Source organism: Elaeis guineensis, chromosome 8, assembly GCF_000442705.2.
Source record: "Elaeis guineensis isolate ETL-2024a chromosome 8, EG11, whole genome shotgun sequence".
In the NCBI taxonomy this organism is placed as follows: domain Eukaryota; kingdom Viridiplantae; phylum Streptophyta; class Magnoliopsida; order Arecales; family Arecaceae; genus Elaeis; species Elaeis guineensis.
The window spans coordinates 129,119,893-129,191,981 of NC_026000.2; the positions used below are offsets into that span (position 1 = coordinate 129,119,893).

At 35.3% G+C, this 72,089-nt stretch overlaps 4 protein-coding genes across 5 annotated transcripts; 3 read left to right on the forward strand and 1 right to left on the reverse strand.

Moving 5' to 3' along the window:
- Positions 1-8,657: 8,657 nt before the first annotated feature.
- LOC105032397 (chloroplast envelope quinone oxidoreductase homolog) lies at positions 8,658-18,846 on the forward strand. Its single transcript, XM_010906841.3, has 4 exons — positions 8,658-8,836; positions 14,985-15,126; positions 17,042-17,133; positions 17,969-18,846. The coding sequence occupies exons 1-4, from the start codon at positions 8,771-8,773 to the stop codon at positions 18,653-18,655; spliced, it is 987 nt and encodes a 328-aa protein (XP_010905143.1). The 5' UTR covers positions 8,658-8,770; the 3' UTR covers positions 18,656-18,846.
- Positions 18,847-21,852: 3,006 nt separating this feature from the next.
- On the forward strand, positions 21,853-25,574 carry LOC105032398 (cyclin-dependent kinase F-3-like). 2 transcript variants are annotated; one of them, XM_029261013.2, is made up of 9 exons: positions 21,853-22,017; positions 22,100-22,165; positions 22,282-22,350; positions 22,428-22,488; positions 22,577-22,681; positions 23,126-23,157; positions 23,311-23,356; positions 24,840-24,924; positions 25,031-25,572. In XM_029261013.2, exons 1-9 carry the CDS (start codon positions 21,967-21,969, stop codon positions 25,173-25,175), a joined length of 660 nt encoding a protein of 219 aa, XP_029116846.2. In that variant the 5' UTR covers positions 21,853-21,966; the 3' UTR covers positions 25,176-25,572. The 2 variants fall into 2 exon arrangements, with proteins under 2 accessions (XP_029116846.2, XP_029116847.2); XM_029261014.2 differs by lacking the exon at positions 22,577-22,681 and having other exon boundaries at positions 25,031-25,574.
- A 2,129-nt stretch (positions 25,575-27,703) lies between these two features.
- Positions 27,704-39,768, reverse strand: LOC105032399 (uncharacterized). The gene is given in 5 exon segments (XM_010906843.3): positions 27,704-28,272; positions 28,275-28,631; positions 28,634-28,678; positions 28,803-30,072; positions 38,551-39,768. Coding segments are annotated over 5 exon segments (1,827 nt in total). The 5' UTR covers positions 38,629-39,768; the 3' UTR covers positions 27,704-28,195.
- A 15,327-nt stretch (positions 39,769-55,095) lies between these two features.
- On the forward strand, positions 55,096-59,732 carry LOC105032400 (glycine-rich RNA-binding protein 4, mitochondrial). The gene is made up of 5 exons (XM_010906844.4): positions 55,096-55,254; positions 58,304-58,461; positions 58,574-58,642; positions 59,159-59,265; positions 59,366-59,732. Exons 2-5 carry the CDS (start codon positions 58,326-58,328, stop codon positions 59,543-59,545), a joined length of 492 nt encoding a protein of 163 aa, XP_010905146.1. The 5' UTR covers positions 55,096-55,254; positions 58,304-58,325; the 3' UTR covers positions 59,546-59,732.
- Positions 59,733-72,089: the final 12,357 nt, after the last annotated feature.

Here is a 72,089-nt window from a genome sequence, read left to right on the forward strand (position 1 = left end):
GGAGCAGCGTCCGTCGTCAGGAGAATCGCATGGTATCCGTCGCAGGAGGTGGAGCAGGTTCGTGGCCGTTACTGTGGCCTGCCAGGGGGATAATGGAGCTGTGCGGAGTCCGCCACAGGAAGTGGAGTAGGGCGGCTATGGCTGCTGCGGCTTGTCAGGGAATGATGATACTGCGTGGAGTCCGCCACTGGAGGTGGAGCAGGGTCGCGGCCGTTTTGAGGGCCTGTCAGGGGGCGTGGATCTGTCGATTGAAGCTCGACAATGGTCGGAGCCGTCGTGAGCGGAGCTCGGCTCTTGTAGGAGTCCGGGCGGAGCTGTTCTGATGTCGGCGGTGGAGTCCGGCTCCCGTAGGAGTCCGGACGGAGCTGCGCTGATGTCGTCGGTGGAGCCCGGCTCCCGTAGAAGTCCGGGCGGAGCTGCGCTGCAAACAAAGTCAAGGGTGAAGTCCGGCTCTGATAGGAGTCCGGATTGAGCTTACCAGCGATTGATATTGAGAGCGGAGCCCGGCTCCCGTAGGAGTCCGGGCGGAGCTGTTTTGATGTTGGCGGTGAAGTCCGGCTCCCGTAGGAGTCCGGGCGGAGCTGCACTTACTGATGTCGGTGGAGCCCGACTCCCGTAGGAGTCCGGGCGGAGCTGTGCTGATGTCGTCGGTGGAGCCCGGCTCCCGTAGGAGTCCGGGCGGAGCTGTGCTGATGTCGTCGGTGGAGCCCGGCTCCCGTAGGAGTCCGGGCGGAGCTGCGCTGCAAACAAAGTCAAGGGTGAAGTCCGGCTCTGATAGGAGTCCGGATTGAGCTTACCAGCGATTGATATTGAGAGCGGAGCCCGGCTCCCGTAGGAGTCCGGGCGGAGCAGCGCTTGCTGATGGCGGTGGAGCCCGGCTCCCGTAGGAGTCCGGGCGGAGCTGCGTTTGCTGATGGTGGTTCCGCCGTGGGTTCCGGCTGTGGGTATTTTATACCCAACAGCTTCTATCCAAAAAATAGCATAAGATGATGACAAACTTTCCAGTAAAAAAAAAGATTTTCCTCTATATTGCGAACAAAGAAGTCTGTGCTAAAATCTTTTTGCACTCTAACTCCTTTACTCCTTGGTTCAAATAATTTATTTATTTTTGTAAAGATGGTGTAGAAGAGCTAGATACAGATAAAATATTTTGTATAACTACTTACCCCCATTATTTTTAGATTTACAAGAAGATTTTTCTTCATAAAAATAACATCACCCAATTCAATTATCATATTATTTCTAAATTTTCAAAAATCTATTGGTTGTACTAATTACTATATAATCAAAAAAAATATAAGTGATAATTCTTATACTTACCTTAGATATTTTAGAGTTTGCTAGTCTTATATAAGCTAAATAGCCCCCAAATTTTGAGTATCCAAAATTTGGCTTATACTCCTTCTATAATTCAAATGGTGCAATTTTAGTCATTTTATGTGATACCCTATTCAAAACATAACAAGCAGTAAAATCGCCTCATTAAGAATGGTATTTGTCAACTTTTAATCAAGGTTCTATTTTTTCTCTCTCATTGGAGGCAGAAAAATAAGGTGGAGTAGTTTCATAAATTATTCCCAACAATTGAACAAATGAGTTGAATCAAAAAGATCCACACTCACGGCCTCTATCACTTCTATAATTTTTAATCTTTCTACCAAATTGATTTTCTACCTTCTAGAGAAATTTTTGAATTTTCAAGTGCATCACTTTTATTTTTAAGCAAATATATATGTGTGTATTTAGAAAAATCATTAATGAAAGTGATAAAATATCTATTTCCTCCTCAAATTAAAATATCTTCAAATCAATGTGAATCAATTCTAACAATTCAGTATTTCTTTTAATACTTTTATGAGTCTATTTTATATTTTTTCACAAACGAGCATGCCAAAAATTAATAGAAGAGAGCATATAAACAAAACTAGCATGTGATTTATTATTCTCAATATCCAATTTGAACATTCCATTATAAGCATAACCTTTGCCATAGAAATATCCTTTTTTTGCAATAACATAATATTGATCAAACTCCATAGTTTACTTGAAGCCAGCCTTGTTGAGAAAAAAACTTGATATTAAATTCTTCCTTATTGATAGAGTGCACAACATGTCTTTCAAAATTTAACGCTCTTTCAAAAGTGAACTTCAACTCGATCTCTCCACTTTTAAGTACTTCGGTGGTATATGCGTCACCCTGTATGATAGTTTTACACTCTTTAAAATGAATATAAAGTTTGAACCAACCCTTATCATAACAAATATGTCAGTTAGCATCAGAATCTGCCCACCACCCATCAATATATTGCACCATGTTTATATTTGTAATCATCGCTACAAGTGGCTTCCCAATTACATTGGCCTGGGGTATAGGTCCATATTTCTAAAATTTGTAAATTGAGCAATATGGCTAGTCTTGCCATGGACAAAACATACATTAAAGTTTTGCTTATTTTTTGCTTGGTTTGGCCCTTATTATACTTGGGAGGAATACCATAATTTTTCATACTTTTCTTCCTAGACTTCAGTTGGGCATTTCTAAGTAAGTTTTCATTGAACAATTTTTTATTTGCAGAAACTAAATTTACCTTAGTTGTGATGAATTGTTTGTTACTCTCTTGTGTCATAAGTACATCCTATCCTCTTGCCTCTTCTTCTATGTGGATGTAATCTATTAGTGTTTGAAGGGATGTCTCCTTTTATTTGTAGTGCATGATTTTTTGAGATTCTCTCCATAAAGGTGGTAACTTATCGATGATGCCATAGACAATGATATTATCTCCAATTTTGATATCCTCAGATTGAAGATCTCCAATTATCATCACAAAGTCTTGAGCTTGGTCCATTATGGATTTGGCGTCCACCATTTGGATTGCAAAATATTTCTTTGCACTAACCTCTTTAGTATCATACTTGCTCTGCAATGCTTTCTAGATTTTTTTTGTAGAAGCATATATATTATCATAAAATCATAAAAATGAACTGCAAAGCAATTCAAGAGATAATACGATAATTATATTTGTTATTTTCATATTTTTCAACTTTTGCTTGATGTGCAATGAGTTCTTCATCGATCACATTGGTGGTATCAACACTCTTTATATTCTTTTCGATGAAGACACAGGCAACTTTGCGAAGATTGAGATAAAATAGTACATTTTTTTCTATCTTTTAAAGTGGGCTCCCTTGAAGCGAAAGGACTTGTTGAGATCTCCAACATTACCTTTGATAGATTTTTCGGCTATACACTCCATATTGAATCTCCTTAAAATTATTTGTATAAAATGCAATAATTAGAGAAAATAAATTAAAAAATTTCCTTCATGCATGATGATATTAATTAGGCTGAGGTTCAGAAATCTCACTTTCTTCAGAAAATTTAAACCCTTGCAGTTAGTAACACCCACAAAATGATGTAGCAGATCTCTTTACTTATCTCGTTTAGGATACAATAGTCCAACCTAATCGTCGTATGGCTTAAGACCAACTTTATATAAGAGATTGAGCCCAAAACTCTATCAAATAAACACCTTTCTTTAGCTAGAGAACTCTCAATTCTTGTTTGTGAAGTGGAATAAAGATGACTTGTATGACGTATCATGTGTGATATATGTGTTGAAATCTAATGGTGAAAGAGTCTTTTTATAGGCTCATAGAGCCTTCCTTAGTTAATATGGTCTATTATTAGCCAAAGTAATGGGCCAGAGAGAGTGTATGATAAATTTTTATATTATAAAAAATAATAATAACTAGGCCTTTAACATGTGAGAAGAGAATAATAAGAGAGTTAATATTCTGTTACAAAAGATAATAGAAATAATGACCTCATTAGCACATGAATCATGGAGTTAAAAAATTATTTTTATTTTAATAATACAATGCACCAACAGGAACCAATTTAGAAGCAAAGCCTACTATAATTGTCATAAATCTGGTATGTTTGGGGTTTAACATTTGAACAACACAACCTATGCTACTTGTAGGATTGCTTCTGGCTACTTATAATTGTAGGATTGTTTCAATGGTCCTTATGAGGGAGGACATGAAAACAAAAGTTAGCAATCAGGTTGATTCGGACGGGATACTAGTCAAGTTGAATATATGATAGATTGAAAAATTATCCTTCTGAATCTAATCTATGTATTAAATGGGACAAAAATCCAACCTACAATAGGCTAAAGCAAGTTAAATGGGTTAAATGGTTAAGCATTACTATATTAGGGATTGTAATGGGTTAGATATGGGTCGAGTCGGCTAATATTTATTTTTGCCATGTAATTGGAAACTTCATGCCCATGTCTATCCTGTACCCACCTCAAATTAGATCGGATTGGATCAAGTAGAGGTACGGGTCAAGTCGGAGTTACGAATCAAGTCGGATCAAATAGATAAGAGGGGCTGAGTTGGATAGGGTTGGATAAAAAACTCATTTTGAAAGAATAATTTAGATTAAGGTTATATCATATCAGATTCGGGGTGGGGCATATATTATTACTCATATCTGACCTGAACCTATTTTGGATATTTTTTCTAAAATCCATATCTGTCCTGGATTCTAATCGGATCAAATAAAATCTGCTCCATTCGGATCAAGTCGTGTTGTGTACCCGGTGGGTAGGCTAAAATTGCCATCCCTATTAAGCATTGCCAATATTTTATAATAACCAACAAGAAACTTTGATGAATTGGGCCCCAAATGAGTTTCCAAACTTGTAAGTTGCGATGACCTAGCATCATTATTTGTTTCTTTGGTAGGAGTCCTCACCTTGCATCATTCTTGGACGATAATATTATCCCCAATCTTGATATCCTCAGATTGAAGATCTCTCATCATCATCATAAAGTCTTAAGCTTGGTCCACTATAGATTTGGCATCTACCATTTGGATTGCAACATATTTCTTTGCACTAGCCTCTTTGATATCATATTTGTTCTGCAACACTTTCTAGATTTTTTTTTAGAAGAATATATATTATCATAAAATCATAAAAATGATCTGCAAAGCAATTCAAAAGATAATGCAACAATTGTATTTGTCATTTTCATATTTTTGAACTCTTGCTTGATGTGCAATGAGTTCTTCATCGGTCATGTTGGTTGTATCAACACTCTTTGTATTCTTTTTGATGAAGACATAGGCAACTTTATGAAGATTGAGATAGAATAGCATATTTTCCTTCCATCTTTTAAAGTAGGCTCCTTTGAATCGAAAGGACTTTGTTGAGATCTCCAACATTATCTTTGATGGATTTTTTAGCTATATGCTCTATATTGAATCTCCTTAAAATTGTTTGTATAAAGTATAATAATTAAAGAAAAAATAAAATAGAAACTTAAGAAATTTTCTTCATGGATAATGATATTAATCAAGCCGAGACTCGAAAATCTCACTCTCTTAAGAAAATTTTAGCCCTCTATAATTAGCAGAGCCCAGAAAATGATGTAACATATCTTTTTACTTATCCTCTTTAGGATACAACAGTCCCACTAAATCGCCATATGGCTTAAGACCAACTTTATATAAAAGATTGAGCCCAAAGCTCCACCAAATGAATATCTTTCTTTAGCTAGAAAACTCTCAATTCTTATTTATGAAGTGGAATAAGGATGACTTGCATGATGTTTTATGTGTTGTGATATATAAGTTGAAAGCCATTTGTGAGGAAGTCTTTTTATAGGCTCATGGAGTCTTAAGTTAATATGGTCTACTATTAGCCAAAATAATAAACTAGAGAGAGAATGTGATACCTTTTTATATTACAAAAAATAATAATAATTAGGCCTTTAACATGTGGGAAGAGAATAATAAAAGAGTTAAAATTCGTTACAAAAAATAATAGAAATAATAACCTCGTTAGCACATGAATCATGGAGTAAAAACATGAAACTCCCATGTATATGAGTAATTGTGTCCAAAGAAAAACTGCCAACCATTCATATTTCCCACTATCTCAAAATTTATTAAGAATTTATTTTTATTTTAATAATACAATGCACCAACAGGAATCAATTTAGAAGCAAAGCCTATTATAATTGTCATAAATCGGGTTTGTTTGGGGTTTGACATCTGAACAACACGACCAACGCCAATTGTAGGATTGCTTCTACCTGCTTATAATTATAGGATTGTTTCAATGGTCCTTACGAGGGAGGACATGAAAACAAAAGTTGGCCAGCTGGTCAATTCAGCCTAGAAACAAGTTCGGTTGGATATAGGATGATTGGAAAACTATCATTCTAAATCCAATCTATATATTAAATAGTCAAAAATCTAGATTTAATCTTGGTCATTTATTACATAGATAATTTATCTGATCTACAATAGGTTGGAGCAAGTTAAATGAGTTAAATAGTTAAGCATTACTATATTAGAAATTACAATGGATCAAATATAGGTCGGATCGGTCAATATCCATTTCTATCCTATAATTAGAAAAGTCATACCCATGTCTATCTTGTATCCGTCTCGAATTGGATCGGATCAAGTAGAGATATGGATCAATCGGATCGGATAGATAAGTGAGATCGAGTGGAAAAGAGTTAGGTAAAAAACTCATCATGAAAATATTATAACATAATTATAATTTTAAAAGAGGGATTTAGATTAAAATTATATTTGATCGAATTCAGGATGGGGCATGTATCATTATCAATATCTGATACAAATCTGTTTTGGATATTTTTTTTTAAAATCCATATCTAACTTGGATTCTAATGGGATCGAATAAAATCTGCTCCATTTACATCAAGTCGGATTGTATATCCAGTGGATAGGCTAAAATTATCATCTCTGTTAAGCATTATCAATATTTTATAATAACCAGCAAGAAACTTTTATGAATCGACCCAGTGAGTTTCCAAACTTGTATGACCTTGCATTATTTGTTTCTTTGGTAGGAACCCGCACCTTGCGTCATTCTTTGGTGGTCCACGCGAGGACAGGGAATGTTTTATGATAAACAGCAACAAAGCCATCTGGATTGGGCCCCATTAACCTTCCAAACTTGCAAGCGGTGAAACCCTACCATTTTCTAGGAAATCATGAATTTGATCCAGAGCATCCTATTCAGGTTTTCTAGGAAATCAAATTGGAAACTAGTGTGTCTCTTTTGGAAACTCTCTGGAAAATTATAATTTGCAAACAAAGGCTGTGAATGAGCTATGAAGAGAAAGGTAGGGCAAGGAGTGGGAAATTTTAAACCAAATATTCTTTTTGATGATCTTGAGAACATTGTTGTAATAAATCATTGATTTTATTTATTTTATTTTTTTATAGAAGAGTAAATACTTGTGAAACAAGAGCCTTTATCAATATTTGTGGACTAATTCATAGCTACTTAGCAAGGGTTTCTATATGTTTTTTATGTATTTTTAAATATATTTTTGTATAATATTTTGTCTTCCTTTATAATCATGTTTCCCACTTCGAGTTGGGATATTTCTTAACCATCGTTTCCCGTTTCTCTTATTTTTATTGTTTTCCACATTGGGTTCCCCTAATAACAATTATGGTTTATTTTGGTTTGGAAAATTTGGAAAGTTTTGAAATTTGATAAATTTGGGTTCCTGACGCTGATTCCCTTCCTTCTTGAATTCCATTCCATTCCTTATCTTATTTAATTTCTGCCTAATTCTATTCCAACATACCAAACGTGGCCTCATATGATACATTGACATCTCACCTAATATAGTAAATCATGAATTAGCAATGATTCTAAAACATTAATTCTTAAAATTTATCTATTTAAGAAATAAAAAAGAATTTAAAATTATTAGCTGATATTGATAACTTAGCAAGAGATATCTTCAAATATGCTCCTAAATTTATGAATTTATATGAACACCCTTGCAAAATTATTATTTACATGTAATATTTCTTTTTATAGATTTATCCATAAAAAATATTTCTCCTTTTAATTTTAAACCATTAATTTCTTAACAGTGTTAAATGATTTAGATATATATGTAAAAAAAAATGAAAAAAAAGGGACATACATGTAAAATAAGTATTTTATGATGATATAAATATAAATATCAATTTCTAAAGTATATTCATATAAATTTCAATATTTAAAAAGATATATATGCAAAAAAAAATCTAGAAAAAGAGGGATTTGATTCTAGCTCATCCATACGATACCAAAAACTTTACCAATTTGGTAAGCAACAATTCATCCTATTTGAGAAAAGAAAAAAATGGATAATTATGTGTGTGTATGTATGCATGATAGGAATTGGTGTCGAGAGGTTGGAGAGATGGATGAGAGACTTAGTTTTATAGGAGGAAATCGGACAATCAAGAAATCGAAACTCCAACCTTTACATTCTATTTGTGTTATTGGATAGAAACGCGAAAGAAGATGAGACCAAACTGAATTATACTTAGTGTTTAAGTTTTAAGTAACTCGACGATGCAATCCAACCAATGCTAATTCAAAATTTGAGTCTTATATTGGGTCAGCTCAAAACTTACCAAATCAGGTTGGCTTGGCCAACTTTGAAGCCCACGGCACGGCCAAATTGTGACCATAAAAGGTAGCTGGTAAACTGACCAAAATACCCACCATCTTTGTCGTACGGTTAGGGGCGTTTTCGTAAATCCACTCCCACAGGCGTTACCGGCGCGAGAGGCACGGGTGGCGTGGATTGCTGCCATGCCAGTACAAAACTTCCTTCCAATACCTCCCAGATCGAACCCCTCCTCTGTGCCCTCTCACTCTCACCCACCCTCGCTTTCTCAGACCAACCAAACTCTTCTCTCTCATCTTCCATGGCTGAGAGAGTCATGCAGGCGGTCCAGTACACCGGTTACGGTGGGGGAGCTGCCGGCTTGAAGGTATACCGAGTTCTCCTCTGTTCTTCTACTTCTGTTCTTTGTTTGGTTTCATTCCTTCGAGTTCTTGATTCCAGAAATAAGAATTTATGTTTCTTTCGATGATAAAATTCAGTTTGGGAGGTTTTGTTTGTTCTATTTCTTTTATTTTGTGTTGCCTGAAATTTTGTTATGGAGTGGATTCTTTTTCATCTTAGTCTTAATGCGGTACCCGAAACTTAAAACGAAGTAGACATCATGTCATGGATGACTTTTTAGTAATCCTATCGGATATAAAATTGTTATGATGGAGTAGTTGGTTGACTGGTTGTCTGATGAATAGAAATCTGAATATAAGGACTTGATACATGCCTGAAACTAAAATTTAACAAGCCGCCGCGCCGTTGTTTATGAGACTGTTCTTTAAAAGTGAGGTTTTTATTTGTTGAAAAATAAAGGACAAACGACCATCAAGTCATCTCTTAACATGCTCAATTTGATGTTTGCATGGTATCAAGTTAGACAGCATGTTGTGCTGGTATCAAAATAGACATGCAAGACCATTGTATGGAAATGGATTTAACTTGAATAATCATATATATAGTCTTAAAATAAAGTGTTGAGGTAACTGCAAAGGATCCATATAAAATATGAGGGCTTATTTGGAAAAATAAAGTAGACTCGAGACCTATCCAATACACTCCTAGAAATAGAAACGTCCTTTTGAATCCATGTTTCCAGGCATACCTATTGTTACCCGGTATTTTTCAAGTGTGATTAAGTGGCAAAACATGTGATGGATGCAAAGTGGTATCGACAACCTAGAATGGAAGATAATGATGTTTTTGATAATAAAACAAGACATTTGGGTTTGTAGTGGTAATTTTGTTTGATAGCTTTCCAGTACTTTGACTTCATTTTTTTGCTTTACAAGACAATTGTAATAGCATTCTGATTGTCTCATTATTTTTATTCACTTTCTGTGAGATTTTGTACTCTTCGTTACTTATAGCTTTGTGAATCATCTTTTCAATCATTAAAAGAAATTACAATTTAAACATAATATTTTCTTCCCAAGTGTTGCCAAGAAAGATATAATAAAGGAAGAATCAGACTTTGAAGTTCTTTGCATGATAACTCATGTTTAAAGCAGCCCTTATGCCATTGAATTGCAATTCTAAGTCCATCTTTTTGGATAAGAATTCTAAAACAAAAGGTTTAATTTATTGTAGCATACATTTATTGTGGAACACCTTCCACCGTCTAGAAATGCAATGAAATTCTGCATTGTGCAGACTAACATGCTCAAGCTGGAAACCAAACAAAATTGATTATACCTTGGTTATAAAAGCAGCTCCAAACAGATGAAATAAGGCTTTTGATTAATGTTAGTTTATAAGGATGATGTCAAGATCATTTGGATGATCCTATTAAGGTACCAATTTTGACAGAATAATGACAGTAGAAGTGTCCATGAAAGCACCGTACTGGCCTACATATACCCAAGGCCAATTTTCTGCCCTCAACCCAAAACAGAGGCTGATTTCCATAGAACTCTTTTCAGCTAACTTGAAAAGTTCCATGTACTTGCATTGACTTTCTCTATATGGTAGATGCAGTGATTTCTCATGATTGGTAGTTGAGATCAGTTCTTGGGAAAAAGTCTGGTTCAAATTTTATCTGACAGCCTTGTTAGACTTCTGAACCTCATTTGTTCATCAATATCTGCTTGCATAGAGTTCCACACCTTTGCCTATTTATACTCTAGTCATGTAATAGATGAGTCAAAGTTTTGTTTTCATAGTGAAAATTTCTGGATCTTTTCTTCTAAAGCTCGTCTGGCTATTCTTTTCCGTACCTCTTCTTAGCAAATCCCTTAAGAGTAAGAAGCTTATCCTAGTGCGTGACTGGTGCTACCTCCTTTCTCTCCAACAACCGCTGATTTTAAGCTTAGTGTCACAACCTAGGTTGAAATGGCTCATTGACATCTTCAAGAGTCAAGCGAAAAAAGCACTTTAGTGTGTTAATGAGAATCCTGTAACATCAAATTGGAATAGATGAGGAGACAAGTGCAGCATCTCTAATGGCATGTCATAAAGCCTCAATTCATGATGATACTTGTCAAAAAGCTTTGGGTTGAATTGTGGGATGAGATGAAAAAAAATTAGAGTTTTTAGCCACCAAAAAAAAAATGAGGTTCTTCACAACTTTCCACAGGAAACTCAGTCCTTGGAGTACGGTGTTGGAATTCAATCATCACATTATGTGCTGCTGGTATTTCTGTGGTGGATCTCGACTATGGATTCATGATGTTGTCCAATCTCATCCTTATTGCACATATCTTGATGTCTTCAGTCTCATGATCAAAGTGGAGAAGCAATTTGACAATTAGGAAAGGCAGATGCAGAGCCTCACCTACTTTTATTAGGGTGAAGACTGAAGACGATACTCGAACCTAGGCTTCGACAACCTGTAGTGACATTACCAATTCCACCATTGGCGACTTCAGTGCGGAAACATCTTAAGGCAATGGAAGTGAGTTTTGTTTATTGCCAAGCCATATGAACACTTGCAACAACTAGAGTAGTGCTTATCTCAACCCCTAAAAGTTCATCTTTGAAGCATGGAGTATCCGTTTTTATCTCTTTGACTGCCTTGTATGATAGAAAACATATCCCATTCAAGCTCCAAGGCTTTGGATACATCACTTCTGGATTCCTGACAACAATATAATCATCCTTGCAAAGGTAATCAGTTTAGAAGACATAGCTGGTGTCTTTCCAATCTGTTGTGCAGAACAAGAGGAAAATAAGGAAGGATCCAATGCCAATTATAATTGAGAATCTTTGTCATCCATGATATCTTAAATTTATCTATTCTCTAAGAGGATGATTGGTTTGCAGCAACATCTCCTAAAAGATGTGGCATGTTCATCTTCTGGTTAAGCAATATCATCTTGACAAAATTTGGTATATGTCACACTTGCTATGATAGAAGAGGTTTTCATGATGGATTCAAATGCACATTCACCTTGTTGTAAAATGAATTTAAGGTTTTTTTGTCCTTTCCAAATTGAAAAGTGCTCCTAAGCCCTCCATAAGGAAGGACTGTAAAATGGAGAGATTTACTGAGTCTTATATTGTAATTTATATAGAGAAAATATTGAGTTGAAAAACGTCGTTCCACTAATTACAGAAATTCTTCTTATTGATGGGAGAGGTTCCACTTGGCTGTCATGCCTAATGCTACTCTTCCAAAAACTCACTTCTTGAAACAAGCCATAAGAAAACGAGGATACATAGAAACAAAAAAAAAAAAATCCTCAAGGAATAGCATGGCTAGTTGTGTTATTTGAGGCATCATATACCCTTTTTTATAGCAAAGAAGGATGGACATGGCAAATTTCATGGATAAATGACCTGTGAAAAGGATCATAATAAGGTATCTTTTTCCTTATTCTAGACCTCCTAAAAGTTGATCATGACAGTGGCTACCACAAAATTAGAGTGAGACACTGAAATGAATGAGGGTGCTAAAGCAGGGGATGATCTTATGAATGCATAGTTATACCCTTAGAGCTATACTGTATGCTGTAACATGGGATGCCTTATTGGTTCAGTAACTGTTTGTACCAACTGTACCATGCTATTTCAATTCCAACATGGTATGTGGTATAGGGGGCATATTGATATTGGTACACTGAATTAACTCCTGTATCAGACGTACTAATACTATAATATGATGGTATCAGTATGGAGTCCGATACTACAATAGCGAACCTCATGCCATAGGCATCCTTGTAAAAATCAAAAATAAGTTTTTATGCCTTGTACAGATTGATCTATTGCAAGATCTTAAAAAGGCATGTGGACAATCCAGCCAAATCTTAAATAGCAAATGCTTTATGCAAATCTAAATGTGACTCTAGAAAAGCAGCCTTGTCCTATTTTGTCCATCATGGAAAAAGAAGGCTATCACATTTAAACATTGTAATTTCCTCCATGGTATTTAAAACTTCCATAGCCCACCCACGCTCCACCTATTGTTCATAAAATATTTAGTTTAATGATTGTTCTCATCTCCAAATGCCGAACTAGCTTAGCAATTGGCAATGCCATACTGATAAAAGTTACTCCAGTTTTTTTCTTTCTTGGATTTGGGGAGGTCCTTTAATATCCTTGACTGCTTTAAGTTGTGTTGGATCCCCCCCCACAAAAAAAAATAAAAAAAAGGAAAGATGTTAGTTATGTTGGAAACTTTAACTCTTTGTATAAGTTTGTACAGTTTCAAAATTTTCAGTATACTGTTGGCATACCACCATCTTTTAGAAGAAGTATTCCAGTTAACATTGTACTCTCATTTGTTTAAAACTCTTTAAAAACGTTGAGTGCTGGAATTCCATGGAGTAGTCTCTATTGCAACTCAAGCACTGTAAATTTAAAAAAAAAAAAAAAAGAAGAAAAACCATTTTGTATACTGTAGCTTGCTTGTTTTCTTTTATCAAGTTTTAAGGTTGGCTTTCACATTTACAAAAGATGTTTCCAACAAATGGATGGATACTATTGGGAATCCAATGGACTCTATAATTCATTGGACACATCTGTTGGTTTCTATATATTGGTTTTCTTTCTCTATATCATCGGAAAGAACCCTTTCTCTCTCTCTCTCTCTCTAAAATGTGGCTTTCTCTAAGGGACTCTACAACAAATTTATTTGCTCATTGTTTTTTTTCCCATTTTCTAAAAGTTGTTCTGGCTTTCTGGGTGTCAAGAGACTGCTGGTTCAAAATTCTACCACTCTTTGTTAGTGCACACAAGATCCTACATGTGGCTGATATTGTTAAACTTTGGAACTACAGGAGTGACATTAACCCTATTCACCTAGTAAGGCTCAGTCTTCTCCATGATAGTCATCATAGATGGGCGTCCACCAGCCCAACCACATGGAGACTCATCATTTGGTTATTTGTTTTTATGTTGCCGATTTAAGTAATAAATAATAGATCCTACATGACCCCAAATTTGATTTACTTCCAAAAAGGTTCAAGTCATTAAAGAGTTTTTGGGGGGTTAGTTTGTCTCTTAGCATAATTGCATTTGTGCAAATAAAGTTATCGGCTTGATCAAAATAATAGGGACTTACATTCATATTGATTTTTTGTTGTGATATGGCAAAGTTCCGAAACTAAAATAAACATTATGAAGAGAACAAATTGGAGTCATTGCCAGTAGATTCAAAGAACTAGAGACCTCCTACAAAATCAGTTTATAGGAGATTTTTTGTAAATTTTTGCTGCTTAAATAATTCCTAAGTTGGTTGGTGCCTTACTCCTAAAGGCTTGCCTTTGGGAGGTTCAAGGTCCAAATCCCCAATATTTCTCAATATGTGTATGTGTGTGTGTGTGTGTGTGTGTGGAGGCAGACTTAGGTAAGGTCGATTGAATTTGGGCTCAGATTCGGTCAAGTCAAAATTAGACAATGGGGATCCTACATCGACAATCCAAGCCGTTGGATGAGATCTACTACCTCAAAACGGTTTGAACACCAAAAATCATATGATTTGAAGACTCTTAGCCTATGCATTAAGTGATCAAAAAATACATCTTATTCAATTTTATTTAGGTTGTCCAATTTTTGACTGTTTGATGCATTGGCTAGGGGGTCTCTAAATCATATGATTTTTTATGTGCAAGCAGTTTTGAAATAGTAGATCATATTCAACGGCTTAGATCATTGATATAGGATCCTATTGTAGAGTTTTGACCTGACCGGATCTGAGTCTAAATCCGATCGACCTGATTGTAACCTGACTCTATATATATATATATATATATATATATATATATATATATATATATAACTGATCTTGCTTAAATATTAGATCATAGTCTTATTGTTTAAATGCATATGATGGCGGAAATCTTTGCCTTGGCATTTAAATGCTTTTTGGAATAGTTATCTAATTGTTTGTAATTGGCTATGTTGTACCATAAAGGTCGTTGTATTATCTTGCTGTTATGCTTGATGTAACTAATGTTCAAAACAACTTTTATGCTTTATAACTGTTAGTTTTGAAAGACTTCATGGTATCTATGCTTTATACTTGTAGAAGAATGCTCTATTCTTAATTAAAGTACTTTTACATGTCTTTGTTGGAATTTATGCTATTGCAGCATGTCAAAGTTCCAATTCCTTCACCAAAGAAAGATGAGATTTTGTTAAAGCTGGAAGCAACAAGTATAAATCCAGTTGATTGGAAAATTCAGAAAGGCATGCTTCGACCATTTTTGCCATCCAAATTTCCCTTCATACCATGTAAGCTTCCACTCTTACCAAATGAATGGGATAGTTGTTCTTTTATGCACTTGTGGTAATAGTTCTTCACTTCTTCCTTTGGAGTGCTCATGGAATGCAGATGACAAGTTTAGCTTGCCTATATTTTGCTCAAGGACTTCTTGGTGATATGATCAAAATAATGAATTTCTGTGCAGATATATTCTGTTATGCACCTCCTATTGCTGAGTCACTCTTAAAATTTTCAGTATTTTGTCATGGAATTTTCTTATAGGCTGTTTTTTCCCTTGCTAAAATATTTACTAGTTTGATATTGTTAAATCTGGATGTTAGAGACTACCTTTTAAACTTAAATAAATTGTTTGGTCATCTTGTCTTCTATGAATGCCTTCAGTTTGAATTTAGAAATCAGGCTTAGGATTGCCTTTTACAATACTAATTCATTTGTTTTTGATTTCTACTATCTATACTTAACAAGAGGTAGTTTAGCTGTCAGGAGACTAAATGGTTAGAGCACATGGTGTATTGAAAAAGGAAAGAGTTTTCTCCTGTTTAACAAGAAGTGGTAATTGGTCTTTATTGAGGCAAGCAAGGAAGGTTCTCAGAAAACTGTAGCATAGTATCTGTAAGTTTGTAAATGCACTTGTCTGCTGATTTAATCTTTGTTTAATGTGCTAATTATGGTCTAGGTAGTAAATGGTTTAGGCTATAGAAGACGTAGTATGTTCCTACAAGGAGAAGCTAAACATTAAGGCGGACAAAAGTGTGAGCCTCAAAATTTCAATTCAAATTGTTTAAGTATGCCAAAATTATATGTGAATTTAGAGTACATAACACAAGAAATTAGACATTTAGTTCTTTGAACAGAAATTCTGTCTCCAACTAGCATATGTCTCATGCCACTAGTGAATGATAAAGTAATTGTTCATGAGTTGTTAGTAAGGGTGTAAGGAAAAGGTTCTCCAAGGATATGGAAGGAGGAAACTTAAGAGGAAAAGTAGAGTGAGAAAAATGGGATTCAAGGTAAACATTAAAGGAGCTTTCAAGAAAAGAAATGGATGGGAAGCTTTGGGAAAAGGTGTTATAGTTATAAGGAAGCTGAAACAAGCCTGATTTAATTCTAGTGTTTTGAGAAATTTGAAAGACAAGATTAAGGAGGAAGAGATATCAGGAGAAATTTGAAGAAAGAAAAATGCTGGCCACTTTCTGCGCATCAGTACCTAAAGTTGGTCAACTTCTGGTTAATGGAGAGTGGGGGCATAAATGGGGGCATAAAACATCAGCCTTGGAGGGCAGTGGGATGGAAGACAACCAAACAGAGAGGTATTATGATGTGTCATACTCCTTTTTAGTAAGGAATTGGAATCAAAAAACATGAAAGTAACATGGGTTGACCCAGGAGGAAGTACATTATTAGCCATACACAACTATGCCGATCTTTAGTCTTAAGGTACCCTCAGGCCTTATAACTCAAGACCAATTTATTAGATACCCTCAAGCTTACAACTAAGGGGCTAAGCCTTATGTCTAAAAATGAAATTTTCATATCAAAAATTCTATAAATATGTACTCCATGGAAGACAAACTTTGAGATGATATTTGACATGTTGTTAGTCCTTATTCATATAATTTATCCTTATATCTTTATTTTAGGATCTGGAAATTAAAATTTACCGTACTCTTTTTTCCTCTCTTTTCTAATACATGAATCGCAAGTAGCAACAGGCCTGATAGCATTAAATGACTTTTTCAATGCATAGAACCAGTGCCTATGGTAACTAAGAGTATGTTTTATGGAGTACTATTTTTTCAATTGTTTTTTCTTGTTAAAATTTTGGTTGATATTCTTCCTGGAGCCCTTCTTTCTAATATTGCATTCTTTACTTAATGGAGTATTGCAGAATAGATTTCATAGTGCATTGCTCTGGTGAAACAGGTGCTGATGTAGCAGGAGAAGTTATTGAGGTAGGTCCTGCAGTGAGCTCCTTTAAAGCAGGTGACAAAGTTGTTGCCATGCTTAACTTTCTGGTAAGCGATGGACTTCTTAAATGTTTCTTCCCACTTGCTTTAAGGGATAGTAAGGAAATAAATGAAAAGAAACCACATAAACAGTACAAATTTAGCTTCAGTTGTAGTTTAGGCTGCCTGAACCGGATAAAAATTTAGTGCCATGAAGGAGTAAGCCAGAGCAAAACAGATTATAGTTCTTTTCGTTTCCAGAGGGAACATTGATTTCTTATTTTTCCATCACTTATATATCAAGATTCTCATACTTTCTCCCCTTTTCAGACAAATTGTCCATGCTTCACATGAGCTTCTTTTGACATTATAATTTTGAACTCTCCTTGGTTTTGTCACAAATCTGCCTGAACATCATTCTTTTATTCGTTGATCCACAGAACTTTGAAGCCTCGCTCTTGTTATGTTATTGTTAACTTGTGATTTTTTGAATGGAGAACTAGTTTTCCAGAATTCATTGTTACTGAAACAAATAAGAAAGTAGTAAGAGATTTTGTTGGACCCATGCATGAATCCATTTTGGTTGATCAAAGCAAACTGTTTGCATTCTTGTGCCAATAAGTGATCGTACTTGTGCTTTCAGTTGTCATTGTTGTGGCTGCTATCATGGCAATGCTGTACAATGATCTGTTAGGTTGATGATGGTAGATAGATAGTACCTATTGATCATGAAGTCATCACACTAGAAGGTGAGTGCCGCACATCTTATCTATCAACGAGGACCTGACACATCATCAAAAGAATATTGAATGCTGTTTGAAACCAGACAGCTGAATATCTACTTGGTGCCCAATTTCTTGTGCTTGTTTCGCATTCTTCTAAATCAGGACTCACTTATTGACAGAATGGTGGCGGGCTTGCTGAGTTTGCTGTGGCACCGGTGGCCCTTACAGTCAGTAGGCCTTCTGAAGTATCTGCAACTGAAGGTGCCAGCCTGCCTACAGCAGCTGCTACTGCCCTCCAGGCACTGAAGGCTGGTGGGACCAAGTTCGATGGCAGCAACAAGCCATCAAATGTCCTGATCACTGCTGCCTCTGGTGGTGTGGGACATTATGCTGTCCAGCTTGCCAAGCTTGCAAACCTCCATGTGACGGCTACCTGTGGTGCCCGAAACATAGAGCTTGTGAAGAGTCTGGGTGCAGATGAGGTGTTGGACTACAAGACTCCAGATGGCACAAGCTTGAAGAGCCCATCAGGCAGGAAATATGATTCAGTGATCCACTGCACTACCGGCATTGGCTGGTCCACCTTTGAGCCTAATTTGACTACTAATGGAAAGGTCATTGACATAACTCCATCCTTCAAGAGTATAGTTACTACTGTCTTAAAAAAGGTGACCTTCTCCAAGAAGCAGCTGGTGCCCTTGCTATTAGTACCAAAGGGGGAGGACTTGAAGTTTCTGGTAAATTTGGCAAAGGAAGGTAAGCTCAAGACTCTGGTGGATTCAAGGTATCCTTTGACCAAAGCAGAGGAGGCTTGGACTAAGAGCATAGATGGTCATGCTACGGGGAAAATCATTGTGGAAATGTGAAGGATCTTTAAGCATTGGTGCCTCCAGACGTTTATAGGAAAATATGATGACCATGAAGTTGCTGTTGGCAGGAGGTTCTCATTTGAATCTGTTGTTCTATTGTCTGGTGCAGGATTAGTCTAGAGAGACTTGGTTCTTGCATGTATCAGTAATTGCACACTATTTCTGAGTAATGCTCATTACTTGCTTTATTTGTTTCTCTCAAAAAAACTTGCTAATCTGGGGCTCTCTAAAGGCAATACTCATATTGGTTGTTCATGGTTGCTAGCTCTTATTACTTGAGATCTATGTACTTTCTGATCACTTGGTTGAGCTAATTTGAGCAGGTTGGTTGAATCTAGTCTAGTTGCACCACTTGGGTGCTGGACTTCGTTGAGTCAATATTCATTGTGGTTTGCTTGCCTGTTTTGCTGTAATAACATAACCATGCGAATTAATTTTTCTCCAACAACCCCAAAAGTATGAAGCCATGCCATGCCCATAGTATCTGGTTTACTATGAACGCCATATGTGCACATAATCCTATGATAACGTGATGTAAGTTGTGGGCTGCATCATAGTGTTTGCCAAAAGAAGAAAAGAAAGAAAGATAGAAAGCAAGTTTTATCATGATCCTATGTGCAAAATCCTCTCTGAATTTGTTTCGCAGTAAAATCAACATAAATTGTTATTATAATCTAGTTATTTAGAAACTTTTCCTCCTGAGCACATGAGCTGGTCTCTTAGTAGTTGACGTTCTAATTCTCACTGTTAGAAGAAACAAGATATAAATTAATCTACTTGCTTTATGTAGGTTACTTGGCCCATGAGCCATTTCTAGCTAATTAGAATAGGTTTTATATCATTTTTGTGTATTTTTAAATATGTTTTGTGTAATATTTTTGCATTTTTTTTATAATCATGTTTCGTTTCTCATGGTCTTATTTTTTCCATCATTTCTCATTTCTCATATTTATGTTGCTTCCCACGGGGTTTCTTCTAATGAAAATTATATTTTATTTTGGATATATAAAAAATTAGAAAATTTTGGATTTTTTTTTTGGCGAGCGGGGGTGTACTGAATCTTAATCATGTATAAGCTGTGAGATGTCATTAATCATATATAAGGTGTGAGATACTGACATCTCGCCCAATATAGTAAACCATGAATTAGCAATGATTACAAAACTTTAATTCTTAAATTTATCAATTAGGACATCTATTTTAGAAAGCAAAAAAGATAATTTAAAAATACTGGCTAATATATTGATATTATAACAAAAGATATCTTTGAATTTGTTGCTGCTAGAATCGATCGAGGTCGGAAGACGGACGTCTAATTCTTGTGCAGAGATACTGGCGCTAGAGTAACTTACAAGACAAGTCCCAAATCGGAGGTTGTGACTCCGGTGAGAACCCTCCGATGCTCAAGTCAAAAAAGCAAAGAACAAAAAAGCAGCAACAGGTTCTCTGATAGGGATTTGATTGGACTTACCTAGGTCTTTGGGGCTCCGATTGTTTATATAAAAGGATGTTGGACAACTGGGTTATTAGCTGTGAGATCACACGATCCCGAGATTGTCGGGCCATTGGACATATCAAACTGGGCAAGATAATTTAACCTTTAATTGCTCCCGTGAGATTAGGGGAGACGGTTATGCCAGATCCTATCTATTCGGGATGGACAGCTGTCGTGCACGTTGAAGAGATAAGTCAGCTGAGGTGACGAGGACAGCTCATATACAGGTTAAACCTCGCGGATGCCTCAGCCCAGCATGGAGATGGACTCAGCTCATACGGCGGTCAACGGTCCGTTGATGATCCGAGAAGTTGAAATGTCTTATGATGTAGTGCTGATCCAAGGTGCTCGTGGTAACCACCGTAACACTATCTCCCTACTCTTGAGTCTGAGAATCAGACGAAATGAGTACTTCAAAAGTACTTCGGATCCAATGCCACGCGCTTCCGCCTTCACGCCTGCCTTCTGCATTTAAAGCGCATGACGTCAGCCTAATGCGACTGACGCAGACGAGCATAACTGATGAGACCACTCAGATGACAGTCCCTTTGAGCTTTTTAATTACTTTGCAGCATCTTTTCATTTTCTTCCTCCTTTAAATTTGCGCTTTGAAGGCACAGGTAGCCATAGATTTTTTTTTTGTGCGGATTATTCATCACCATTCCTTGGAGTAAGATAGATTCACAATGCGTGAAGAGACGAGCAAGCTCGTAAGAGGCAAGTTGTGGTTCCGATTGCTGAAACGAAATCCATGGTTGGGGAAGAAGAACATGCCGCTCCTACTGTTGAGCCCACGACCCTACCATTGAAAGCCGTGATGCAGGATTCTCTAATAGAAGTTTCGATCGATGGGGCATCGATAGAGACAACACCGAATATGAGCGTCGAGGAATGCTCCGAAAAAGATCCGACTGAGGTAGTGCGGATGGAGAAGGTGGTCGACAACCTGAAGAAGGATCTAGCAACGACAATGGAGACTGAGGGATCTCTGGAGATGGCGACTCCTACTGGATGCTTTCTTGCATTCACTTCTCATGCGGGATCCTCAGATTCGACCCCTCGTACTCCATCCATAGGAGAGAGCCTCCAATCCTAAAAACTTTTAAGCTTTGACAACCCATGATCCTTAGCTCACAATAACCATTTTCCCCAAAAATTAATAGGTAATCAATTCATAATATTTTTAAAATTTATAAATTAGTTAAATTGCTCTATATCCAAAATCTTTAGTAGCCATGATGTGCATTCTAACTAGTTATCCATGATATTTTCCTCCTGATCTTCTATCTAAAATTAAGATCCCCTCTCCGTCAAGGCCATCTGTTCCAAAAACATATCAAGTTGTTCGTTCTTTGCATCAACCTCTATTGATTATATTTCTAGGCTTCCTCTAATACACTCATTTATGCTCTTTTCTTAGTTCTAAAATGCACCAGCTTCTACATTTTTTCATGTTAGCTTGTCTCATAATATGTTCATGTGTGCTCTTCACATTTTAACTATGTAAAGCTTGTCCTGCAACATATTATTAGATGTTCTATGATGTTTTAGCTGTACATGTTGATAGTATAACAAGCAAAGGTGCATTTTTAGTTCATTGTTGTTTATAGAATATAAGATTTCTTATACATGCAAATATGCAATTAACTTCATCTAACCTCAGCTGGAATGTATATATCTTTCTGTAACACTTGCAAGATTTCATGTTTAGGACCTTATCTTCATTCTTCCGAGTAGTTTCCATATTTTGCTACAGTGAGACAGATCAGATATACAAAATATGCAATGTTCTTGGCACCCCAGATAGCACTATATGGCCAGAATGGATGGACCTTTCTCATCAATCAATTTTAATTTCTTTCAGGTGGAATGATACTTTGGTTGCATTGCTGTTAGTTCTCGATCATGTTCCATTATCTTAACTCTCTTTTTTACCTTATCATAAGATTCTGCCAGCCAATCTCTCAGAAATCATTCCTAATGCCAGCTTGGAAGCAATTGATTTGATCCTGGTATGATTGTGAATATACCTTTTTTTCACATTTTGATTGCCCTATTTTTAAGCTCAATTAATTTTCTGCTGATTATGAGCTTTTGTGCTTTACTTGGTAATGATGATTACGAATAGCAACTTTGCTCTTGGGATCCACAAAAGAGGCCAACCGCGGAGCAATCACTACAACATCCATTTTTCCATGTAAAAATAAAACGAACTTTGTCTGTCTTTGGTTTCTTTAGTGAAAATAGCCTTTCTGACTTGTACACTTGATTCAGGTGGGAACATGGGTTCCAGGTCCTCTCCAGGATCCCTTTTATCCAAAGATAAATGAAACTGGTGAGCATGCTAATCAGCAGTGGTCTTCGAGGAATGTTCGTTAAGCTGATGGTTTCAGCATTTTTATAAAATAGTTGGATCCTTGCAGGACCAAATCCAAATCTTGAATTGAATCTATGGGATTTTGGCACCAAATCGGATGATTGCTTTCTTGGTCTGACACTGGCTGTCAAGCCTAGTGTTTCTAATATAGGTAATATACAGCATCTCTGGATTTTCTTCTTAAGGAAACGGAGTGCTTCTGATAGCTTTGTGTGTACACAAAGTTGATGGATGATTCTGTAAAGTTTCATTATCAGATACAGAATAGGGGGTACGCTTATTATCACATCATTTCAATACACAAGTTAGATTCTACTAATAGAGATAGATCCAGACAATCCTCATTGTTTGGATGATAGTCAGCTTTGATTCTTTGCCATTAGTCCTCAAGGAAACCATGCTCTGGCTGAGATATTGTCTTATAAGTCTAGATTGTTAGAATGGATATGGAGGTTATAAACATTTCATGTATGTCTTCCTCGGCACAGGACAGGTCCCTGGTTAATTGCAAGTTCATTGGTGTTTGGTTTTGATTGATGCAGATGCAAGCTTGCCAACTGATTTTTTGTTTTGTTTGTTTCATTTCAATCCACAGATGTTAACCATGTCTCACAACATCATAGAGAGGTAAGTTGTGGCTAGCAACCGAGTGTATATAAGTGCATGGATACAGAAAACACATGAAACTTTGTGCATCCTTGCACATGCACAGTTGCACCAGAAATGTTTATATGCTATTCTCGGATGGAATCCTGAAAGCAGCAATTTTTTGATATGCAGGAATTCCTAGTTTACTCTGGGTATCAGGAAAATCCTAGGCATTCAGGTTACTTCATTGTTTCGCCCAGTATTTACTTCCATTGCTAATAATGATTAATAGTTACATTTGAAAACTGTGGTTTAAGCATCTGTGGCTTGTGCTTTGTGACATATTCAGTACTTAAGTGCCTTAATTTATTTGTGCTATATTCTTTTCCCCAAAATGTATGAGATGAGGTTAGCATCAGATACTGCCATTTCAGCCACAGCCATGAAAGTTCTTGCAAAAGGCCATGATGCACGGCATTTTGCCACTTGCATTTTGGATGATGTATAGGGCCATGTACAATGTTTTTTGTGGCTCCTGAATATGCTAATCTGAAATGCATCAGTTGCCTTATGTCATGCATGTCCTTGTTGTGCACTCTCTCTTTTTCCCCAATAAATATGATGGAGATGCTACCACCAGGATTTGAGCCCTAGACCTTCCTCAAGTCGAGAAGGATGCTGATCAACTGAGCTATGGCTGGTGCTTGTGCAACCTTTCACTGATTTAGTAAACTTAATTTTCCTTTATCTAGTTGCAAAGTCCTGTTGCATGTATTTGCATAATGTCCTTGAGCCATTGCTCACAAACTTACCCATGTGTTTGTTGCATTGAATTCTTTCATCACTTGGTTCAATACAAGTACCTCACCATCATCCCACCTGAATCCCTCTATTATCAACATCATGTTCATTTGAAAAATGTCCATGTGATTTTGTGAAAAATAAAGAGAAGAATATTCTGTGTTGGTTACACTTTGAACTGCTTGTTTCACACTAATTACACATGAGGAAGATATGTTCTAATCTCCCCTTTTTCTCATACATGTAGTTGTATTATTAATTCCAGACTAATGAAATTGCAGTTCTAGGGCCCATTAACAGCAGTAATTTAAGTGCTTCCAAGACTACTACGATATTTTATGAAAAAGGTATTTTGCATGTTATAGTGCTTGCATTATATTCATGATACTGATTTGCTGTGTAACTGCAGACACACACACACACACACACACACACACACACACACATATATATACATATATATATACATGTATATATACATATATATGTATGTATATATATATATGTATATGTATGTATGTGTATATATATATATATATATATATATATATATATATATATATATATATATATATATATATATATATATATATATATATATGTATGTATGTATGTATGTATGTATGTATGTATGTATATGTATATGTATGTATGTATGTATGTATATATATAAATAACAATGCTGACTTGTTTTCAGACTTTCAAATGCTATGTTAAAGAGGTTGTGACAGAATAAAAGGGTTTTTCCCCTTTTTCTAATTTTTAAGTAATAATTTGGATAAATTTCATAGTCCAAATACTGTTGATTTTTATAGAGCCCTTTACGGTTACAGCCTTACTGAGAGATTCTTTTAGCTGTGCATGTAAAATTTAGTCATAAGACAATTCTTTTCTAAAAGTCTCTTTCCTTTTTATTGCAGAATTTTGGCCTCTGACATCTTCAAACGGAACCATGAATGATGTATCAACCATGCCTTCCTTGTCATCATCATACTTGGTAAACAGGTAGCATATTTTGTACCCATTGATCTCAATCATCCTTATGTTATACTTTATTTTATTGGTCCTGGTTCCAGTTAAATCAGTGCATGATTTTCTTCTCTCTTTGTAGCCAACCCTCCCTGCAAACTGTTGGGGTTCCAGAATCCTCTGCATTTTCCTTTGCTTCACAGCAGCCAAATTTATTAGACAGATGTTCATTTGGACCAATGATGACTATTTCTTCATCCATTCAGCAGGGTCATTTCTTTGAGTAAATACATTTATAAAGCATTAGCCTTCGCTTGACCTGCAGGCTTTTGGGTTCCAGAATCCTTTGCATTCGCCTTCGCTTCACTGCAGCCAAAATTATTAGACAGATGTTCGTTTGGAGTAATGATGACTTTTTCTTCATCCATTCAGCAGTGTCATTTCTTTGTGTAAATACATTTTTTAATCATTAGCTCATTTTTTCATCTTTTCCTCTTTGTATTTATAAATGCATGCATGATTATTATTTGACATGGTCAAATAAGCAGCTAATTTATTGTGGAAAATTGTAAATTATGGCTTTGATCTCTGTATAGAACCCTGATAGATGATCAAATGAGAGACTGTACATATTATGTGAATCAACATTTTCAAACTGTGAAACACGATTTGATCAATGATTAACAAAATTCATCTTTAATTCCATTTGTATCCTTTTCATCAAATGGGAGTCATTTAGTTCAGTTTCTTTCATGCAAGCTGACAATTACTAAATTTGTTTCTTGAGGGCTTATTTTACATTCTGAATGAGGGAAGATGTTACCTAATTATTGATGATTAAAGAGACTGGTTCAGGTTTGAATTACAGTTGATGAAATGTTTGATGCTTATCTTGCCACTTGCAATAAGGCATGACGCACATAGTGAATGGAGATAATCTACATTTTGAGAACTTAGCTCGGTGCAGTCTTAGTAGTTACTAGTTGCTAAGACTGGGAGTTTGTGATTAGAATAGGCAAAGAAAATAAAAATGCAAGGAACCAACGCAAGCGGGTTTTCTGCTACTTCGAAAGATGGAAAAAAATCCTGCGACGGTGCCACTTCCGTCCTCAAAAACTGAGTGCATCATGTTGTGACACTAATTTAAAGCTAACTGCCTATTTATCTATGAGGGTAAGGTTGGTTAGGATATGTTAGATTACCGACAATTCCTAAAAATCATTTAACTAGAAAAATGATCGCCGAAGAAAATAAATTGTACCATATTTGATTGGTGGAAAGATTACTTTGGAAAATGGCATCGGAAAGAAATTAGTATATTTAGTTGAATGAAGTCTTATATTGCAATATCATCAAATTTTTAATAATATTTTTGAATAAATAATTTGACTGATGATTTTTTCTGCTCAGTCCAATTGCTAGCCATTTATGTCCTACTCATATAAAGGCTATCAATATGAACCATTACAATTATTAAAAGATATTTACATAAATTAATAAATATTTTTTAATTAATTATATATATATATATATTTATATTTATAGAGAGAGATCCAGGTTAGAATTAGGTCGACTGGATTTGCACTCAGATCCTATCAGATTAAAACTTTATAATAGAAATCCTACATCAATGATCCAAGCCATTGAATATAATCTACTACTTAAAAACTGCTTGCACACAAAAATTATATGATTTGGAGACTTCTAGCCTATACATCAAGTAGCCAAAAACTAGATAGCCTAAATAAAATTGAATTAGATATATTTTTTAATTACTTCATGCATAGACTAAAAGTTTTTTAATTATATGATTTTTAGTGTACAAGCAGTTTTAAGATAGTAAATCATATCCAACAGCTTAGATTATCGATGTAGGACCCCGTTGTCCAATTTGATCTAAACGGATCTAAACCTAAATTCGATCGACCTTATCCAAACCTGCCCTTTTATATATATATTCCTTATTATGAAAATAAATTTTACCATATTTTTTGTATATTAATGGATAAATTAATTATAATTATTATAAATATATTAATATACTAATTATATTATTATATATAAGTAATACTATTTATATATTAAGCGTATTAATTATAGTAAATAATATTTATAATTAATATATTTATTAACGCATTACAACTTATATATTTATTATAAAATAAATAACTAATATGAATATATAATTATGTTACATAAATATATATTATAAATATCCATTGCATTAATATGAATAAAACATAGAAAATTTAATTATATATATATATATGATAAATATTGGCATAATATATTAATATAATATAACTAGGAGTATTTTCCTTAAAAAATTGATAATTTCAAATTATCTCCATTTGATAATCTAATATAAAAAAAAAAAAAAAAAAATACCATCTTCTTAATGATATTGATTTTATCTTCTCTCTCTTGATACATGTATAACCTATCATTTATTTTACAATCTATCTTATCCTTTTTTTTTTTCGCACCAAATATGATAATCTGGCATAAAATTTATTTTTTCATACCATCCTCAACCAAAATCTAAAAAACTATCACAGTGCAACTCCCCAATTGGCATCCACGTAACACTCAAATAGGACTATGGCATGATGATAAGATGATGTGCTTACCCATCTTTATCAGATGTCTTTTGGGTCTCTGCATATGGCACCTTAGAGAACATAAATTCATAAATGATCAACTGCACTGCTGAATGAATGCTTCAGCTAACACAAGGAAATGCCTCCCCTAAGCTATTAAATAACCACCCCTTCCGGAAAGGCAAATAAAGTCAGCAGACAACCAAATGACAGAATGAAGGAATGACAATAGCCTCTTTCATTTACTTCTTTCTTTTTCGCCCCTCTATTTTACATTTCTAATTATGAAGAGATTTACATGATACAAATCAAAATTGTGTGGTCCAACAACAAGCCCGCTCCCTGCTTCCCCCTACTTCTCCCAATACGAACTCAGATTCTTGAGAAAAATGAAAACTAGCAAGGCCTATCAACATCTCAGTTCACTGATATGGATTTCGGATATTGCATTACATGAAGTTTCTATCTGAAAGGACTCCTGTAATTGGTATGGACAACGAGATGTTGATATATCCAAGCCCATTTGATGGGAGCATGCAATGAGTGGTGACAGTTTCACCTGAAGGCAAGAAGTCCATGATGATGCCTGGTAAAACAGGATTAGTGTAAAAAGGCAGCAAGAAAAACAGGCATCTACACTGCCATGCTGCCATACCTTCAATGAGATTTCAGGGATCAGCATTCAAGTATAAATAGAAAATCTAGTATCAGAAAGGAATGACATATGGCAAAGCAATAACATCCGCTGGCTCGATCCGTAATGCCTGGGCCCACACCTGGGGTGTTCATGAGCCTCAAACTTCATTTTAGGATTTGGCCGGCCGTGATCACTGCTGAAAAGCCACTCTTGATCATCAGAATCAGGCCATTCTTCCATTTTGGGAAGAGAATATATCTGGCTAAGATACTTAGAATCAGGGTGAGCAGGTTTCAAGGGAGCTTTGGCCTTCTTGCTAGTTCCTGTAGGAACTAGGCTCAAGCCAGCCGAAGGTGTCTTTGCTTCTGTAATGCCATTTATCTTCTGATCCTTAATTTCTAGGACTCTTTCCGCCATGGTATTATTTTTGACTCCAGGCTTAATGGAAGAACAAGGTGCAGCAACAGGAGATAACCCCAGTGTTCTGCCATTCTCCACAGGGAGGTGGAAGAAGGTGCTGCTCTTGAAACCTTGTTAGGCCGCACATCATTCTCTGTGGGCACATGGCAAATGCAGAGATGTAAAACTGAACAAAAACAATGGAATTTTATAACACCGCAAAATTCCAAATGGTGTCCTACGGGAAAATTATAAGAGGAACAGTAAAATAAACGCACCAGGCAAAAAACCATTCATCTCAAAGTCTTTCCTCTTCTTGGTATTATCATCAGTACCTGATCTCTTCTCATTGTCTTTTTGAGGGGCTAAGGGCTTTATATTTAAACTATCTATCTGATCCTTTTTTCCACTGTCTCTTCGTTTATGTTGTTCTTTATGCTTGTGCTCACCTTTCTCTCTTATCTTTTCCTTCTCCTTTTCCTTCTCATGGTGTCGGTCTTGATCCTTTCCTTTGTTCTTCTCATCCTGGTTTTGGTCCTCGTGTTTTTCTTTCTTTTCATCATACACTCCCCTCTCTTTGGTCTTCTCCTTCCCTTCAATCTTTTTATCTGCATTCTTTGCCACCGGTTTTCCAATCCCATCACTTCTTCCTTGCTCTGCAATAATGTGGTTAGGAATGATTTCATTACCTTTTCCTCCTTCCTCGTCCATTGCAGTTGCAAGGCCCATGCCATTAATTTTTCTTTGAACAGAACCGGATAAACCAGAAAGACTATCTGCTGGTCGGCCCATCCCATCATGTGCCCTTTGCACTGTAACACTGGATTTTGAGAAGATTTTGTTACTCGTGCCTCTTTCCTTCTCTGATGCAGTCGCAATGTATGGACCCTCATATCTTCTTTGACTAGAATTTGGGGAATTTTCTGCTGGTCGGACCATTCCATTGTTTCCTCTTTGCCCTGAACTAATGCTGTTTGGAACCACTTCATTATTTGTACATCTTTCCTTCTGCATTGCAGTTCCAGAGCCAATACCCTCAATTCTTCTCTGAAGTTGACTGGCAAAGTTATTCTGTGGATGTCCCATCCCATCATTTCTCCTTTGCATTGTAACAATGGAATTTGAAACCATTTCATTACCTGTAACTCTTTTCTTCTCCACCACAGTGGCAGCATTCGATTTTTCATTGGTTCTTTGTATTGAACTGGTGAAGTCTTCAACCCTACTATTTGCAGCTCCCTTTTCCTCATCCTTGATCCTCCTGGCCAACTCCTCTGTAAATTTATAATTTTCAAGTTCCCCAGCCTTCTGGCTGCATTCCCCAAATATGTCTTCATGGTGACCCTCGAACTGTTCTTCAGTTCCTCGATTCTCTGATTGCCTGCTTTTGTCCTTATCTTTGTCCTTTTTCTTATCTTTGTGCTTTTCTTTTCGATCTTTCTTCTCTCTGTGTTTATCTTTACTTCTGTCTTTGTCCTTTTTCTCTTTACCTTCTCTATTTTCTTTGTCCCTCTTCTCCTTTTTATGCTTCTTCTCTTTGTGCTTCTCCTGAAAATTGTTTTTCAGTCTCAGTTAGCTACAAACCACAGCCAGAAGTAAATCATCTCTCAAAAAATTCAGTCACTCTCGATATTATGCCAACACATTGAAGGAAAAAACATGTTTAGAAGATTAAAACAACAAGGCCACAGCATAAAAATATCTGTCAGTGTCCCTTTAATATTTCAAATATAAAGATTACAAGAAGTCTAATATTTTAAGGACGACATGAACCAGTGACAGGACTGTGTGCACGAAAAGAGGTCGGAGAAGATACTAGACATGACTTTCTCAAAGAAGAATATGACATAGACAACACGCAAAGATTCCACCCAAGAAAACAAAATAAAAACACTCATTTTTAGAACCATATATTGAAAGAAGAATGAATGAATGCAGAGCTTTCTATTGCACTTTATTGAATGAGATGATTAAGAGGCAAACTAGAGGACTTTCATCTCCCTTCCTGAACAAGAACTCAAATATCACCTTCTCCTTAATTTGGAGTAGCACCACCAGGATGATTGAAGTCTCGATGATCAAATTAGTGAGAACACACCAGTAGAGTAGGAGAACTATGTTAAGAAAAAGAGTTTCATTCAATCAATAACTTCCTTTCACAATGAAGCATGATTGAAGTATCAGCAAGTGTGTGCATGTTCAGAAGTACATACTCATATGTAATCTGCATTGGTCTGTGCCTGTCAAAATTGGCCATGGCTCCATGCTAGCACATGCTAACCAGCACAGACTCAATTCTATTATTATGTCTCAGGACATGGTCAGCATGGCACGACAGTTGATATTTTTATATATATTATATTTACTAAGGAAAAGTTGAAAGAAAAGTGGAAAAATTACAGAGTGGAAAAATGAGAAACAAGCAAAGAAAGTCAATAGGCAATCAAAGTATTACAAATGCTTGTTGATTTCATATATTATTAGCAATGACATGATAAGAGTATATCAACATAAAATAATTATTACATAAGACTTCTATGCCAACAACAAGAAAGTTGTTTTACATTGACAAAAAATTATATTTTGCATCTTGCTTGACTTAGAACAGAGCCTCCTTGAAGCATGCAAGTATTTACACTATGCCATTCACGTTGTCAAAGAATCAGATTTGGATTGAGGGAGACAAGGGCACGGCTATTTCTTGGATTAACAATCCTAGGGCATATATTAGTCTTGCCTTGAATAATAAAGTCTAGTGATGTCCAGACGGCATAAAAGCCTATGATGTCTTCCAAGAAGGTAACCAGCTAGCAGAGTGGCTGGTCATAGGGAATACCTAAACCAATTGGAGAACGGACTTGCAATTACCATCTCAGTTGTGGGATCAGGCACTAGCTAATGCTCTGAGGTATTTTATTATATATAGAATGGCTTTAATTTTGTTTTTCAGGGGCCTGGATGCTTTTGTCCCCCTGCCTCCCCCTCAGGAAAAAAAAAATCATTATTAATCATTGTTACTATTAAAATAAATAAATAGAAAAGGTTTCTACAAATACCAAGAAGCATTAACCTAAAAAGATGGTTTATCAAAGCACCAACAATGCAGTGAACACATCCTTGAATGTATACATAGACAGCAAAATGTCAATTCAAAAAAAATACATTAATATATTTATGTCTGTATGGTGGTACCAAAGTTTGGAAGAATAAAATAGAATCACATTTTTGCACAAGTTGTTTGATCAAACTTATGAGTTATATTGTGAAACTAGGGAGAGTCGACCATGGAAGCGAATCAGACTAAAGTGTCCTGGGACTTATGAATTTTATAATTGGTACAGTACAGATATTAAAATAAGTAACAAGGAACTCAAGAAACCAATTTAGCTTCAAGCCATGAAAGTCAATTGTGGATGAAATCTCTTTTCTATGTGTATGCACGCTTATCTTTTGTGATTGTTTACCTGCAAGAATGAGAAAGAAATAGAAATTTTTAGACTTTCAAAGACAAATATGGAAGAACAAGACAAGTTTATGAACAACTAATGTATAGAAGTTTCATACACCTCTACCAGAGCTCACTAGCAAATTACATCATATAGTTAGAAAACAAGCTTTATTGTATGAATAAGAAACATGAAGTAGTAAAATTACCCAAAGCATGAGACAACTATAGCAAAGATAAGGATGCCAGCTTGGACATGGAGTAGAATTATGAAAGGTAGCATTACAAATGAGATCATTAGAGGAAAGTCTTAAGTCAGAGTCACACTGATAGTAGATAAAAAAGGGGGAAAAACCATCCGACTTTGCAAGAACATGTGGCATAAACTACAGATAGCCCTAGCCAGTAAGGATTCCAAAAACAAGTTTAAGGTCCATAAAAGTGCAACTAAAAGCAACTTGGATGAAAGTAGTAAGAAATTTATTACTGGATTAAAATGCATAAGTTAGAAATATTTAAGAGATAGAATTATGAAACAACTTCCGCATGGTTTGTGCTATGAAAAACATGGTACTGATATATGCATGAACACAAGCTTGAGTGAATATACCAAATAAAGAAAGTGTTGTAAATTAGGAGAAAGAGAAAATATAACTGCAGCATTAATACAATAATTTTTTTTAAAAAATCCAATATCAACAATTTCTAGAGATAAGACATGAAGAGGACAAAAAAATCTAAACTAGAATCAGAAATCGGTTGATCGTTTTCTCCAAGCACTTGCAATTTGAGATAGGTATATGAAGGCTTTCAATGAACATGAATCAGGGTTTCAGATAAAGCCTTCACAAGGATTTTAAAAGCAGAAAATGACATAGAACTGAATATTTAGGTTTTACTTAAGCATATGATCTAGGAATTTTCGAATGGATATTTCAAAAATAAAGATGGATACCTGGTGATTTAGATAGCAAATGAACCTGCTATAACAGGATTCCAATTGCGGAAAAGAACAAGGTGACAATACAAATTTGAGCATGCATCCCAGATTAGTGGTTATAAATGGAAATGGCAGTGGAAGAAGGGATTCAATTTTTTTCAGTTTTTAATATAATAGATTGTAGAAATTAAAATTTTTTGCATCAAAATATGATGTGACAGCAGATTAAAGAAATAATAGCTAAAATAGTTCATTACTCCTCAAAAGAGGGAAAAAGTAAGTGACATTTTTTAAATTCTAAGGTTAAGATATACATGGACTAATATTTTCTGATGCAATGATAGGAGCAGAAACCTAATCAGCAGCCACTTATCTTAAAGAAAAAGGAAAAAAGGAACGGAACAAGCAAACAATGCATAATCTGGTAAAGTACTATAATAAGGGCCATTAGAGGCCTTGTCCATAAAGAATTATCTTTATTATGCATCCCACTTCTAGCTTTAAAAAATAAACAAAGAAGAAGAAGATCCATATAAAATTAGAACTATACAGCCAATATACTTCAAAAACAAATAAATGACAAAAAATGTGAGCAAAATCAAAATAAAACTTTAAAAAACATTTGTGGCCGGTTTCAAAAACTGCCAAAACTGGACTGAAATTGGTCAGTTTTGGCTGAAATTGACTAAAACAGCAAAAACAAGAACAAAACAAACTGGGGGTCAATTCGGTTTGGCCTTAGTCGAAATGGATCAATGTCAAGAAATTAATAGGTTTTGGCTGAAATTTAAATCCTTGACCTTTATGCAAGACAGGTTGGAGAACTATGTAGTAGTAAAGCCAATGCAAATGAATATTATAACAGTAGATATAAGGCTTGGTAAAAGATGAGGTATTCTTGTTTTCATAGTTTCTAAAGATTTTTAAATAAAGATGAATGTACAGAGAGCTAAAGAAAGTTTTACTACATTAAAGATTTTTCCAAAGATACTTAAATAAGGATTCCTTCTAGGCTCCAAGTTCTAGAGAATGCACATTTGGAAATTCAAAATTTTTGGATTGATTAATATCATCATGAAGTTATGTAACAACTCAGGACCTCACCCAAAAAGGCTAGCAAGAAAGTATTATTTTGGTTTCTTACCCTTGTATAGGTACCCCAGATCTATTCAGCGCATAACTAATTTCAGACTAAACACACACCCACATGGGTCCTCACAAACTCCTCTTATTTAAGCTCTAACGTCCTCACCGGGCTAAGGGTCCAAATCCATTCAAATCCAATTACAAATATCATAAATCCAATCACAAACATCATGATCAACTCATGGTCAACCCAAATGGACCAACGTGACAATATCCCCAAGTTTACCTGGGCCATGGACTCAGTCTACAACAATACTAATTATAACAATCCAAGACCTCATCCAAAAAGGCTAGTCAAAAAGTATTATTTGGGTTTCTTGATCCCGTATAAGTATCCAAAATCTACCTAGCATATAGCCGATATGCGACTAAAACACATCTACATGGGTCCTAAGAAGATACTCAAAAAATCTTCAAAAATGTAGAGGAAGAGGGAGGTCAGCACCCTGCTTCACTAGATTATGTTAATTCCAACCAAACAAAATACATTTCCCAACAATAAACCATACATCCTCGGCAAAAAAAAAGGAGATGATGTATGTGCAAGGCTTTAGACTCAACAAAACATGTCTGAAAATTTCCGAAAGATGAATAATTTAGCTAACTAGCATATTTGATAAGATCTTGGAAACAACAATTTTTTGAATGACTCAAAGAAACATATCTCGATACTAATTTCTACGAAACAAAAGAGTGCACATAATTGCATCCTTAGGATGATAATGTAAAAACATAGCAAATCACAAGGATGGTTTCTTGCATAAACAAAAGAATTGGGGAAGAGGGGGATCGGGAAGTATAGGAATGATGTACATCAACTTTAGAACAAAGAGGTGTTATGAATGGTAACTTTGCAATGTATAGCAAACAAATATTAACAATAATAGAATCATTCATAAAGCAGCATTTTTAAAAAATGGGAGTTATATTGATTATGGAGAATTTAGCATGTTTCTCAATAAAGAAGACCTATATCAGGATTTGGCTTTAGGCTATTAAAAAATATAAACATGTTCATTAGGAAGCGATTGTGCATTTGTTGAATTTGAAATTTGCCATTTGTATATGTTATAATGCAAATGATCTAGCATAAATTTACCAAACAAAAAGGTCGTGCAAAGATCAAGTAGAAACATGAACGATTTTATGAAATATGATGATATGATGATTCAAATCATAAAAAGTACAGCTAGGTCTATTGTCTATTTACTCATTGAAGCCTTTTTTTTTTTTTAAGTTCATTCGAGCATCTTGTGAAAATATACCATATTTATCCCAGCTTAATTAATAGAAGATGTCAATTCACTAAAAAATGATAGAATTAAATTATAATGTCAATAGATATCCATATGAAATTCTCAACTACATATATCCATTAATGATATGAATCAGCATGGTAAAGTAAGCCAATACATAGAACAAAATGTAGGAGTTCGTCGCATATTAAATCTTGGATGAACTAACTTTTGAGGGCAACAAGTGCCCAAAATAAAGCTGAAATGCCAAGAATTGTGTAGAGTAAGAATATATGGTGATTTATCCCAGCTTAATCATCGAAAAATGCAGAGATAAACAAAACTAGAGAAAAGGATATGAATAAATTAAAATGGGGATAAATCCATCATAACCCTTGATTAATATAGAGATCAGTTTACCAAAATACAGTAGGAAGGTCAGGCAGGAAAATGAATACATTGAAGTGAGACTATGATTTCATAACATAATGGAACTTGACATAAAATTTCCCTTGAGAGCAGCAAGGGCCATGTAAAACCTAAATGAGGTTACAAGCTTAAGTTTGCACCAAAGAGCTAAAAAATAGGACACAAATGTCCTTGGATAAATGATTAAGGTTATCCAATTTTCAGTTTTCCCCCGGATGCGGAAAGGAGTAAAGAAAGAAGAGTTGAAGATGGCTTAACAGTAAGACGGAACAAGGCTTTCCCTCATCTCGTAGCTAGGAACATCTATGTAGATGGTATTGGATGTCACAGTTACAGTTATTGTGTTTTTACTGTTACTGTTACAGTAGAAGAGAAACAATACCACACAACAACACCCAAAAAATGAAGAATGGAAATGGAGGAAGCTGATAAAATTCCAAAAGCCATTAACGATAAGCAGGTGTAACTTTTAAAGAGTTGAGAATATAGGATTAAGGACCAAAAGTATATCAAGTATCAAAAATGCTTGAAGGAATCCATCAGAACATTATACTCAAGAGATTCATGGACCTTTGAGGATATGCTTTTTACTTGAACATACATTCACCAATATTTAGTTTAATATAAGTGTTGAAGTAGAATGCCATTTCTTCTGTCGCATCTTTATAAACTTGAGCATCATAACACAATTATGTGATCACCACTTTGGATTCCTATGCAACAACCTAGTTCATTGAGCATTAGAGATTATAATTAAAATTAAAAAAAAAAAAAAACACTCAAAACTTGGCAAGTTTTGACACCAAGGGCAGCCCAGCACATAAGACTCTCACCACTGGAGGATTTGAGGAGGGTCAAACATATGCAACTAAATCCCTACATGCTGAAAGGTTGTTTCCATATTTCAAACCCATGACACCAAGTCACGATAGAGCAACCTCACAGTTGCACCAAGGCCAATCCGTTTTGACACCAAATGGCAAATAAATAAACAAGTCCATTTCTTGCCAAAAGCAAATGCCTCCAGCTATGCTTATCCAATGTTACAAATGAGTTGACCACTCTCATTCATAAATACTTCCCTATTAAATTTCCACTACAGAGTTTAATTCAAACTAGTATGGTGTAAGATCCACTTGTTACTTGCCTTTTCTTCATTCAAACTGATGAACGCTTGGACAACTAATTACCCTAAACATTTTCACAGATCATATCCCCAGGAAAATCATAGTCACTCACACCAATCAAGCCCTTTCTTATCAAACGTAGTCAGCTATATAGTTGGAGTCTAAGTTGGGAGGACTCCACAGAAGAATTGAGTAGATTCTACAACCAGCTGTCAACCATAAGCTAATGTCTTACAAAATGGTCAAGAGAGAGACCAATGAAAGCTATAAAGTTAGTTGGCATGTAGGGGGCCTACAATATGATCACAATTTAAGTTGTCCAAAATTCTCATAATCTTGGAAACACTCTAGATTAAGGGGGAAGTATATCACTTACAACACAGGAAGCTGTGTTCATCCCTAAGGAACAAATAAAATGAATAGGCAAATGAAACAGAGTCCCTTTTTGGTGAAAAGAAAGAACTCCTACATTCATCTCTAAAATCACATATGCAGAACTTCTGTTTGTAAAACTAAAGAGCGGACCTAGAGAATGCACCAGCAAAACACAATCGTAAGCCCATGCTCTTCTGAGGAAGTTGTATCAGTGAATGTTCAAAATCAAGAAGAAGAGGGCTTCTGTTACATTATACTGATTCCCAAAGGAAAAAAAGGGACAAAGCTCTATTCAAAAGGACTTAAAACAACACCATGATACGCAAGCTACAGATAATTCAAGGACACCATGCATCAAATGGAAACAAAATGGACACTGCAAAATAACAATGATTTATTATCAGCTTGTAGCAAAGAACTCGCAAAAGACTCCACACCAGAAACTGGTGTCAGATTTGGAAAGCAGTGTTTGTTAGTATGTGTCCATGGTTAATGCAATGACCGTGCTGTTGCACATTTTCACCCAACTAAAAGATCATCTCAGCACATGAAGCAGACTCATAAAAAAGTCTTCAGATCTTCATTGCAATGATAATATTCATCTGTCAATTGTTTAGTTAGTACAATAAAAGTCTAGATGAGCAACCCTGTTTTCTAAAAAAATAAAAGATGCATTTTCATACCAGAATAATTCATCACATATATGGGTTGAAAGTGAGAGTCAGCAGATTTCTATATAAAACAAGGACTAGTAAACCAGCTTAGCGAATTCTCACTCTGTCACTTCACCAATAATAGAAATTTCTTTGACGTATCAGAAACTATGCTCTCAGCCCGATAATCATATGGATAAGCAAAATATCAAGTGCATACTGTATCAATCCTCAAGAAATCCATAAGATGCATGTTACATCATGTTGTCTGTACGCCAAAATCTCACAACAGAAACTGAATGAATACACTCAGCAACAATAACAAGCAAGTTTGATGGATATCAGTTCTTGCAATAAGTTTGCTTGGATAATTGAACTGGAATATCACGTTATCCATGCTCATATTTGGAGTATCTTTCTAGGTTTAGGGCAAATCTTATAATCACGAACCTCTTTAATCACAAAACCAATAAAGAATCTACAATCATAAAGATAAAGATCAACAAATATAAACATAAGATCTAGCCCGCATCAAATATTGACTTCCTAAGTGTACACTAGAAATTCGCGAAGGCAGAGATTTATGAGGTAGACAATCAAGTGAACAGCCCATGGGATGAAGCTAATAAAAATGGGGCATTTAGTGGAATTCAAAGCAAGCGCATAGAAGATGCACCTTGGGTAGTAAATCTACGTTGTCACTCCTCAGCTTCTTTTCATATCCTGGTGGTGGAAATGGGAAGCAGCGAGACATTGCACGGAGACCCTGGATCAGCTACAAGTCTTAGTTTCCAGTGCAGCTGTTCCAATAAGGGAACCGACCGCTGGCCATGCTCTTGTCCATGCACCATGTCCCCAAACTCATTTCCAGCTTCAAAGCCTCACCATTGACCTCGTCACAACCCGTCACCCCAAAGAGACAATTGACAACCCAAGGAGCCTCCAAATGGAGAGAAATCAATCTACAAATAAACTGACTATACCAGTAAAGCAAAATTTTGACCTCCTACTCTCAAACCACACTTTCAGAATCCAAAGGGAGTGTCAAAAAAATCTAAGTGGTCGTCAACGCACCACCCCGAGCAAAAAACCAAGATCACGTTTGCGAGAATGGTATCACCAACCAACCGAAACACCAAAACACATGCAGGAAAACGATCACTTGAAGCAACTATACCGAAATTGGAACAGCACCGAGATGATCTTTAAAGTGCAGTCTTCTTCCATATCCTAAACCATGAAGAGTTCCAGGTTTCGGGAGCAAAAACTAGAGACAAAAAAGAGCCTTTTTTTCAACAGAAAAGAGAGACCCGACAAGCGAAACGGAAACCCCAGCAACAACAAAGATCCAAAGGACCAGAATCCATAACCCGATCTCCAGAACACTCCAGAAGCCCCAATAGACTGGTCCGCCGATCCCAAAGTCGAAGCTTTCCGATCTAAAAGGCCGAACCCCAAGGAGTCCGACGCCAAGGCCGAACGGGACAAAGGAGAGGAACCCTAATCCGAAAAAGATTCGGAAAAGGGGACTTTTTTGGGTTCCCCGGGAGGAGAGCGGATAGGGGAAAAGGGGAAGGAAGAATGGGACAGATAGGATCGAGAATTCGAGAAGAAGATCCAAAGCTTCGAATTCTACCAAAAGTAAAAGCTTTGGAGGAAAGATTTGAGGGGAAACACGGGGCCGAGGCAGGAAAAGGGCGAAGAGAAATCGAAGCTTTCCTCGATTTCTCAAACTATCTCTGATAATCTCGATAGAAATCAACTTCTCCTCTGATGGAGGACTTGTTCTTCTTCGGAGGTTATACGCAGGAGCGAAGGCAAGGGAGGCTGCGGCCCCTTTTCTTCTCTCTCTCTCTCTCTGTGATCAAAAACCCCAGGGGAGGAGGAAGGCCTAGAATGAGTTGTAGGAGGGTTATTTATAGGAGGCCAGGGTTAAAAGAATTATTTTAATGTGATGGTGTGTGATTCGTTCCAAGATATAGTCTATGGAGGTCGGTGGTTACTGGTTAGACCCGGCTCTGTAATTTCTGATAGAATGGGAAGATTTTTTTTTTTTTTTCCTTTCTTTTAATTCTCTTGTCTTACGTTAATATTGTTATCATGGAGAGACGAGAATAGCCTATAGACCTCTAGTTATCAGGAACAATTGATAATAAAATAGTTTGTTTATGAACCAATGAAAAGCTAGTATTTTATAATTGTTACTATTTTTAGAATCATGATAATACCTTCATATTAATAAGAAGATTTAATTCATGATTTTTTTTTAGAAATATAAGTATATTTTTCATAGAGTATAGTGAAATCGCTAATCAATACGGATCATTGAAAGAAGTATTAACCTATCAATGGTTGTTATTTTATGATATATTAAGGATGTATATATAAATATAATAAGGGAGCTTTGATAAGTTATATTAAAGATAAAAAATTAGAGATAAATTTTTAGCTTTACTTTTAATTTAAAAATAGCTCTCTAAATGAGTTTTATGTAAAAATAGCTATCCATTCCAAACATAAATTAAAAGCAACTATCCATTTTGACTGAAATTACTCTTATACCCTTATATCCTTTAAAATACTGCAGTATTACATTATCATAGTGTACTATTTCTTTACAATAAGATAGTATTACATTATATTAATATAATATTTTTTTATAATAATACGGTATTATTTTATTGTATTATATTAGTATAGTATTCTTTTACAGTAAGGTAGTATTATATTATATTAGTATAGTATTTTTTATAATAATACAGTATTGCTTTATTATATTATATTAGTATAGTATTCCTTTATAATAAGGTAGTATTATATGAAGGGAAGGAAACAGTTTCCCTCCAGAATACCCAGATTGCATCTAAAAATTTTATCTAATATTCTACTTATTTAAAGATCAAATCCTTACCTGAATCACAGTGGAACCAGGGATCAAATCCCAAATTATCTAATATAAACCTTCGCGGAGGCCTGGATATGCAGATCCTCTACTTCGCATGCACGTCAGACGCCGCAAAAAAATAGGATGAACTTCAATCCAATTGGCTTCGCAACTCAATCAATCGAGGGATGAGATGTGATGGTGTAACACCTCACACCAGCAGGTGGGATGCCCAAGAAGGATCCACGCCCAAGGAGAGGAGGCAGCAACAAAGGGAGAGATGTAGAATATGAAGGACCTCTCTCTTCACATGCTTGTCTCTCTCTTTTTCTCTTCTCTCAATTTGATTTGTTTGCTATTCTATTTTCTTCTCTCATCCATAAGTAGAGACCCTCGCTATTTATAGATAATTCTCATGACCCAATGAGAGGAGGACTCTTTATTCAAATCTGATTTGAATTGATCCAATACTCATGAAAGAAGGACTCCTACATGAGATATAATTGCCATCACTTATGATATCCACTTTACATCCACTCTCACACCCACTTGGGATGCCCCAAATAAGCACCAAACCAATTTTTGGTCGTGCTTCATGAGTGGGTATTCTTAGTGTAAGTAGGAATACTCATATCTCATCCAAAACAAGTCCGATTCGAATCCGATTCGAAGCCGGTTCGAAATAATTTCGAAAGGCTGCCAATCCTAAACTCTTTAGGACTTTTGTACCAAGTCTAACTTGGATTTTGGACCTATTTAAGTCTAATTAATTCAGATCTAATCTAAAATTAATTAGTACTTAAATTCAATCTTTCATATGTTCCATTGATAGAAATTATTCATATCTGAAATTGAACCTGAACCTCATGTATAGTGCTAGCTAGACATAGTCAACTCTTCAATCCTGTTTAACCCATAACTCAATTCTCAATCAAGTTAGTTTATATATTCAATCAAGTCAAGTACTTTCAGATTGGACATATAAACATAGGTCAATTCCTTCCTACTTTGTCTGACTTGTGTGCGTGACTCCATAGGTTCAAACACTAAGTCGGTAGCACAAGAACCAATTTCTGTACTAATCGAGATACCATATAGCAATGGTTCTCAACGTCCAGATAGATCGAATTATCACAAAAGAATATTCCAGAACTCATACTCATGGTTACCGCATAATTCATCTTTTTGACCTTAGATGCTCTAGAATGGTCTCAGATAACTGTCAACCGAGATTGCTTCATCCACGTTGTATTTCAACCTTTCAAATCTATCTCATGGATTACCCTGGTCAAGATTTTACTAAATTGAAATACAGTGATACATCAACTCCAATAATCCAGAGGGATCAATCACATCTTGATCCACACACAGACTTCGCAAGTACTTGACTGTACCCAGTAGCCTTCCGTTACTGCATTAAAAATTCAGGTAGTTTAGCACCAAAGCACAGTGAGTTGCTTACAAGTCACTATGGTGATCTCAGATCTGAAGAATATTTATGCCCTTATATTTCGCGAGCAGCTCTTGACAGCAGAATGCTCAGCAGGTGAGTCACTTATTCAGTGACGATGTACCCTTACATCTCACCTGTATGCCATACCAGTGTTACCACACTCCTTAGTTAAGAGGACAACCAACCTATATGGCACACAACGATCTTCACTCGATAAATGTCATCATCATGTAATGACGTATCATTTGATCGCGAACTTGTTTAAGAACTATACGATAAATCCTCTTTTTATCGTATACTAGCATAGTTCTAGAAATTTCATCACAGTACAAGAGTTCAAGGAAGATGTCACTTTGTGATGAAAAATATCAAAATAATTATTATTTAATAATCAATAATTTATATACACGGATGAACTCAATCGTAATATGATTGATTTTAGGACACAATTATCAACATTACATTATCATAGTATAGTATTTTTATATGTAGTATTATTTTACAACAATGCAGTGTTGCTTTATAATAGTGTAGTAGTATAATTTTATGATAGTGTAATATTGCTTTTATTATAGTATAGTATTATTTTATAATAGTATGTGTTGCTTTAAAGCTGCAAGAGTAATTGGGTCATTTCATCTTATTTTGAATAGTTGCTTTTAAGTTATGTTTCTAATGGAGAGAATTTTTTATTTGAAACTTAAGTGGATAGTTACTTTTAAGTTTAAACTCAATTAAGTATTTCTCATTTATTTTTCCTATTAAAGATTGCAATAACTAGTATTTTGGACTATTGGTGGAAGCCACATCCTGCATAGAAAGAAGAATATTCTAATGTACAAAACTCTTACCCTTCTGGTACATAGGAATGATCAAATGTACTCAAACTTGCTTCTCATGTGGAGAGACTATTTTCTTATTTTAAGTCTATGACATTCGTATCATGATAGAGCAATCTCACCATCTATTTATGTTAGTTCAAGTTTCTGAAATTACTCCTTTCTATATCTAATATCATGTCTATTCATGTTAATCCAAGTTTTGTAAGGTCCGTGTTTGACTTGACAAGCTGCATGAGTTGAAGTGTAGACTTAAAACTCTATTGTTAGTCTATCTCAACTGCATTAAGCATATTTGGCTGGAATAATGGTTCAGAGGAGATCGATCCAACAATCCCATTGGACCACTAAGGATGGATTATCCTATAAACAATAACTAGAGAATTTGAACCCCTTGAGCATTTGGCTCTGACTTGACTACCAAGAGCAATATAGTCCAAATAATTAGATTTGGTTCCAAAAATTCGTGCCAACCATAATAAAGCCCAAAATTGGACCTAACCCAATTTAGACTTATCTAAAAAATGGATCAAGCATGGGTCAATTCATGTTACAGGGTGGAGTCAAATTTGTTTACGTTGATTCCATGCCCGAGCCGGCATGGTCTTTCTTCTTTTCTATTTGGCAGAGTTGGAGATGCCAAGGAGCAAAGTAGGTGCAATAATCCCATGAGTCATACAAAATTAGAAAGTAGGCGCAGCACTACCATGTGGTCATATAAAACTAGAAAGTTGGTCAAGTGGTCTTTGGTCAACTTGGAGCTAAACCAAAAATTTATCCATATCTACTCGAGCCTGAGTATAGCAATATTTGAGTAGATCCAAATTATCCAAAATAAAAGTGAGTTGGGAGTCCATTGCTTACCATGCTTGTACTAGAATTCTATTCCTAATTTATCTTTGTTCCTTATTCTAATTCGAGTTAAAATAGTTTGTCTTTTAATGAGAAAATGTTTTTATCTTGTAGCGGGAGAATGTGTGATTTTACAAAAAAAAAAAGAGTGGCACAAAAAGAATGAGAAAATTCTTTTTAATGAGTTGAGAGGTTTTGGGAAAGGGGAGCCAAATTTATTATTTTGGCTTTTATTTTTTTTGAATAAATTTATTTTTTAAAATTTTTTTCTATCACTACTGTTGCTTGATTTAGTTGGTAATTATTTTGGATCCTAAGTTGGTAAATTTGATCTACACTGAGTGGCATGCCATTTTATGGATGTAATATCCGAAGAATATTGAATGGATTACTAAGAAGGCACAACACCAATATGCTGCATTATATGACATTCATTCAAAAAGTCCATGATTCTGTTAATGATAATCATGCAAAGGAGCGTGGTTGGCAGCCCATGGCACCCCATTAGTTGGAGATTTTCTAATTTCGAGGAAGCTAAGAAAGAATTAGAGGTAAATGTATTATTAAAATTTGTAGGACATGTTAACTGATACTTCTCTTGATCTCTTAGTTGCTCCATTAAATTCAAAATTCTGTGAAATTAAAGTGATCATTCTATCTTCTTGATTCTTTCTCCAGGTCTAGGCAAGTCTCTTATGCAATATAGAAGGTTGAATGAAGTTTCATTTGTTAATGTGATGATACTATTTTATATTTCTTGAAAAAAATTGGACAACTGATTAGATGCAAATCTATTGACTATTTTTTGATCGATTTGTTAGTATATAGTATTTATTGGAAAGGGAAAAAAAAAAAAGATAGAGTAAGCCAAAATTGGATCCTCTTATAAGAAAATGCTAGCTTCACAAGTTGGAAAAATCTCTCAAATTATACCAGAAAACGGATTTAAATCCAATCTCCACTAAAACAAAATCTCTTTATTATTGGGAGAATGGATAATGCAGCAAAATCAGAAACTCTCCCACTTATGTGAGATCACGAAATATGAAGAAGCAAACTAACTGATAGAGTCAAATAGATACCAAGCAAAAATAAATAAGAAAACCATATATAAAAGAACACCGATTTGTATGTGGAAAATACTCCAATACGAAAGAAAAAATCACGAGGCCTTTCCATCCAGTTTCAAGCTTCACTATACTCAAATAAAAATTTTAAGGTCTACAAATCAAGGACTACAAGCCTTGACAATACCTCAGCAAATAATCCTTACAATACTAAGTGAATGTATCAAGAGACTCGAGAGACAATATCAGAAAAATAGCAAGCACATAAACTAAATACCCACTGATCTACAGAGCTTCAATACACAATCCAACTATTGGATTCGAAGAACTGGAAGCTAGGAACAAATTTCAACTCAATCAGAGAAGAAATCACCGTCCGATCAGTCTCGAAACAGAAGCTACACAGATCCCAATTTTAGCAAAATTTTTTTTTCTTTTACTCTTGCTATATCTCTCTTTTTCTCTCAGCTTGAAATACGAAATTACCTCATCCAAAACCTATGAACTAATCACCAACAAAGCCAACATATATAATGACTTCCTTTGGGTGAAGAAAATCCTTTAGGACTTGAACCAATAAATGCTCATGGAAAAAACTAAGAGTCACAACTCTTTCCAAGCATCATCGTGCATTGTTTCAAGAACCATAATAAAAAATCTGTTAGATTACCAAAAACGACAGCAAAATCAATCCCACTCCACATAGGAAGGGACCATAATCTAACAAACTCCCCCTCCCGACTATGTGGAAGACTTAACCATGCTCGCAATTCGGCAACAAGCTTCATGCTTCCCTCTTGGAAGAATCTTTGTCATCATATCAGCACTATTATCATTGATATGAATCTTCGCAAGCTCTAATAGCTTCTTATCAAACACATCATGAATCCAATGATATCTTATGTCGATGTGCTTTAATTTATAATGAAAGGTAGAGTTCTTACTTAAGTGAATAGCACTCTGACTATCACAATACAACTAATATCTCTCCTGCTTGAGTCCCAACTCCTGCAAAAAATCTTTTTATCTATAGTATTTCTTTACAAACTTCAGTAACTGCGATGAACTCTGTTTCAGTAGTTAAAAGAGCAACATATTTCTGCAACTTTGATTGCCATGACACAGCTCTCCTTGCAAAGTTAATCAGATAACTTGAAGTGGACTTCTATGAGTCGATATCGTCAGACCAATCTGCATCTGTAAAACTAACCAACTCTAGCACATTACTTCCAAAACAAAGACATAACTTAGAAATACCTCGAAGATAGTGAAGAATCCACTTGACAGTATTTCAATGCTCTCGATCAGGATTGCAGAGAAATCTGCTAACAATTTCAACTGCATGAGCTATATCTGGTCTCGTACAAACTATGGCATACATCAAACTTTCTATGATAGAAGTATATGGAACATTCTTCATTTCCTTCTTTTCTTTCTGAGAACACAAATTTTACTTCGAACTCAACTTGAAATGATTTGTCAAAGGACAGCTAATAGCTTTAGCTTTGCTCGTGTTGAATCTTTCAAGCACTTTCTCAACATACTTCTCCTATGATAACCACGGCTTCTTGGCATTTCTATCACGAGTGATTCTCATTCCAATGATTTGCTTCACTAGCCCCAAATCCTTCATCAAAAAAGAATTGCTCATAGCCTCTTTTAACTTGTCAATCTTAAACATATCTTTAACAATAATTAGCATATTATCAACATATAACAAAAGGATGAGAAAATTATCATCTAAAAAATATTTTATAAATACACAATGATCCGAAGAAGTCTTCGTATAGCCATGCTCCCCCATAAATAAATCAAACTTCTCATACCATTGTCTTGGTACTTGCTTCAGCCCATACAAGCTCTTATTTAGCTTACAGACTAGGTTTTCCTTACCTTTCAGTTGAAAAACTTTGGGTTGCTCCATGTGAATGGTTTCCTCAAAATCGCCATGAAGAAAGACGGTCTTCACGTCCATCTGCTCAATCTGAAGATCTAAACTGACTACCAAACTCAACACAACTTTGATGGATGACATCTTCATGACTGAAAAAAAATTTCTTCAAAGTCAACTCCTTTTCTTTAACCAAAATCTTTAACAACAAATCTTGCTTTGTATTTTGGGTATGAAGTATGCTATTGTGCCTTCAATCTGAACGTCCATTTGTTCTTCAAGACTTTCTTCCCCTTCGATAGTCTCACCAACTCATAGATATTATTCTCATGCAAGAACTTCATCTCTTCCTGTATAACCTTCAACCACTCCGTCTTTAGCTCATCTGAGATAGCCTCCTAGTAGCACTCTGGCTCTTCCTCATCAGTCAACAGGATATACTCTGAAGAAGAGTATCTGGTTGAAGATTGATGCACTCTGGTGCCTCTCCTCAAAGAAACTTTCTTTGGTACTATCTCAGCATTATCTACAAAAGAATCTAAGTTGCCAGTCTTATCAGCATTGCTGGCATCATCTGTTTCATTATGCTCAGCTTAAGTATTAAAAGCTGATGGAGGAGTAGGATCGAGGTCACCAAGATCATCATGATGTGACGTGAGCATTTTAACAGTTTTGCCAATGTCTTCAATGGTTTGATCCTCAAAGAAAATAATATCTCGACTTCTGACGATCTTCTTTGTAGTAAGATCATACAACTTGTAGCCAAAATCATCCAAGCCATATCCAAGAAAGATGCAATCCTTAATTTTTGGAGCAAGTTTTGACCTCTTATCCTTAAGAACATGTAGAAAGATTCTGCACCCAAATACCTTCAAGTGATCATACGGCACATCTTTACCACTCTAAACTTTCTGTGGCACATCTAAATATAAGAGAACACAAGGTGTAAGATTAAGAACATAAACGACAGTGCTCAAAGTCTCACTCCAAAATGATTTTGGTAACTTAGCATGAGATAGCATGCATCTAACTCTTTCAACAAGAGTTCTATTCATCCGTTCTGCCAAACCATTAAGCTGAGGAGTCTTGGGTGGAGATATTTGGTACCAAATTCTCTAACATCTACAGTACTCATCGAAAGGTCCTATGTATTCTCATCTATTATCGGACCAAATGCACTTGATCTTCCTTTCGGTCTCTCGCTCAACACTTATTTGAAACTGCTTAAACATATATAAAACATGATCTTTAGTTCTTAGTAAACCCAAATCTTTCGAGAGTGATCATCTATAAAAATAACAAAATAATGAGAACCACCAAATGCTTGTGGGTTAAAAAGACTACATAAATCTGAATGCACCCAATCCAAAATATTTTATTTTCTAGAAGGTGGAGTACATTTAAAGAAAATACGATGCTGTTTATCTACCAAGCAATTTACACAAGACTTCAATAGTATACCTTTGATCCCAGGGAGCAAATTCTTCTTAGCCAAGTGATCGATACCTGTCTGATTCATGTGCCTAAGTCTCTCATGCCATATTTTGGAGCCATCATTATTCTCCACTGCATTCACTAAGCCTTTATACACTTTGGCTTGCATCAAATAGAGTGTAGTACTCTTCTTTCCTCGGGCCATAATCATAGTTTCTTTTGTAAGCTTCTACTAACCATCCGTAAACTTGCAATTATACCCTTCATCATCAAGCTTCCCAGTGGAAAGTAAGTTAAGCCCGACATCGGAATATGTCTCACTTCTTTAAGTGTCAAGCAGCTGCCATTGTTGGTCTCCACCAGAATATCACCAATACCGACAATCGGGGATGATCCATCATTGCCCATCTTCACCACACCAAAGTCACCAAATGTATAAGATGAAAAGAAGTCCTTTCTTGGGGTACAATAAAAAAAAGCTCCACTATCAATGACCCAACTTGATTCCTATGAGACAATATTAACAAAATTTTTATTAGAAATAATAAGAAAGTTTTTAGCAGTGGTAATAGATTTATCATCTTCTTTCTTAATATTTTTATCAGTTCTTTTGCCCTTCTTTTTCTTCTTCAATTTCCAATGGTATTTCTTGATATACTCCTTATTACCACAATAAAAACACTCAACATCTTTCCTCGATTGAGACTTGCTCCGAGACTTGCCACGACTGTGAGAACCCTTACTTTTGCTTATTCTTCTACTTTCTATGACGAGAGCTTCTGAATGGAAAGATAAAGAATCGGTGGTCTTCCTCCTCAAATCTTCATTCAACACACCAGATTTTGCCGCAGCAAATGAGATAACTCCATCGAGGGCTAAATTGATCTAAAAACCTCAAAATATCTTCCAACTATTCGATAAAGAACTCAACAATACCAAGACCTGCAACTCATCATCAAAAGTGATTTTCATGGAACTCAACTGATTCATAATACCCTACATTTCATTCAAATGATCAGCCATAGGAGTACCATCTTTATATTTTAAACTCATCAATTTTTGATACAAGTATAACTTATTCCCACCAGCCTTCTTGGCATATAAATCCTCAAGTACCATCTTTATATTTTAAACTCATCAATTTTTGATACAAGTATAACTTATTCCCACTGGCCTTCTTGGCATATAAATCCTCAAGCATCTTCCATAGCTTGCCTGCATTAGTTTCATCACTAATATATTTATAAACATTATCATCAACCCATTGATGAATATAACCACCAACTTGTTTATGGAAAGCATTCCATTGATCATCGATCTTATCATTGGGCTTGGCTTCATCAACCATTGGAGGATGAAAATTCTTACAATAGAGAAGATCCAACATCTTTTCTCTCCAAACTTGATAATTGTTGCCATTCAAGCTAATTATCCTGCTAGTGTTCACCTCCATAACTATATACAAGACAAACTATCAAAAAAGATCAAAGCAATCGAAGCAAACCAGCTCTGATACCACTTGTTGGGAGAATAGATAATGCAGCAAAATCGAAAACTCTCCCACTTGTATGAGACTACGAAATATAAGGAAGCAAACTAGTCGATAGAGTCAAACTGATATCAAGCAAAAATAAACAAGAAAATCATACACAAAAGAACATCGATTTTTACGTGAAAAACCCTTCAATATGAAGGAAAAAATCATAAAGCCTTTCCATCTAGTTCTAAGCTTTACTATACTTAAATAAGAATTTCAAGATTTACAAATTAAGGACTATAAGTCTTGATAACACCTCAGCAAATAATCCTTACAATACCAAGTGAATGTATCAAGAGATTAGAGAGATAGTATCAGAAAAATAGTAAGCACATAAACTGAATAACCACTAATCTACAGAGTTTCAATGCACAATCCAACCATTGGATTTAAAAAATTGGAAGCTAGAAACAGACCCTCAAAATTTTAGCTCAATCAGAGAAGAAATCACCATCCGATCAGTCCCAAAACAGAAGCTACACAAACTCCAATTTCAGCAGAATTTTTCTTTCTTTTACTCTTGCTGTATCTCTTTTTTTCTCTCAGCTTGGAACATAAAATTACCTCACCCAAAACTTGTGAACCAATCACTAACAAAAACAAGCCATCACATATAACGACTTCCTTTGGGTGAAGAAAACCCTTTGGGACTTGAACCAATAAATGCTCATAAAAAAAACTAAAAGTCACAACTCTTCCCAAGCATCACCGTGCATTGTTCCAAGAACCATAATAAAAACCTATTGGATTACTAAAGATGGCAACAAAATCGATCCCACTCCACATAGGAGGGACCATAATCCAACATTTATTCCCATATTTATCAACGCTTATACTCTTGGATAGGCCAGCTTTTGATGTTTGGCACTTGATCAGAACGTCAAACTTAATAGACTGTATGTTGTCCTCTTGTAATAAACAAAACATAAAAAAAAAAAAAATCCACTGGATAGCTAGACATGGTTTCTTAGGTTGAAGTTGTTCCAAAATGGTTGATCATTTGTTACCTAGATGTTTAAATGTCTTAAAATACTAGAAGGTTTTTCTAATTTACTGAATTTATAGAGATCATTTTTATTATTATTTGCCATTCCGTAGAACATTAGATAAGCCTAAAAAATTCAAACCATTAAAGCATTTAATATTGCTAACTCATTGTTTTTAGTGTTATATCGGAAGTATAGATGTAAGTAGTTTTGTATCTATTATTTTATCAATTAATAGAACTTAGATAAACTTGTGATTTTCTTGTCCAATGGCTACACGCTTGTGTACGCACTCATCTTGGTTCAATCAATTGTGCAATGCATACATATGATTTTCTTTTGGACCAAAGTTTTGAGATCTAATATTATACATTCTTCGGAAATCTTAGGATTTAATAGGTATCAAAACTACTGGAGGTTCTTCATTTTGTTGTTTGTCTTAGCTAGTTGTTGGTAGCCATAATAACCAATGTTAGATTATAAAGCATCCAACTTTGATGAGAGTATTGGTGGATTTGTCGAAAATCCAATGTTTGTATAAAGACACACTTTTGAGTTCCTCTACGGACTAGGAAGCTCTTATTTACAATCTATTATTACTAATCTTGAGAGAGACTCGGCTTTTTCTTTCAATTCCTTACTTTCTTCCACTTCTATTTTATCCACTATATTGTTTCCATCCTTTCCACTATTTTCAACTTGCTCATGTTGCAATATTTTATTTAGAGGCATCCAAAATAAGTTAGAGATATATATTGTACCTTATGCGTGTACATACCGAAAACCTATATAAAAGGGATAATGTTACTCTTAGAACTATGAATAGTACACCAATACACACTAAGTATTTTTATGAATAATGAATTTGAAATAGTTAACTAATCAGGATTGGCTCAATAATATGTCTCAGGATTAGCACTTCTCATTCACATGAGTCCCAAACCTTGCAGACAGAGGGATAATTGAATCAAGATAGAGACAAGTCAAACAAGAATCATGACAATAGATGATTGGAAATTTAAAAAAAAAAATTATTGAACTAGTTGAAGTTCAAACTCATCACCTATGGTAATGTAAGAACTATTACGTTGTGAATTAAATAGTTGATCCAAAAGTTTAAACCAATAGGAAATGGGTCAACAATATATATGAGGCTCAACAATTACCATAAATATTGGTGAAGCACATATTATATATGTTATCACTCATCTCTTCAAGGTAAATGGCTTTATCCAGCCTCTTTGGTTGCTACAAGGGCTAAAGTGAATGCCTTAATGTCATTATCCTTGAGTGATTGTCTATTATCAACTATGGTATTGGCTGTATAGAAAGCACTGGATTATTGGCCAGGTTCTAATGTATTTTTGATCTTCGAGAATATATTTGATGTTATTTGTTTTTCTGTTGCAACTTGGTTATTCTCTGCTTTTAAAGTATGATCCTATATGTACCAAAAAATAAAAAAAAATTCTATGATATATTTCTTAATTTATACGAAGGCCACTATGTGTGAATCATATTCTTATAATTTTATTAGATATAGCTTACGTAAATCTAAAAGTTGTTTTGCTTGAATTTTTTTTGTTCTTTCTAACCGACCATGACCTATATCAAGCCTTGATTCATGATAGGATCCCATTGAGATCACAGCCATTGACAAGCATCATTCACTGCCCATCACCTGTCTTTCCTCTTTATTCATATACCATCACTTCATATAGGAGATGAAATTATTCTCTACATAATATGTACCATTTTGTGTATCACATCAAGTTGTTCCTCGGTATTTGATGAGTGAGATCTATAAAAATTTTGATCTTATACATAGTAATTAATTTTTTTCCTAAAAAATATTAAAAAAATTATTATCTATACCAGCATTAGCAGCGTATGGAGTTAATCATCGCCATTGATTTCTATGATGCTACACCGAGAAATGCGCTTGATGAGCGAGATCCATACAAACCCCAACCGTTATTGGTGAGTTCTTTATCTAATTAATTAAAAAAAAATTATTTACAAAAATAATTTAATTTTTAATTTATTTATAGATTGATACAAAAAGGATAAAACATCATTTTAATGGCTTTTATCATCATCACGTCACCCACTTTTTTCCTCATTTTTCACTTAAACGACGTCAAAAAAAAATAAAATAAAATCACCAAATCAAATGGTTTTTTAAAAACGTCATATTATTTGATGATTTTAATTTTTTTTAAAAAAAAAAAAATAAAAAAATAAAAAATTATAATTTTAAATTTATAAAAAAATAAAAATTATAATTTTGATAAAAATAAAAATTATCATTTCAAATTAGTATCCCCATTTCAAATTATCTTTTTTAAAAAAATTATTATAAAAAAAATTAAAAATACCATAAAAAAGAATTGAAAAGAAATAGAAATTATAATTCTAAATTTTAAGAAAATAAAAATTTTAATTTTAATTCAAATAAAAATCATCATTTCAAATTACAATCTCCTTTTCAAATAATTTTTTTTAAAAAAATATTATAAAGAAGATAAAAATGAGAAAAAAATAACTTTGAATGAATTTTAAAAAATAAAAATTTTAATTTTAATTCAAATAAAAAAATAATTTTAAATTATTTTTTCATTTAAAATTAATTTTTTAAAAAAAAAAAAATTAAAATTTTTAAAAAAAAAAAAAATGAGAAAGAAATAAAAATTATAATTTTGAATTTAAAAAATTAATTTTAAAAAAATAATTTGAAATGGAAAAAGTAATTTGAAATGATATTTTTTATTTTAATTAAAATTAAAAATTTTATTTCTTCTAAATTTAAAAATATAATTTTTATTTTTTTCCATTTTTTTAAATTTTTTGCTTCTTTATGGCACTTTTATTTTTTTATTTTTTTGACATATTTTTTTAAAAAATAATTTTAAATGGGAAAGTAATTTGAAATGATATTTTTTATTTGAATTAAAATTTATTTTTATTTTTTTAATTTAAAATTATAAATTTTATTTTTTTCTCATTTCTTTTTCATTTTTTCATTTTTATGGTATATTTTTAATTTTTTAAGATTTTCTTTGGGATATTTTTTAAAAAAATTAATTTTAAATAGAGAAAATAATTTGAATTTATATTTTTTATTTGAATTAAAATTAAAATTTTTATTTTTTAAAATTTAAAATTATAATTTTTATTTTTTTCTCATTTTTTTCTTTTTGTTTGAAATATTTTTTTAAAAAAATAATTTGAAATGGGAAAATAATTTGAAATGGTAATTTGTTTTTTTATTTTAATTAAAATTAAAATTTTATTTTTTTAAATTAAAAATTATATTTTTATTTTTTTTTATTTTTTAAATTTTTTGCTTTTTTATATCACTTTTTTTTAATTTTTTATTTTTTTGACATATTCTTTTGAAAAAATTAATTTAAATTGAGAAAGTAATTTGAAATGATATTTTTTATTTGAATTAAAATTAATTTTTTTTTTTAAATTTAAAATTATAATTTTTTTTTCTCATTTTTTTTTTTTATGATATTTTTTATTTTTTTAATTTTTTAAGATTTCTTTTTGAGATATTTTTTTAAAAATTAATTTTAAATAGACAAAATAATTTAAAATTATTTTTTTTATTTGAATTAAAATTAAATTTTTATTTTTTAAAATTTATTCAAATTTATAATTTTTATTTTTATTTTTTTTGCGATATGTTTAAAAAAAATTAATTTGAAAAGGAGATTGTAATTTGAAATGATTATTTTTATTTGAGTTAAAATTAAAATTTTTATTTTCTTAAAATTTAGAATTATAATTTTTATTTTTTTCAATTTTTTTTATGGTATTTTTAATTTTTTTATAATATTTTTTTTCAAATATTTTTTAAAAAGATAATTTGAAATGAGAATACTAATTTGAAATGATAATTTTTATTTTTATCAAAATTATAATTTTTATTTTTTTATAAATTTAAAATTTTTATTTTATTTTTTTTATTTTTTATTATTTTTTTAAGTGGAAAAATTAAAATCGTCAAAATAAATAGTATTTTATAAATGCCATTTATTTTAGTGATTTTATTTTTTTTTTTTTTGCATCATCTGGTGGAAAATGGGGGTGATGTGGTGATGATAAAATGTCATCTAAAATAACGTTTTATTTTTTTGCATCAAATAAATTAAAAATTATTATTTTTTTATAAATAATTTTTTTTTAAATTAATTAGGTAAAGCACGGTGCACCTCGTGCGACCCATGCACACCCAAAAAAAAAAAAAAAGGATGAGTCCCAGAAGGCAAGATACCTGACCCGCGATAGCGGACGCTATATAAGGGGGCTAGATATTTTCTCGCTGAATCGGCGAGAGGATAAACCCTAGCCGCCCCCATCTTCTTCTAAAACCCCCGTATCCATCTTCCCATCCCCCTTCCTTTCGATCCCCGAGCGACTTTTCTGAAGGTGAGATCCTCAGTTCTTGTGAAGATTCCTGTTCTTTTCTTTTTCTGTATCTCTGGTAACCAAAGATCAATCGATTTCTTTTATATTTATGAGTTTCATATTACTTTGCTGTTTTTCTGATCAAATTTTGGTCCATTTTCGTTTGTGTTATGATGCTTTTGCTTAAAGATTAACCTCGAGCAATGAACTCGTACATGTAGGACAAGAGGGATTTTGATTTGATTTCTTTCATTTTTGACGTATTACGTGCTTTTAGAGTATAAAGGTTTTTAGAAGTTATAACATGAACTGAATGAGATGGTTCACACTTTTAGATTAAGAGCCCAGGCTTACTGATCTTTGAGTGGTTTTGGTCTTTTTGTAACTATAGGTTTGAGAGAGAGGCTACCATCTTTTTCTTTGACTCATATGGCTTATTGATCTTAGGGTGGTTTTGGTCTTTTTGTAACTATAAGCTTGAAAGCTGTTTATGGGTAAAAATGCTTTCTACTTTCTAGTACTGGTTTCATTAACTTAAGGTAAGTGTAAATAGGCTTGTTTGAGGTTTTGGTGCTGTATTCTGTGACTCCTAGCTGAAGCTAAATTGATTTACACTGTTTTATGCATACAGATGAACTTTGTGCGGTGAAAATTTAAGTGCTTATTGTTTATGAGTTACTGGAGCTGTTGTTTTAGCTGGGCTCACAATAGTGTGAAATATAGGAACTGTGTTTCTTGTTTGTGCTGAAGTTCATTGATTCATGGTAATGGTCTGTGTGAACAACAAATGGCATGGTGCATTTTAACGCATGAGGATACTCTGTTGCATATAAGAACAACCAGGTTTTAGAATGAATGATGGTAAAATTTTTGATGTAAACATAAAACTAAGTTAAGAATTTAGAATGAAATTCTATGAGTGATGAATTGATATGTTGTCTGTGAGAGAATTTATATGACAAGGAATAAGCTGAAGCCCCATTTTTATGTTTAACTCCAGAAGAAAAGGGAGATTCCAAGCTCTGCTAGTTGATCTGTAGGTAACATAATCTTGCAATATTAAACAGATTTAAGAAGGGAGCATGCTAACATAGATCTCTGTGAATGTGAAGATGAGGTGGAAAATTAATTATTAGAGGACTACAATATGTCATTTTTGGGATTTATAGTTTTTTAATGTCAAGGATGATTATAGTGCAATGTTCAAAAAGCAATGGATGCCATGCTATTGTTACACAAGCCATAGTCGAAATTAACCAAAAGGATCCGGTATGGAGCATCATTGATTCAGATTTACATGGGAAAAGCAGTTACTGGAAAGGATCTGAGATTGGCTGGTAATATAACGAGGTATCTTCCAATGATGTTGAATTTGAAGACAAGCTTTCATGTAGTGGAATTTGGAAGTATTTTTTGACATATCCGAGGGTTTTTTTTTTTAATATTTTTGTAAAATAGGGTACTTGAGTATTGGAGTATCTGATGAGTATTAGTATCCCGATGTGGACACGGCATGCATTTAGAAGAATCCATGCTTCATAATTTCCTATGAATAAATATGGGGTTGTTTAGAGAAAACCATGTATATCTATTATCTGTGTGTTTAATTACATGCTTATGTATGTATATTTGAAGGAACGCACACATGATTCTGGGTTTCTGACTTGTTTATGCTTGAATTATAGTTGGCTTGAACCTGGTCTAAAACAAAAACAGATTTAGAAGATGTTTTTCCAATTTAAAGGCTTAAATTAACCACGATGAGGCCTCGACCATGGTCCTTGGGTTGGCTCAGGCTGATTGCTGATTGAATGGTGGTGGATCTTTGAGGGCAGCTATCTGTGAAGCCCAAAAGTATATATGGTTGGATTGGATTCTCTAGCAGTCATGTTACTATCAGATTGAAGACATTTAGGATATATTTATTTTCTTATTTTTTCTTAACTGGAGATAGTGAAATTTGGTTATTCCCTTGTGTATCAAATTATCAAATGTTTGTTTGTTTTCCTCTGTCTTGCTACTCTATATCCTTCCTCCATGTTCAAGGAAAATAGGTCAATTATATTTCCTGCATCCACAGAAAGCATAACTTTCAATGTTATTGTTGTAAATCAAAGCTGATCAACAGCTATCGTCATGGATTAACAAGATGGATGCTGGATTTTTCATATCTTTAGTATTTAAATCTCAAAAGATAAAAAGTTCTAGTTTCAGTGATGTTGCACTAGTAGTTATGTTAGTATGAACTATGAGAAACTTAGATTATAACTATTTTCCATATATGGTTTTTATTTCCCAGTAAACTTAGGTTTGACTTGAATTCAATCTCGGAGCGCAGAAGTCAAAGCTATTTCACATTGTTTCTTGATTTCTTTACTGCATGATACCATACACTGAGCTGGCCTTTATCATGAGATTGCTGTATGCTATTGTAAGTTAAATGCTCAGGTGTTGAGTTTTCAGGTGTCATAAGGCCCTGCATTGTCATGTTTATGTAAGAGAGGCAATTGGCAGTTTTGGCATTCTATATAGTTTATAATTTTGGGATCATCTGCACTTTTTCTTTGCCAAAGTCCTTAATTGTTTCACTTTGAAAACCCTGAAGGTTATAGGAAGGATGTCTTAGGGAGCTTTGGATGGTTTAGAAGGACAGTGAGGATTAATTTACATCACTTTTACATGGATGGAATCAATTTTGTTGCTGGAGCTGTTTGATCTTGTGATCCAGTGACTGGTGGGGGTAGCACCCCTACTAATAGGATGTGGGTTTTCCACCCCCTTGCCACCCTTCAAAAACGAACACACATTTTTTTTGTATAAAAAAGGTACATGCGGACAGTCACAAAGTTACAGATAACTAAGTAGAATATCTATCATGGCTCGAGTTCTCATGGTGCAATTATTCTACTTGGGATTTTGTTATCCACACTTGTTTTGCTTACTCCTTTTTATAGCTACCAGATGAAGCAAATGAAAAATACTTTTTTTTTCTTGATATGCATTTCCAATTATTTTCATGAGTATTAATCAGACAAGATTATTTAAGGTTACTCACACAAGTTTTGAACAGATCCAAATATTTTGGAGGGGAGATGGCATTCTGCAGCAAACTTGGTAATCTGGTTAGGCAAGGGGTTCTGAAGAATGGTGCATCTAGTGGATCAGTTCCTACGATGCATTTGCTTAACTCAACCCGCTATATGTCATCCACAAAGCTTTTTGTTGGTGGTAGGAAGGACTTTTATGCTATATTAGAAGTTTTGAACTATTTCATGTACGCATTACCTTTTTTTATTTAAAATGTACATTTTAGTTGATTTTTTTTTCATGTCACTTTCAGGTCTTTCCTTTGGTACTGATGACCAAACGCTTAAGGAGGCATTTAACTGCTTTGGAAATGTGACTGAAGGTTAGTGAATAATTTAGAGTAGCACTTTGGAAATAAAGACTTAATATAAACACGATCACAATTTAGCTATACTTGGATGATTATAATCTTCTTAACAGATGGGACACCTTGAGTGTAAAACAGAATGGTGATTTCCATGAGTCAGAATTAATGCTACATACATATGTACGTGCATACATGCACATACATAAATCTTTTTTTGGTTTGTATGACTTAGGCAAGCAAGGCAGCATATACCATGTAATTTATGGTGCATATAAGAATTGGTGGCTCAGCCAACCAAGAAGTATGGCAATTCTTGGATGATTATAATCTTTGTTAATAGAATTAATGCCACATAAATAATGCGTGCACGCATACAGGATCATTTTTGGTTTGTGTAAATTGGGCAAGCCAAGCATATACCATGTAACTTATGGTGCATGTAAGCAATTGGTGGGGACCTGTAATCAGCCTACTGTTAATTTCAAACGGCTTATGCCCTTAGTCGTGAATTACAGTTCTTATTTGATGCAGCGAGGGTCATCACTGATAGAGAAACTGGAAGGTCAAGGGGATTTGGGTTCGTAAATTTTGATAGTGGTGAATCTGCCAGTGCAGCTATGTCTGGCATGGATGGCCAGGTTTGTCTAGCTTTTTCTATTGCATTTTGAACAACTCAAATTAGTCTGATATGTATGTGAAGAACTGATGCCTGCTTAATGTTGATCTTGCTATCTTTAGGAACTGCATGGACGGAACATTCGTGTAAGCTATGCTAATGATAGACCCACTGGTGGGTTTCGTGGTGGTTTTGGTGGTGGATATGGCGGCCGCAGTGGTGGGTATCAGGGGAGTGGTGGCTTTGGTGGTGGATCTGCAGGTCAAGATGACTTTGGTGGGGATTCTGGCAGGGGTTTTTGAAGCTTTTATTGATGAAAACCTAAGGTTATGCTGCTTGCTTTGCAAGTCTACGCAAGCATTTGTGGGTTCATTAAGCTAGTTTTGTTTGAGACTGAAGCAAGTCATACTTAAAAGACTCTGTGCTTTGAAGTACTTGAGTTATGCCACTAGAAATAAGGAACGGAAATCTACTTGATTTGTAGCACAATTTTTTTGGTGCTAGTGATTTATGTTTCATAAGTTTGATACTTAATGGAAGTGTGAGGGAGGATCTGGGAAAAATCAGTTTCATGAGAACGAACTTTCGAAGGTTGCATAGCCGGTTGCATTTGTTTTAATTCTATAATGTAGGACAGCATCCAGATTCTTCACTACAAGTATACTTTTGTTTTGAAATCCTGGAATATTTGTGGATTTTGTAAAATGGTTAAAACTCGAGAACACTAAATGTGACAGCATGTAAAACTTCTTCACTACAGGTATATAGTTACAATGAAGCAGGATTCTGTTCTAATAATTGGATCATATTGCCTAGACATTATATTATGATATAATGAGCAGGCACAATATTCTCACTGCTTGTCAACTTTTTTCACTTCAGGCAGGTAATTATAATAGGTTTTTGTGATTATGATTCACAGTCTTGCATATATTACTAATGAAATAAGCAATATTTGAAATCTCACATTTTTCTTTTGCCAATGATAGGGCGAGAGTTGGATTAGTTTCTGTAATTTGCAGTTATTCTTTATTGTGCACCCTCCAGCTTTCATTATATGGGCCAATTATTTTAAGCCATTCTCGGCTGAAGCTGTAATAGGATCAACTCCAGCATAATTTGCTATTAGCAGTGAAGTTGTTCTGGCTCCCAAAGCCAAGCCAGGCCTATCAGTGTTTTTCTCTGTTGTTCCATAGGTTTCAAATCAAGAGAATTTGTTGGACCTCATAAGACTTTCTATTCAGCTAGCGTCGGTATAAAAGCTGGAAATCAGTTTGGTAAATGCAGTTTCATATGATCCAAATTTGTTGGATACTCTGGAATGTGACATGAACTGTAAGATGAATGTTGGCACAAAACCTTTGGGTTATTTGCGACAGGTTTAGCTGCGAATGAGTGAACTTCTAGCGTCAACCGATTTACTTCATTGTATATGTTATGGCTTTGCCTCATCATGACCAGTGAATATTCATTATATTTATGCATTAATAGATTGAATAGCAAGATGTCACAAAATCCAATTGAATGTTTGAATGAGTGTAAATAGCCTAGAATTTGCTGTTAGGGTTGGCAATAACAACTGCAAACGAGCAGCTGTAGAAGCTATTGTCAAACCTGTGAAATACTTGTATCAATGGTAAAACGAAAAAAGCAAAAGAGCAACTGTATTATTGCAAGTTTTAGGTGGTCTTGTTTTTTGATCCTAACAGAAAAGAAAACTAAAAGAAAATTAAAATGCACAATTCAACAGACAGTATGGAGATGACATTAAAAGTAAATGTAGATGATTAAGAGATTTACCATCTATGGTTCTTGAGGGAAGTCTCTTGTTTGATCCTTGATTAGTAAAGATCCGGATGTCTAGAAGACCCAATTACAAATGAAGTGTTATATCTGCTACTTTCTATAAGTGACTTTGATGTTGGATATCCTATACTGACCTGCTACAAGCTGACTTCTGACTTGTTAGGTTATCCTATAATAACTGAGCAACTGCTACAAAAACCAGTTTTATGCAATGGTTTATTAACCGAGATACTTGCTTTCTGGTAGCTGGAACAATGATCGAATATCCCGAAAATGGAGTAGAGATCACCAAACAAATATGATATGCTGTAAATGTAAACAATATCTATGTGCTAGATCTCACCAAACACGTTCAGTACATTATAATCATTTTTCAAAACAACAGATACAGGGAAATCAAGCGTAGGATCTCCATAACAAATATCCATTTTCTTTCAGGATCTACACCAATTGGTTCACCAATAAATCTATAGAACATGCAACATGGTTCTATTTGTATATCTAGCAATGTGTATATCTAATACATTTGTTAACATCCTATTTACTGCAGAAACTAAATGCAAGGGAGAGTTAATTACATGAATAATGAAAACAAAACGAACAATGCTCTTTCTGCTGCGGCGGGCCTGCTGCACGGCTGTGGCAATGCCCATGGGCTAGCAGTGGACGTGCTAATATTACAATACATCGTAACCAAGCAAGGAAATTTTCTATGCATCGAGGCGGTATAAAAAATCCAATATAGGATAATTATTTTATATGATTGGTTCATATAGATACTTTTCAACGTGCATTTAATGTCTGCAGTTTATTTTTTGTTTAAAAATTTTGTATAACAAAATACTCCTGCTCTTTAAAAAATTATGATATCCGTGGCATATTATGACTTCCTACATGCAGGATATCATCATATAGCTAAGAAAATTATAACATCCTGTGACATATTATGAGTGTCAAATTATAATTTCTGCATATAGGATGTCACAATATGGATATAGGATGTTATAATTTTTTCAAAAGTAGGAATATTTTGTCATTCAAAAATTTCAAACAAAAAAAGAAACTGAAAGCATTAAATATGCATTGGAAAGCAGTGATAATGTAAATTATATAAATCGGTGCACTCCACATCAGATTTTTTATACCATTGGATGCACAAAAATTTTACAACAGATACATCTATAAATGTGCAAGCCAGCACAAGAAAGCAAGGAAGACACAACCTACAGGGAGAAAATAAACCGCTGATATAAATACATAAAAAAGAAACACAACTTTTCCTGAAGAGATCAGCTGCATAAATCTGGTTTCAAATCGTCATTTTCCTATGTTCATAATGTACAATTGATAAACACTATTCAATTATGCAGACACCCAAAATTAGACGTGATATTTGTTAGTTTTGTAGGGGGGAAAAAAATCAATATCTAGCTTTCCTCGTTACTTTGAACTTTTGGACTAAGGCATCATGACTGGAGAAAATTCACAACATTCAGCTTTCAAAACTTAAAGCATGTCCATGATATCTCAAATACCATTTCAGTCACTAAGTATTCACAATGACTAAAGATACTACTCCACTTTCATTTAATTATATACCAAAGTTCTGCTAAATAAGATATTTAATTTAAACAAACAATTACTGCCCAGAAGAAGTATGCAAAACTTTGCTCAAGGCGGGGAAAAAAATAGAGCAAAGAAAATGAATAACTATTTCGTCCATCAGGCAATTTTCACAAAAATAATTTTATGCCAAGCCAAATATTAACTTTGAACGTATATTTATCAACCTTATTAAGCAATAAAATCACCATCAATGAACCGGTTTGTCTTTCTTATTATAATTTTCTTTTTTTTTAATGTAGGGAAAACATCCATCATAATTATGTTTTTTTTTCTTTTTTGATGAGAAACATACGTCATTATGTTACAAAGCCCTTTTTCCGAACAACTAAGTGGCCAAATTAGAATAATAATATATATATACATCATCGAGTAAAAAAAAAAAAGCAAAATACAGTATTACATGTGTTTTTTCCTGCTGTTGTACAGTTTATCTATCCGTCATCCAACCAAACAAGTACATGTAACATAGCTTATTCATTACATAAAAGTTCAAGAAAAGAGAACAAAGTCTTATTTGTTTGTCTCTTTCTTTACAAAAAAGAAAAAAAAATAATGTACCAGATAAGAGCAAGTTTTTGTTTCGTTTTTAAATTGACCAAAAACTAATTAAGTTACGTTATTCTGATAAACAGGTAACTGCAAAGGGCTGCAAAGATAAAGTGACAGGAAAAAAAAAATTATAAAACCTACAAAAGATAACTGAAAAGTAATGGAAATATATCTTATTTCCAACGCATACCAAACCGGAAAACATAATAATTCCAAAAAAAAAAAAAAGGGAGAGAATCATCCGCAGGAAGCATTCACAGACTCTACACAATACTAAACAAACAATAACGAATAACTTTTCCTCATACATACATCGTTCTCATTCACAGTCCCGACTTCTTAATATAAAATATATATCTCACTATCAAAAAAATATAATTATATATATTATATTGATGATGTAACATATATAATTTATATTTTAAAGTTTATTGTTGGAAACAGCAAAGAACAAAAGAAAATGAAACACAAACCAAAAAAATTACTGAGGGTCATACCACCTCAGCTGATGTCCTCAGAACTCATACTTAGAAGTTTTTGAATGACAAGAATATCAATGTAAGGCTCGACTATGAAGCTCATCAGGAGATCGACTTCATCAGAAAGCTGAAAATCGATCTCATCAGGAGGCCGACCTCATCAACAGGCTGACAGCCGACTTCATCGAAAGACTGAGATCATCAAGAAGCCGATCAGAAGGCCATGATCATCAGGAAGCCACATCATCATCACCTGGGCACATGGCAGCAGATTGTTATCTGAGCTAAAAGTCCTCTCCGGTCACATCGGCTAAGATCGATCTACCTCTATAATATTATCTGCTAAATCAGTTTAATCCAGAATACTAATGAGTGGGACACTTATCTCGATCTGATTCTATCTCCATCACCTTATGTCGGTTTATGGTCGATTTGATTATTGATGCTCAAGACATGGCACCCAATTCAGATATTTATTGATATCAATCATTCCACATAGGTTATTACCATGTATCATCAAAAGTACGGATAGTTATCTGACAGCTATCATCCAGTTCAGCCGTAACTGTCTTTCAGTTGTATTCCGCTCATTCATAACGTGGATAGCCATCTCATAATCTCGCACAGCTGCCATTCTGTTACAACAGTCTAATGGCCTAACAGATCTCTAATGGCCTAACAAATTTTCTTAAAACCTAAGCAAGCTCCTCTATAAAAAAAAGGATAAGGTGCTCTTCGGAAGATAAGTCCAAGCTAAGCCTGAACTCACAGAGATAAAACTCTGCTAAATTAAATTCCTACTGAGAATCGAAGTTCTCTCCACTTAGAGTTCATTTTACTTTTCTCTACTCTCAAACTCTCATTCTTGCTTTCTACTTCTCCATTTCCACTACTTTTTCTCGAGACTCCGAAAAATGATGAATTAGAGAGCATAAAACAGCTCTATGCCTTCACCGTCTTCTCTGAAGGCGTGCTAGAAGCATTTCACCTCTACTTCAATGTACCATAGAGAGCAACTAGAGGCAATTCCTCAAGAAACTATGTCTCAACACAATCAGCAATCAATCCATCACAATCTGCCTATTGTCGGGATCATCAACATAATGTCAAACCTTGGTGGAGATTGGGGGCAGATGAAAGTTCTCCTCCAAAAGGTAATACACTGACAATGAGCCTTCTGTAAATTTTCTTCAATATCTTAATTCTATCCATAGGAGATCAAATCTCTATAATTAAGTTGAAGCATCTTTTGACTAAACGAGATCATAAAGTCTGATCAAACAAGAACAAAAACATCCATCCAAACAAGAAATCTGTTTGAGAAAACTCAAGTTCTGACTTAAGATTTTAAAACAATAACCTTGAAAGGGAAGGAGATGAAATTTTTAAGATGAAACTCATCTGATATATGGGAGACCCAATCTGCCCATGACGAATCGGATAGAGGTATTTCTTAAACCTCTATTACATTTAATTTATTAAGATTAGTTTGTTCTTAATTAATCGATCTAATTCTTAAAGTCATATCATTGTTAATATTTTGAAGTTTACTTATTATATTAAGCTACATCGGCTTCATGATTGATCCAATCAAGGTCAAAAATGTTCATGTTATAAGGAGACGACATCTTTAGTCCCACACAGCTATGAGTTAAGAGGACTATGGCTTATATGGACTGAAACTTCTCTCTTCTCGTAAAGATAAAATCGTGAAGCTCCAAATGACCAAGGCTCACTAAAGCCAAAGATGGCCATGAGCCAAAAGGATAATACCTCATATACATGAGAGCAAAGTTAACCTAATTATCCAAGCCATCTAACCCTTGACGTAATAGTTCATTATGGATATAATTATCTAAGTCCTATATAGGACAGTTAAACCTAGATCAGGTTATGAAGTCGACAGACCAATATATATATATATATATAATCCTCAACAAGATCTGAGGTCACCTCGATAAAATCTGAGATGGAAAAAACTGAACTTGACAGGATCCGAGGTCATCCAAAAATCATCTATAAAATCCGAAGCCATCCCTGACAGGATCCGAAGTGGAGAAGCCGACCTTAACACTATCCATGGCATCTAAAAACCCTCGACAAGATTCGAGGTAGAAGTCATCAGTAAATATATATTAGCAATCTATACTGAAAACTTATCCGAAGGGATTAGCGATTCACTTGAAGAACCAAGCAGAACATATTGGCCGACCTCGTTAGAAGGCCGACCTCGTCAGAAGGTCGACCTCATCAAAAAGCTGACCTCAGTAGAAAGGCTCATAAGAAGGTCGAGCTTATTAAAAGGCCAACTTCATCAGAAATTTGATCTCATCAAAAGATCGAGCTCATCAAAAGACTGATTCGTCAGAAGACCGACCTCATTAGAAGGACGACCTCATCAAAATGCCGACCTCATCAGGAGGCTCATCAAAAGGAGATGATCCATCAAGAGGATCAAAAACTCGATCTCTGGATCGAGATAAGTCCAATAGGATCAAAAATCTGATCTCTGGATCGATTTAAAGCTCCGAATAGACCAAGCCCTCCTGAGGACCAAAAAATCGATCTCCGGATCGAGATGAGTCCCGAAAGGACCAAAATAAAAAATTAATCCCCGATTGAGCTTTAGTCCAAAAAGATCAAGATGAAAAGTCGATCTCCAGATCAAGCTTAAGCTCTAAATAATCAAGAAGAAAAGTCAATCTCCGGATCGAGCTTAAGTCCGAAAAGAACCAAGATAAAAATCGATCTTCGATCGAGCTTAAGTTCGGAAAGGATCGAGATGAAAGCTAATTTTCAAATTGAACTTAAGTCCAAAAGGACCAAGATGAAAAGTCGATCTTTGGATCGAGCTTAAGCCCGAAAGAGTCAAAATGAAAAACCAATCTCTAGATCAAGCTTAAGCCCTGAAAGGACCAAGAAAAAAAATCGATCCCGGATCGAGCTTAAGTCTGAAAAAGATCAAGATGAAAAGTTGATCTCCAGATTAAGCTTAAGTCCGAAAAAATCAAGATGAAAAGCTGATCTCCAGATCAAGCTTAAGTCCGAAAAGCATCAAGACAAAAAGTCGATCTCCAGATCTAGCATAAGCCCTGAAAGGGTCAAAAAAAAAATCATCTCCGGATCGAGCTTAAGCCCCAAAAGGGTCAAGAAGAAAAATCAATCTCCAGATTAAGCTTAGGTTCCAAAAGGACTAAGATAAAAAGTTGATCTTCAGATCGAGCTTAAGTTCCAAAAGGATCAAGATGAAAAGTCGATCTTTGGATCGAGCTTAAGTCCTGAAATGACCAAGATCAAAAGTGAGATATCCGATCTTTGAATTGGATCTCATAAAAAAATATTGAACCTCACAAAATATCAACTTGACAAGTTTTGACTTAAATTCTCAACAACATGTCCTTAAAATAGAAAAAAACGAGGCACCAAAGATTGAAATTCTATCAGATATACAGAAGATCCGACCCACCTACTCCGAACTCAAGTGAAGGATGCAGTGGTTCACTTGAACTAAATGGTATAGATCGTCACCTTGGACAAGCTAATAATTTTTTTCGTATACTTCTTTCGTCTGAAGTAACTTCTTCGAACTCAAAACTGGGGGACAAGTGTTGTAGGGTCATACCACCTCAGCTGATGTCCTCGGGACTCATACTCAGAGTTTTTGGATTAACAAGAATACCAATGTAAGGCTCAACTATGGAGCTCATCAAAAGGCCAACCTCATCAGAAAGCTGAAGATCGATCTTATTGGAAGGCTGAGATCATCAGGAGGTCGATCAGAAGGCTGAGGTCATCAGAAAGCCGATTTCATCATCACCTGGGCACGTGGCAGCAAATTGTTATCTGAGATAAAATCTTCTCAGGTCATATCGGCCCAAGACTGATCTGCCTCTTAGTATTATTTACTAAATGGCTTAATCCAGAGCTGCTAATGAGTGAGACACTTACCTTGATCTAATTCTGATCTCCATCACCTTACGTCAGTTTATGGCCGATCTGATTACTGACGCTTAAAGTATAGTACTCAGTTCAGATATTTATTGATATTAGTTATTCCACATCTGTCTCTTACTAAAGTGCCATCAAAGTACAGATGGTAATCTGACAGTTGTCATCCAGCTCATCGTAACCATCTTTCATTATATTCTAGCTCATTCGCCATGTGGGTAGCCTCCTATGATCTCTGCATAGTTGATCATTCTGTTACAACAGTCTAACAGCCTAACAGATCTCTAACGACCTAACAAATTTTTCTTAAAGCTAAGCAAACTCCCTCTATAAAAAGGAACAAAATGCTCTCCGGAAGATAAGTCCAAGCTAAGTCTGAACTCACAGAGATAAAACTCTACTAAAATTTTCACTGAGGAACCAGAGTTCTCTCCACTTAGATTCATTTTATTCTCTCCGCTTTCAAACTCCCATTTTTGCTTTTTACTTCTCTATTTTACTATCGCTTCTTGAGGTCCTGGTTGACTTAAATATCGGAGATCCTAAATGGAAGGCACCTATATTTTGAAATTTTTTTTGCATATTTCGCTCGCAGTTCATGCCATGTAACTCTTATTTTTTCAGCTCAATTTATTGCCGATCTTACTTTCGAAATCTGCAGCAACAGAAATCCTAATAAAAAAAGGAAAAATCCAAAACAGACGCCAAAGGCAAAAATGAACAAAGGAACAAAACACGGAGGAAGAAAAAAGCCGAGAGAAAACAAACAACACATGCGTTCCCTCACGCTACAAGCATCGCACCCAACGTCGACTCCACCACCAGCATCCATGAACCATTCAAGAGAGAGAGAGAGAGAGAGAGAGGAAAAAGAAACATAACATGATGATTTCTACTTCGACAGCATCAGCAACCAGAATATTTATTTATTCTAAAATGTTTATTTGTTTATAGTTAGCAAGTGGAATTTAGGACATCCTCGAATCTTAGTCTTGGATCATTGCATGGTATGAACTCGAAATTGCCAACTATTACCTATCCTTTAATAACTTATTTGCTTTTGGTCTTTAGTTTGGTCTGCTCCATTTGGTACTTACTGTGGCACTTGCTGCACAGTAGATAGACTTGTGTCTCGGTTTCAGTTGTCCTAACAACAAACATAGTGATCTCAGGAAGCACCATGGAGATAGGAGCTTTTGGTGAAGGACATACATACATATATATATATATATATATATATATATATATATCCAACTTGTGCTCAAGTGCGGTGGTTGGGTGGCTGAGTTGGAGCTGTGCGTGGGGCGGCTTCAGAGGATGGGATCGACAAAGAGAAAGTGTTCCAAGAACATGGTCCGTGTTGTGTTGGACTCTCTTTAACAGGACAAGAGTTGGCACGTCTCTATCCAATATACTCTCTCCAACCGACAAGACTTGGCATATCTCTATGCAATTATCTGTCTCACACAAAATGATGAGTAAAAGTTCTGTCTGAATGATGAATAAAAGTGGACAAGCTACTTTTAATAACCTCAATTAATGGATGATGGATGTTACCATGAAGACAATGACCAGATTTTTAGCTAGTCCACGGTCACTTCTCAGCACCTTTCTTCTCTGAGGATTCAATGGTGTATTAAAAGTTCTCTCCTCTGTCTCATTATTATTATTATTATTATTTCATTTTTTTGTTGCCATATTTTTGGAGCCATCCTCAAGGAATTAACTATTGAATTGTCACTCGATGATTGATTTTAGAACATAAAGTATACGAGAGTGTCATGGTCCAATAATAGTAGGTTATGTGATGGAATCAAAGCTTGTGATGGAGAGAAAGAAACACATACATGAATAGATCTTGCTTTAAATGGGCAACAGTATTATAGTGATCTCTAAATTCATGAATAGTTTTTTTTTTTTAATAACTAAACTAATATTGTATATCACAGAGAAATAAATACCTTATTTAATTGTCCTCTTAACAAATAAGAACACATTTACATTTTTATCTCTAAATTTAATCAATTTTCTTTATATATATATATATATATATATATATATATATATATATATGGGTAAATCTTTGTTCATTTAGGTTTCTATATAAATAAGGCTTATAATTAGCAAAATCCTATTTAGAAATTTTGGGTGGGAGGAGGAATTGGGATGCTTGAAGTTTGAGAGACTAGAGACCCAAGGATGGTGATTCCAAGAGTGAAACAAACTCCAAAAGTTTAGTTTCTAATCCGACTTAAATGGATCTATTTGCTAGTATTTCTGGTGCAAGACATTTCTTTTTGTAATTCCATCAAGGATTATGTTGCTACAATGGATACTCAATTATGATTCACATGCCTGACAAACCAAACTTAATGCTGTTCAAGCTACTTGGTAACTAATAAAGCTTAGAACTTAAGCTTGAGTTTTGTTGGGTATAAAATATCCACCGTCGAAGTTCTCAGCAGAATCAACTCCCACGGGAGCCAGACTCCGCCCACGACTCCAACCTCAGAGAGAACTCCGCCCGGACTCCTACGGAAGCCGGGCTCCGCCCGCGATTTCAACTCCGAGAGGACTCCGCCCGGACTCCCACGGGAGCCGGGCTCCGCCCACAACTTCAATCTCAAAGGGGACTCCGTCCGGACTCCCACGGGAGCCGGGCTCCGTCGCCAACTTCGACTGCCGGTAAGATCCGTCCGGACTCCTACGGGAGCCGGACTTCGCACCTGATTTTGATTGCAGGGGACTCCGCCCGGACTCCTACGGGAGCCGGACTCCGCCCGCGACTCCAACCTCCAAGAGGACTCCGCCAGGACTCCCACGGGAGCCGGGCTCCGCCCACGACTCCAACCTCAAAGGGGACTCCGCCCGGACTCCCACGGGAGCCGGGCTCCGTCGCCAACTTCGACTGCCGGTAAGATCCGTCCGGACTCCTACGGGAGCCGGACTTCGCACCTGATTTTGATTGCAGGGGACTCCGCCCGGACTCCTACGGGAGCCGGGCTCTGCCCGCGACTCCAACCTCCGAGAGGACTCCGCCCGGACTCCCACGAGAGCCGGGCTCTGCCCACGACTCCAACCTCAAGGGGGACTCCGCCCGGACTCCCACGGGAGCCGGGCTCCGTCGCCAACTTCGACTGCCGGTAAGATCCGTCCGGACTCCTACGGGAGCCGGACTTCGCATCTGATTTTGATTGCAGGGGACTCCGCCCGGACTCCTACGGGAGCCGGGCTCCGCCCGCGACTTCAACTCCGAGAGGACTCCGCCCGGACTCCCACGGGAGCCGAGCTCCGCCCACAACTTCAACCTCAAAGGGGACTCCGTCCGGACTCCCACGGGAGCCGGGCTCCGTCACCAACTTCGACTGCCGGTAAGATCCGTCCGGACTCCTACGGGAGCCGGACTTCGCACCTGATTTTGATTGCAAGGAGGACTCCGCCCGGACTCCTACGGGAGCCAGACTCCGTCATCAGCTCCGACCACTGCCGAACTTCAGCCGACGGATCTGCACTCCCAGGCAGGCCACAATAACGGCCACGATCCTGCTCCACTTCCTGCGGCGGATTCCGCGCAGCTCCACTACTCCCTAGCAGGCCACAATAACGGCCACGATCCTGCTCCACTTCCTGCGACGGATACCGCGCGATTCTCCCATCCGCTGGCAAGTCGCGACAACAGACGCCGCTCCACTCCCCGCGGCAGACTCCACGTGGCACACCCTGGTGATAGCCACGGATCCACTCCACTACTCTTCGCAGCAAACTCCGCCTGACCCTGGGCAGCCCACTGCCAGACGGTTACAGATGTCGCTATCAGGCTACTGCCCCCTCCGCCTATAAAAGGGGGCCCTAGATACGTTATTCAATAAGCTCTTATTTTTTACCTCAAAACTCTGCTAAATTCTCCGTTCGAGCACTCCATTCTTGTTGAGGCAGAGAACTGACTTGAGCGTCGGAGGGTCTTGCCGGAGCAATCCCACCTCCGATTTAGACTTCCTTTGCAGGTCCCGGCGGCGACCGCGACTCCCTCGACTCCAGCTTCTTCGGCGCAAACAGATTTTTGCACCAACAAATTTTATTCTTTTTTTTTTGGATGAAAAGTTTCATTCAAATTATCGAACAAACTAAAAGAAACATATCACCAGTTACTCACAAATAACTTGGTCCATTTGCAACATTTGAAAAACTTATATTTAGATATCTCAGAAGTGAAGACAGAAATTTCAAAACTGTGCTCTATTGAGAATTTTCAAATAGAGCAAACCTGAAGAGCACCAGTCACACTGTCTGCCACTCGCCACTTACTGTTAGATGTGGCAAGAAAGAATTGGTGCAATTAACAGGAGTTAATTGCATCTTTTTTAAATTTATTTTTACCTTGGTGTATCAGCAACAAATTGGAATATGGGACTATCTGGCAACAGGCCAGTAGCCTTCT

Coding starts and splice junctions, on each gene's coding strand:
- LOC105032397 (XM_010906841.3), top strand. CDS start 8,771: ATGGCTGAGAGAGTCATGCAGGCGGTCCAGTACACCGGTTACGGTGGG. Junction 8,837..14,984: donor GGGGAGCTGCCGGCTTGAAG/GTATACCGAGTT, acceptor ATGCTATTGCAG/CATGTCAAAGTTCCAATTCC. Junction 17,134..17,968: donor TTGCCATGCTTAACTTTCTG/GTAAGCGATGGA, acceptor ACTTATTGACAG/AATGGTGGCGGGCTTGCTGA.
- LOC105032398 (XM_029261013.2), top strand. CDS start 21,967: ATGGCCAGAATGGATGGACCTTTCTCATCAATCAATTTTAATTTCTTT. Junction 22,166..22,281: donor AAGCAATTGATTTGATCCTG/GTATGATTGTGA, acceptor GATTACGAATAG/CAACTTTGCTCTTGGGATCC. Junction 22,682..23,125: donor GCCTAGTGTTTCTAATATAG/GTAATATACAGC, acceptor TTCAATCCACAG/ATGTTAACCATGTCTCACAA.
- LOC105032400 (XM_010906844.4), top strand. CDS start 58,326: ATGGCATTCTGCAGCAAACTTGGTAATCTGGTTAGGCAAGGGGTTCTG. Junction 58,462..58,573: donor CACAAAGCTTTTTGTTGGTG/GTAGGAAGGACT, acceptor TGTCACTTTCAG/GTCTTTCCTTTGGTACTGAT. Junction 59,266..59,365: donor TGTCTGGCATGGATGGCCAG/GTTTGTCTAGCT, acceptor TGCTATCTTTAG/GAACTGCATGGACGGAACAT.